General features: G+C 43.6%; 1 protein-coding gene across 1 annotated transcript; it reads left to right on the top strand.

Annotated features, from left to right (window-relative positions):
• Positions 1–3,302: 3,302 nt before the first annotated feature.
• On the top strand, positions 3,303–43,497 carry LOC129326327 (autocrine proliferation repressor protein A-like). The gene is made up of 6 exons (XM_054974481.1): positions 3,303–3,492; positions 21,865–21,971; positions 40,953–41,045; positions 41,214–41,303; positions 43,002–43,131; positions 43,376–43,497. Exons 1-6 carry the CDS (start codon positions 3,303–3,305, stop codon positions 43,495–43,497), a joined length of 732 nt encoding a protein of 243 aa, XP_054830456.1.
• Positions 43,498–60,948: the final 17,451 nt, after the last annotated feature.

The following is a 60,948-nucleotide window of genomic DNA, read 5'->3' as shown; positions in this document are numbered from 1 at the left end:
CTTATGCAAAACATGTGCAAACTCCCACGCCTGCGCGAGGACATCGCTTCTGGGCAAAGTCAGAGCGGGTGTGCTCTGTGCAGCGGGTTGATTTGATCCTCAAAGAGGCCAGATTTGGTCCATTTGGGGGCCTAAATTGGCATGCTGCGAAGCACGGGAGCGCTCTTAGGACAGTGTGACGACATTGTCACGGCGCCCCAGGAGCATATCCAGGAGGCCCGTTCCCGAGCCATCCCCGCAGCTGGCCAGCTGAGTTAGGAGGGTGGAGGGTGAAAGCGGGGATCTCCCACTCGAACTGGGGGACTGTAAACCCTATTTATCACTCATACGCCAGCCAGGCTATTAGCCTTGTTATTGATGGTTGTTGTGGGTTTTCCGGGCTGTATTGCCGTGGTCTTGATGTTTTGCCTGCAGCTGTGACTGGCATCTTCAGAGGTGTAGCACTGAAAGACAGAGATCTCTCAGTGTCAAATTGCGGAGAAGATGTTTCCAGGCCTTGTTATTGCTTTGCTTAACCTATGAGGAAGAGGAGAAAAAAGAGTTAATGATTATACACTCATTGTTCGCAAATTGCTGAAATCATACCTCGTCCTGTGGCTACTTTTTCACTATCTTATGCTACATCCTTGGAAGAAGATGGATCCGATCATTTCAAACCTTAAGTCATATTACTGTTTGTCTATGCTGAGGTATGGAGCCAAGGTAGGCTTCCCAGGTGCCTGCCAGTGGAAGTCAAACTCCTGGCAATTTGCCCCGTTGCCCACTGATTGCTGGTGACGAGTGGGAGGTTGCAAGCAACTCAGTGATCCCCCCCCCCCCACCAGTGGGCAACCTGGGCAAGTGTGCGGCAGGTGCTCTCCCAGCAGGAGTGTGACAACGTCACTTCTTGACATCATCAAGCTTCATGCAGAAATGCTCTTGAAGTGATGTCATCACATCGGGACCAGGAGCAGATGCCCAAAACATGCATGAGAAGTTCAGAGCACCGGTGAGTACAGGATCCCCCCCACCCCTATCGAGAGGGTATTGTTACCTGGCAAGCCTCTCTTTCTGTTTCCAGAGGGATACTAGGCAGAGGGTAAAGAGGTCTCTTTCTTTCTGTGTCAGTTTTTAAACTTCTTTTTTTTAAAAAAAAAATTTTTATTGGTGAGTTTTAATTTCCAAATTTGATACATACGTTCCCCTCATATCTAATTAGCTCTGCCCCCCACCCTTTTCCTCCCCCCTCCCTATTGACTTCCAACAGTTTTCCAACCCTTACCCCCTTTTATTGCTTAATTCTATTTCACTTATATTTCCCTGCAACACATATATCATAATATCTCTTGTTCTAAGCATATTCTAATTCTTTTATGCGTATACTCTATCAAATATACTATCAATATAGTATCTGTTATATACTATACCATCCAATATAGCATAGCATGCATTGTAATATAACATAACATATATTTATCTGCAACACATAGATCATAATATCTCTTGTTCTAAGCATATTCTAATTCTTTTATGCATATTCTCTATTCAATATACTATAAATATAGTATTTGTTATATACTCTTCCATACAATATGGCATAGCATGCATTATAATATAACATATCATGACATCCCAATATAGTATGCAATGTGATATATATATTGTGTATATAGTATACAGTATATAGTATATAAATTTTCTAATGTATCAATTTTACTTTTCCTTTGTTAAACTATATATTCTAAATCAAATTTTCTTAATCATAAAGTTAGCTTAGATTGTTATAGTTAAATTTCCCCCTTAATGGTAAAGTCACTTCTCTCCTCCATTTACAACACCGCCCTTTAGAAATTCTCAAACTGCCACAGTTCTCCTTTCACATCCCATTTTTTCTCTAAATATTGTTTCAATTTCCCCCAATCAGCAATATATTGTCCTTGGTCAAGATCTTTAAGCTTCCTTGTCATTTTGTCCATTTCTGCCATGTACAGCAATTTATAAATCCAGTCTTCTATAGTTAGTACAAGTTTTTAAACTTCTATTACTACGTTGGGAAGAGTTTTTGAACACTTCGAATCTTGAAGGTTGTGATAATGAATGCAACAGGCCCACTGAAGTTTCTTAATATTTGCATTTCTAAACAGAATCATGTAGTTGGAGGAAGATCCAAAGCTAAAGCATGCCTAACAGATGGCAGTGCAACCTCTGTCTGAAGGCTTTCAGTGAGGGAGAACTCATCAGTCACCACCCTATGATATTAGTTCCATTGCTGAACTGCAATTATCATTTGGGAAAAGAGTCGATTTGATGTAGTGGTTAAGAGTGGCAGGACTCTAATCTGTAGACCTGGATTTGATCCCCCACTCCTCCGCTTAAAGTCAGCTGGGTGACCTTGGGTCAGTCACAGCTCTTCTAGAGCTCTCTCAGCCCCACCCACCTCGCAGGGTGATTGTTGTAGGGATAATAATAACATACTTTGTAAACCCCTTTGAGTGGGTGTTAAGTTGTCCTGAAAGGTGGTATATAGATTTAATATTATTATTATTAAGTATATCTGGAAATCTTGTTGGTCTTTAAGGTGCTACTGGACCCGGATCTTGCTCTTCTGCTGCAGATCATCATTACTACCCAAGTGAAAATACTATATGGAAATTTCTCTTAATGTTCAACAGTAATCTACTGTCCTGCTAAATTAATCCTTTTATATATCTTCTTATCCTCTGATGCAGCAGGGGACAAGTCTCTGCTTCTGTCCATGTAACATCCCTTAAGGTATTTGAGGAGTGCACTCAGGTCCCCTCGTTCTTTGCCAGGGAAACCCTGGCAATACCCTGCGACTTCAGCAGATACCATGGTGGAAGTCAAATTTCACACCTTTCAGAACAGTCACATGAAGCAGCAAGTGGGCTTCTCTACAGATATTTGAGGACCCTCTCCACCATTTAAGGAATGCAAACTGACTTTTCTTTGACTGATGGCTGAGCATCATGGTCAAATTTATGTAGTCAAAGTTTTCTACTCCTCTTTAGACTTTGCTGCGATGTTGAGATCCTGCCCGGGGGCAAGAAGATCTTTCCTGGATCCTCCTCCAGTGCGTGGGATGCTTTGGCTTAGAGACTGGTCACTCCTTGTTCCTGTGATTCAGTCTCAAGGAGGTTGGGTGGATATTTAAAGATGTGGCATTCCTTCTGAAAGCTACTCCAGCCAAGCTCTGAAAGAAGATTTCCTCCCTGTCAGTAAGAACAGGCAACAAACCTCTTGCCATTGGCAGGTGACACTTCCAAGGACACAAGAGGCAGGGCAGTTTGACTAGGAGGCGAGCGATGCATCCTCTGGCCCTTCTCCTCTTTGCAGCTTGCTTGCCCTTTGTTTGGCTGTTGGACTGGACGGCGCTGGATGAATATATGAACAAGTGTGACTCTGAATATCAATATACCCTCAAGAAGAATAATTCAATGTACGTGACAGCCACTGCTTATACCCTCCAAATGACCTCCCAGAAATGGCTGGATGGTAAGTAGTAATGCAGAGTACTAGACTCTCACAGCTCTTGTCGAAAAAGGGAGGAAGGTGCCATGTTCAACATGGCAAAAAAGACATTGAAATAGTGATTCCTTTTAGATGGGCTGTGAAGAATTAAGAGACAGTGGATTGGATCCTATGGAGCATTCATCTTGCCCATATTTTCTGTCCCCAGGAGGCACTTATGAACAGTGGCCCCACATGGTTGTGGAGGGGAAGGGTACACTTTACCAGGGCCCAGAAGCGTACACAGGGCCAAGTTGCAATCATATTAGCATGAGGAAAAAATTGGGGATGAACTATAGATTATGTCTGAGGATATTTATAGAAACTGATTTCTTTGTATCGTTCAGATCTTGTTAGATTTGCTGGAAGCAATGTTAGAGCAACAGTCTCAAGCAACATGCTGAACGTAGGGGCTGGGTAGGAAAATTCCACGATATTTTGGGAATATTGCCTGAGGAGGGAAGAGTTTGGAAAGGGGAGGGATTTCAGCTGGGTATAATACTTAGAGGCCACCTTCCAAGGCAGACATTTTCTCCAGAGAAACTGATCTCTGTCACCTGGAGACAAGATGTAATTCCAGGAGATCTCCAGCTACCACCTGGAGATTGACAACCTTACTTGAATGGCTTGGACTCCAGGGTCTACCGTATCAAGAACTCTGTCCCAGTGTTCCTTTTGCTTAAGCAAAAGAGAGGGAAACCTGGGCCATTTCCATACATCCTTAAAGTGACAGTCCACTAACCGAACTCTTTCTATACACAACCAGGGAAATATGCAATAACGAAGTATATGCTAATTTTATAGTTTTATAAATATGCGAAGTGCAAAGTGCAAAGGCAATTCATAAATAAATATACAGTGTAATCTGTCAATAAATTATGTTGTATCCAATAGGTAAAGTCACCAAGTCCATCAAATGAAAGTCCAAGTGGTGGAGAATCATACACAAATTAATAATCCAGTTCTCTTTCTTTCCTTAATACATTATTAAACATAGACCATCACATGATCTAGAAGAACTAGAACTGCATATTTCCCTGGTTGTTTATAGATAGTGTTTTGCTAGACCAGGGAATCCCCTTTGTTGTTTTTGGTCACTAACCGAACTCTGGCAGCTTTTCTCCTTCACATGTCTCCAAGTTCAAACTGGTAGCAGGCTCTTTGGCTTCTGGGGTTTTGGTGCCTTTTATGAGAATGCAATTTTCTACACTTGCCCAAATATGCACCAAAAAAACCCCCACTGGAAGCCAAGCAGCCTGCTACAGCTTTGAAATCGGAGGCGTGTGAAGTGAAGGGAAAAAGCCATCAGCGATCAGTGAGTGGGCCGTCCCTTTAAGGAATTTGGAAATGGCCCTGGTTAAAAGGGCGTAGCAAAGTACCATAAGACAGTGGGAACAAGGGCTGCTGCTTCTGGTAGGATTTGCAGATCTAGTTCCCTCATAGTCACAACACACACGCTGCATGCTACCTTGTTTGGTGGTGGCTATAAATATAAATCAGCCAGCCAGAAATATACGGAGGTAAAAGAAGCTAAAGGAAACCAATCTATCCTCCAGTTTTTCAAATCAGACAAATCCATTCTGCAATCAGACAAAAATACATTGAGCAAATGAACAAAATCAAGATGAAAATTATTTCTACATGGAGTCTGAATCTGGGGCAACTAATTTTCTGTGAAGTGCATACCCCTATGGGTTTTTTGAATACTGCCAACTGGGGAGGAAGCTGAAATCAGTTTCAGCAAGCTAGCATTCATGAAAAACTGCAGTTCTACAATGGGGCAAGACCAGTTAGGCCACCTACCCATTTTGTCATTATTGCATTTTAGGGAATGTTCATGCTTTTGCAAGGGAAAAAGGCCAGGTAATTAAAGTTTTAAGTTAATTGCCCTTCCATGCAATCCTAAAAAGAGTTACTTCAGCCTAAGTCCTTTGAAATCAATGCGCTTAGAATGAAGGAGATTAGAGTCCAGTAGCAGTGTAATGATTTCAAGAAATGGGTGCATGTGTCTTTAAATGTTTGGTGAGATAGGTGAAGAGTGGGGGGTGAAAGAGAGAGATGAGTGAGTGATATGATTGGTAGATGACAGAGAGTGGGCGGAGTGAAGGCAGTTTTCAGTTATTGAGGGAGAGAAAAAAGATTCAGTCAGGGCAAGAGAGGCGAGCTGTGTGCAGCCTGAGTGTGTTCATGTATTTGTGAGGGAAAGGCAACCTGAGTGGAAGCCTGAACTGAGTGTGTCTGTGAGACTATATATTCATTCTATTTGAAGCAGGCAAACTGTGTGTGCGCCTGAGAGAGAAAGAATTGAGAGTGAAAAGAAAACAGGCTAGCTGTGTGCTGTCTGAGGAGTTCTCTGTGTGAGAAATACAGAGCCTAGAGAAAAAGGCTAACTGTGTGTGAAGCCTTACAAGAGATCTGTGTGAATGAGTTTGGATGAAGCAACTAGAAGAACTAAGAACTACTTTTATGTATCCAATACGCTTCTTAAAAAAATAAACTTTTATTTTGTTTGGTTATATCGTTATATCCCAGAGTAGCAGTCATTGTTATCTCCCATTCCTATCCTCAGGGCCACATAGAACCACGAAGGAGCCTGACGCATAAACACGTTACAAAACGGAAAATTTAAATAAAACATTTTGGAATAATATATTCCTGGTGGCAGCAAACTACCCAGAGGGTGTGAAGGGAAAGATTAAAGCAAAATCCACCCTAAAGAAAGTGAAGATCATAACAAGCAGCTTTAAGACTAACGAAATGTATTGTAGCATAAGCTTTCGAGAGCCACAACTCTCGTCATCAGGATCTTTGTTTAGGATTGCATTGCTAATCTTTGCAGCGGTTTTGATCCATTAGATTTTTGACATTAATGCATTGTCCAGATAATCCCTTTTTAGTGACCAAAAAGATACGAATGGTGTATTATTAAAAGTTTAATAATACACCATAAACAGGCATTTTTCAGAAATGTAGAACATTCTACTATATAAAAGACTATGCATGGAGAAGGAGGCAATACCTACCCCCCACCTTCACCCAGCTTGGATCAGGAGTGGAGCAAATGGAAATGCCCACCCCCTGCCTTCACCCAGCTGGAATCAGTAGAGCAGGTGACAATGCACACCCCCTGGCTTCACCCAGCTGGAATGAGAAACAAAACAGGTGGCAATGCCTGTTCTTGCCTTCACCCAGCTGGGATCAGGAGAGGAGCAGGTGGCAATGGCTGCCTGCCCTTCACCAGCTGGGATCAAGAGGGGAGCAGGTGGCAATATCTGTCCAAAGCATTCACCCAGCTGGGCTGATGAGCAAAACAGGTGGTAATGCCCATCCCTGCTTTCACCAAGCTAGGATCAGGAACGGAGTACATTCCACCATGACCACCTATCCTTCACCCAGCTGGGATCCAGTGTGGTTTTCACTGTTGCTTGTGGGATCAGGAGTGGAGCAGGTGGAAATGCCATACCCTCTTCACCCAGCTCCTATCAGGAACAAAGCAGGTGGCAATGCCTGCTCCCCCTTCACACGCCCGGGATCAGCCCTGGAGTAGGAGGAGATGTCCACCCCCCCCTTTACCTAACTGGGATCAGAAGCGGAGCAGGTTGCAATGCCCACCCCTGCTTCACTCGGCCAGGATTAGTCAGGGAGTAGGCAGCAAGGCCCGCCCTATCACTCGGTTGGGATCAGGAGTGGAGCAGGAGGCAATGCCCATCCCCCATTCACCTAGCTGGGATCAGGTGCAGAGTATGTGGCAATGCCTGCCCCTCTTCCACTCGGCCAGGAGCAGAGGAGGTGGTCATGCCTGCCTCCTCTGCCTTCATCCAGATGGGATCAGTGATCAAGGAGGAGGGAGTGCCTGCCTGGCCACCCCCCCCCCCCAGTTGTATGTTTTCCTACTACGGGCTTTGTTGCCAGTCCCTAATAACAACTAGGATCACTTTGTATTGACACTAAAAACAGATGGGAAGCCAATGCAAATCTTTCCATGTAGATGTAATGCTATCCCCATATCTATCCCTGAGAGTTTGGTTGCTGCATTGTGGGCCACTTGAAGTTTTCAGACTCTTTTGAAAGGCAGTCCCACGTAAAGTGTGGAACACGAATTCTAAACTGGAGGTGATCGGAGTGTGGGTCAAAAACAATAAGAACAACAACACTTGATTTTCATACCTCCCTTCAGAACAACTCAACATGCATTCAGAGCAGTTTACAAAGTTTGTTATTATCCCCACAACAAACAAACACCCTGTGATGTGGGTGGGGCTGAGAGTGGACATGGGCACGAACAGAACAGCAATACAAACTAAAAAAAGCCACAAACTGCCCAATCAGCTGTTCGTGAACAAGCTATTCGTGAGGCCCCATTCCCAACGAACAGATAGTTGTTGCAAGCCTCGTTCCTTGCATTCGTTCTCTGTTCCTCAAGCCACACTGTCTGGCACCTGCAATCAATTCCCGTGGCAATGGAGGACTGTCTGAACTCTGACTTCTGAACTCCTTTTGTTTTTCCTTCTGGCTTGTAAGTTAACCCTCAAAGAACCTTCCACGCAGCAGACAGTCCAGTTTTTGCCACTGTAAACAGAAAATGACAGGAAAGGGGGAGACCCATGGATCCTGCCTTTCCTGGGGTGCAATCTCTCTGAAACTGGGTGGGTCTTCAGAGGATAGTAGGGACTAAAGGGGGAGAGCCATGGATCATGCCTTTCCTGGGGTGCAATCTCTGAAACTGGGTGGGTCTTCAGAGGACAGTGAGGACTAAAGGGGGAGAGCCATGGATCATGCCTTTCCTGGGGTGCAAGCTCTCTGAAACTGGGCGGGTCTTCAGAGGACAGTGAGGACTAAAGGGGGAGGGCCATGGATTATGCTTTTCTCGGGGCACAATCTCTCTGAAACTTGGGGGGGGGGTCTTCAGAGGAAAATGATGACTATGTCCCCTGCAAATTTGGTGGGCATTGGACATTGGGAAGATTCTCCCAGTTGCGAGAGGGACAAGGAGAACCTCCCCACCTCTCTCACACTGGGCAGGCAGCCTGGCTGTGGAACTGCTCTCCCAGCCCTTTGAACTATAAGCTGGCAGGCAGCAGGGGGAATCCCCCCCCCCTGCAGCCTGCCAGCTCATAGTTTAAAGGGATCTTTAAAGGGCCAGGCAAGTGGGGTTTTTTTTGTTAATACATTTTTATTGGATGGGTCAATATATAATCAAATTCAAATACAAATACACTCCATTTCAATACCCCTGTATATATTTCCCCACCCCCTCCCCCCTTTTCAATAATGACTTCCAACAGCACTCCAACCCCCCGTTATTAATAATACCTTATTACTATATTAATATTATTCTTACTATTCATAAAGATCTTAGTTATATCTTATCTTACTTAATTTCTTTAAAACCCCTCGAAAGACCATAATTGTCCCTTAATATCCCATTTCTTTTCCATATATTTTTTCAGCTTTTTCCAATCTTCCAAAAACCTTTCCGGATCTTGATCTTCCAAATTTCTTGTTAGTTTGTCCATTTCAGCCATGCACAACAATTTCCTTGTCCACTCTTCAATTTCAGGTATTTCTTCTCTCTTCCAGTACTGAGCATATATTATTCTAGCTGCTGATATCATATAATATAACAATATCTTATCATTTCTATTAACATCTTCCAAATGCAATGATAATAACATTTCTGGATTTTTTGCAACATTGTAACGAAGTATCAAAGACATCTCAGTACATATTTTGGTCCAAAAGTCTCTAGCCTTACGACAAGTCCACCATATATGAAATAGAGAACCTTCATGCTCCTTACATTTCCAACACTTATTGGACAGCTGTTTGTTGGCTATGGCTAATTTTTTCGGTGTTAAGTACCATCTATATAACATTTTATAGCCATTCTCCCTAATACTGGTACATGTTGATATTTTTAAAGTATTTTTCCATAATTGTTCCCATGCTTCCATCGTTATTTCATTATTACAGTTTATAGCCCACTTTACCATTTGCACCTTAACTGTTTCATCTTCTGTAAACCACTTCAATAACAATTTATACATTTTAGAAATTATTTTATTATTTCCTCCCAACAATAATTCTTCTAACTCTGAATTCTTGTTTCTAAAGCCTGTTTTTCTTTGGTCTGAGTCAACTAAGTCTTTAATTTGTCTATACTGCAACCAACCATATTTAAAAGGCAACTCCTCATTTGGTTTAAGCTTCAACTCATTATCTGTTACTTCTGTTAAATCTTTGAGGGTAAGCCATTCCTTTCCTTTATATTCTAAGTTTGGGTTGATCACCTCAGCTGGTATAATCCACAGTGGTTTCTTCTGGTCAATAATTTTTTTGTACGTTAGCCAAGTCGATAATAAATTTCTTCTTAAGTAGTGGTGCTGGAACATTGCGTCTATTTTGTGCTTTTCATACCACATATATGCATGCCATCCAAAAGATTTATTATAGCCTTCCAAATTTATGATTGGTTAAAGACACCCATTCTTTTAGCCAAACAAGGCATATTGCTTCATGATAAAGTCGAAGATCAGGTAACTGCATTCCGCCCCTTTCTTTGGCATCACAAAGAACTTTCATTTTTACTTTTGGTTTCTTTCCTGCCCACACAAATTCCGATATTTTCTTCTGCCATTTTTCAAATTGTTTTTTGTCTTTTATAATCGGTATTGTCTGCATTAGGAACATCACTCTAGGTAACACATTCATCTTAACTGTGGCAATTCGACCTAACCACAATAGGTTTAACTTATTCCATTTTATCATATCCCTTTCTATTTGTGTCCAAAGCTTTTCATAGTTGTTCTTAAATAAATCAATATTTTTCGTTGTTAGCTCTATTCCCAGATATTTAGTCTTATGTACGACTTCACACTCTGTTAATTCACTCAGTTCATGTTGCTTCTTTTTGGTCATATTCTTGGTTATTATTTTTGACTTCTTTTTGTTTATATAAAAACCTGCCAGATCTCCAAATTCCTTGATTCTCTCATTGGCATAGCTTGTAATGGATCTTGTAATGGTTTTGGTTTTGGCATAGCTTGTAATGGATCTTGTAATGGATTCTCTCATTGGCATAGCTTGTATTGGCATAGCTTGTAATGGATCTTCTACTATAAACATCACGTCGTCTGCAAAAGTTCTTAGCTTGTAAGAAGATCCCATTATTTTTATTCCTTTTATGTCGTCATCTTCTCTGATCTGCTTTAGTAATATTTCTAAGACCATCACAAATAACAGCGGTGATAGTGGGCATCCTTGTCTTGTACCTTTCCTTATTTCAAACCTTTCTATCAGGTCGTCATTGACACAGAGTGTTGCTCTTTGTTCCTTATATATTGTTTTCACTGCTTCTATAAATTCTTTGCCTAAATCCATCTTTTCCATTGTTGCATACATAAAATCCCAGTTCAGGTTGTCAAAGGTCTTCTCTGCATCCGCAAAGAAGAAGCCTACTTCTTTGTCAGGTCGTTTATCAAAATATTCAATGGCGTTTATAACCACTCTCAAATTATCTTTTAATTGTCTATTTGGTAGGAATCCAGCCTGATCTTCTCCTATAAAGTCCTTTAACCATATTTTAAGTCTGTCTGCTAGTATTCATGCCATTATTTTATAGTCATTGTTTATAAGCGAAATTGGCCTATAATTTTTCACGTCTGTCAAGTCTTGTGATTCTTTTGGGATCAAAGCAATATTTGCTTCATTCCATGTGTCTGGAAGACCTTTTCCTTGAAGTATATCTTTCATTATATTTTTTAATATCGGTATAAGTTCTTCCTTCATTGCTTTATAAAATTTAGCTGTGATCCCATCCGGACCTGGTGCTTTTCCAATCTTTGCTGCTTCTATTGCTTGTAAAATTTCTTCCTCTGTTACTGGAGCATTCAGTCTCTGTTTCATTTCTTCTGATATTTTTGGTAGGTCAATTTTTTGGAAATATCGATCTATTTCTTCCAAATTCACTGCCTTGCTTTGAAATAATTTTGCATAATATTTAGAGAAGGCCCGTTTAATTGCTTGATGATCCTTCAATTCCTTTCCTTCCTCAATTATCTTGCTAACAATTTCCCGCTCTTTTTTCTTCTTCAGTTGCCAGGCTAGGTACTTTCCTGGTTTGTTTGCACCTTCAAATGACTTCTGTTTTAATGCTTTTAACTTCCATTCCAATTCCTTGTTCCTAATGGCTCTTACTTGCTCTTGCAGTATTTTGATTTCCTGTCTTATTGATTTTTTCCCAGGTTTTTTCTTTAACTCCTGTTCTTTTTGGTACAATTTCTCTTGAATTTCTTGCCATTTCTGTTGCTTTCTTTTCTTGTCCTTATAATTTAAGAAAATTAAATTTCCTCTTATTACTGCCTTATATGTGTCCCCATACCATCTGGACTGAAACTTCATTACTGTTATTTATTCGAAAAAATTGCTTTGTTTCCTCTATCAAATTGTTCAAATTGTCCTGATTTTGTAGTAAATCTTCATTTATTCTCCATCTTAACTTTCTCCGACCCATTGTTGCTTTCCATAATATTGGATTATGATCTGAACTCACCCTAGGCAGAATTTCCACTTTTTTTGTATTTAAAGCCAGCTCTTTTGATGTCCAGATCATGTCAATTCTTGAAAATGATAAATGCTTCGCGGAGTAGTATGTAAAGTCTTTGGCTTCAGGATTTTCTTTTCTCCATACATCCTCAAGTTGTTCTTGCTGGACCAAGTCGAAAAATACTTTTGGCAGCTTTCCAGATTTCTTGTTGCCTCCTTTAATCTTCCTGTCCATCTGTAAATCCATGACAGCATTAAAGTCTCCTACCATTATCATCTGTTCATAAGAGTCCTGATCCAGTTTGTCCATTATTTCTCTATAAAATTGGTCTTTTGCACCATTAGGTGCATAAAGACCTATTACCAATGTTTTTTTGGCATTTACATTAATTTCCACAGCCATATATCTTCCATTCTGATCTTGAAAGATTAATTTAGAATCTATAGTCTCTTTAATATAGATCACTACTCCTTTTTTCTTTTGCTTCGACGATGATATATATTCTTTTCCTAATTGTTTATTTTTTAGGTATTTAATATCTTGATCTTTAATATGAGTCTCTTGTAAACAAATTATATTGCAATTTTGTTTTTTTAGCCAATGAAAAATTGTTTTTCTCTTTTGGGGTGAGTTTAGTCCATTTACATTCCACGATATTAATTTGTTTTCCATTGTGTTACTATATTAATGTTCTGCGAAAATCTTCTGCATTTTCCTCAAAATTTTTTTCCATCTGCTCTCTTGTTTTGATGATGACTCTTAAGGCTTTATAGTAAAAACTCAATCCTTCTGGTAGTTCCCATCTATACCTGATATCCTTTCCTCTTAATTTCTGGGTCAATTCTCTGTATTTTTTCCTCTCCTAGAGAATGCCTTTTGGCATTTCTTTCATAACCTGAATTCTGTTTCCGTCCACTGTTAAGGGCTCTTCAAAATGCCTTTTGATAATTTCTTCTTTCATTCTCTTTGTTACTAGTTGGACAATAATATCTCTTGGTATTTTCTTACGTTGTGCAAAAGCTGAATTAATTCTATATGCGAGATCGATATTTATTGATATTTCTTCTGATTCTTTATGTAAAAATTCTGCCAGTATTTCTGTCATTTGTTCTTGTGCGGATTGGGCCAGGTAAGTGGGTTTGAGGGGGGGCAAGGGGGTGGGGGGCAGCAGCAGCACCAGGGTTTTTGGCACCCACAGGAGCCAGCGAGCCGGGCGCCCCTGCGCGTGCACACACACATTTGCACTGGCCTGCATGATGATGTCATGTGTGATATCATCACGGGTGCATGCGCGTGCCAGCCTGATCACTTCGGCTGGCGGCTGGGATGGCGCACAGGTGGCCTCTGAGCTCTCCCACTCAGTTGCCCTGCGCCACCAGAGATGCCTACCCACGGCTGCTGCACCCGGCCGGGGGTGTGTGCTGGCAGCAGTGGCAACATGGGGCGGGAGGGCTGGGAGGCTGCAGCTCCATGGCATGCACTCCCACCCCCCATGCCTCCTCCGGCGCCCCCTCTAGCACCCCGCGCCCTGAGGCCACTGCCTACCTGGCCTCAATGGGCGCCCTGGCCCTGGGTGGGGGTTTTGGCCTCCATGAACAACGGACAACAAACATGTTTGGGTACAGGTCATGTTTGTCCATGTTCATTGTTCATTTTTCATGGATGGCAACGAACCACAAACAGGGTGTTGGGTTTTTTTTCCCCTGTTCATGCCCATGTCTAGCTGAGAATGCTCTGAGAGAGCTGTGACTGACCCAAGGTCATCCAGTTGAGGAGTGGGGAATGAAACCCAGTTCTCTAGATAAGAGTTCCGCCAGTTCCCTAGCTGTATTGTGGGGATAATAATAACACTATTCACCTTTCTTAATGTGGCATTAATCTTTCTAGAAGAGTGATATATAAGCACACTATTGTTATTGTTGTTGTTAAAAATAACATAAAACATTTAGCAGCTTAAAGTGAGTCTCATAAAACAGGTCGCAGGCTAGAAGCAGACGATACATACTATGTTTAAAGATCAGCCCCTTAATTAAAAACCTGGATAAAAAGAAATGTTTGGGCATGGCACCTAGAAGGGAGTAGGATAGATGCCTACTGAGCCTCAGAGGGAATGGCATTATACACGTGAGGTGCCACACTGGAAAAAGCCATGTCTGTGGTTGCCACCCACCTCACCTCTGCAGACAGAGGCACAGAGAGCGGGACTTGTGAGGAGTGTCTTGTGTGCTGGACAGCTCAGAAGGATGTGATCCATCAAGAACCCTGGCCGTAAACCATTTAAAGCCTTAAAGGTAATAATTAGAGTGGCCAGGCTTTGAGGATCTGGCAGTGTAAAGCGCTAGTGATATCATTTCTGGCCCCCAAACCAGAAGTGCCATCACTGTGTTGCAGTGACACTTTATGATTTGACTATCATTTAGGAGCAGCAGTGACCTGGGAGGATAGAAAGGAGCCCTATTACTGGAAGTCAGTGGCACCCCTAATAACAATTAGGATCAATTTGTATTGACCCTAAAAACAGACAGGAAGCCAATGCAAATCGTTCTACCTAGGAGTGATTCTATCTTCATATCTGCCCCAGACAGTAGCCTCGCTGCTGCATTGTGGACCAGTTGAAGTTTCTAGACTCTTTTGAAAGGCAGTCCCACATAAAACGAGGTCCAGTAATCTAAACTGGGGGTGATCAGAGTGTGGATGATCAATAACAACAACATTTGATTTTTATACTGCCGTTCAGGACAACTTAACACCCACTCAGAATGGTGTACAAGTGTGTTGTTATTATCCTCACAGCAATCACCCTGTGAGATGAGTGGGGCTGAGAGAGCTTTGAGAGAGCTGTGACTGACCCAAGGTCTCCCGGCTGGCTCCAAGTGGAGGAGTGGGGAATCAAACGCAGTTCTCCAGCCTAGAATCCTGCCACTTTTAACTAGACATGGGAAATGTAGGCATCCTAGTCTTGCAGCTTGGCTCTCCGACTGCTGTCCAATGGAGTTTTCAACGGTCACTTGTCCAACATTCCGCCAAGCTGCCTACATTTCCCATCCAAACTTGAGGGAAGCTGACAAGTGTCCAACCTGTGCCTTTTGTTACTTGTGGTTCCGCTCTCATCTGTAGCAGGCAAAATTATAAAAGGTGTGCTACATGCCAAGAAGAGACCGAGCCTCCCACTATAGACCAGAACAGTGCACCTACCCCAGGCTGTGAATCTGCTCCTTCAGGGGCTTGGCTCCACTTAGATGGACTCTGATTAGCTGGAGAAAAAAAATGAGGTGGAATGATTTAAGTTGAAATTAGGCTGCTGGCTTTAAAGTGGCTTAGACAGATCCATGAGAAGAGATCCATCAGTGGCTACTAGCCATGAGGATAGGGATCCTATTCCCTTGTGGGGGTGGGGGACTCCCTCACGGAGGAAAGGTGGGGAATGAGCCTCCTAGGCATACTCCCAGGGCCACTGCAACGACGTCACTGATGTCATCGCTCCACTCTGAGAGCCCTCCTGCACTTTGCAGTGGACTAATTGTGGGCCCCAACTGGCTCACTGCAAAGACCCAGTGTGCTCCGCAACTGTGTGTAATGATGTCGCTTCTGGGAAGTGATGTCACTGTGCTAGTGTGAGGAGCATCCCAGGAGCATCAAGAAGGTAAGCACTTGGTTACCTCCTCCCACCAGGAGGGTAAGGAGACCTGGCAACCCTACATGAGGACTAAATTGATCCTCCACATTCAGAAGCTGTACACTGTTAAATGCCTGTGCTGAGAACAAAATCAAGGAAGACCTTAGCCTCTATGCTGTGTTTGTTGCCTCTTCCGGATTTGAAACAGGGCCCTGGGCTAGACAGACCTCTGGTCTGATCCAGAAGAGCTCTTCTGAGGTTTTTGTAGATGAGACTGCACTTGGCTTGTTCCCATTTGTATCTTCACACTTTTATAGCGTTTATGTTGAGAGAGAGTATATAATCTTTTCATTCTCAAATATCTTTTCAAAGTGGATAACAAAAATAATTTTAACCATTGGAATACATTGCTAGATCATACAGCAGTTGGATGTTTCACTGATTAAAGGGCAGTTTGGGGAGGAGTCATTTTTTAAAATCATCTTTCCCCAGTACTTTTTCCTTTGACAACTCTCCCCCCCCCACCAAAGATTTAAAGTGTGTGAGGGGTGTAAGGTGTGTGTGAAGGTTGTAAGGGGTGTGTGTGTGGGGGGGGGGTTCAGTGTTTTGTACTTCCAAGGGGGGAAATTATTTATGGCCCTGTTTTCTACATGATATGAGGGGCGGTTTTTTCAATGGGTAAGACAGTTGATGGGAATTCTGAGGAGTCTGAGGGCAGAATCCTGTGTTTCTCTTCCCAGAATCTGAAGTGGACAAACCAGTTTGGGAGCATCAACTGATAATTTTTGTGCCTGCGAGAACGTTTTTTAAGAAACCATCGTGTCTCCTCATAATTGATCCTGGACAAATGGATAAGCTGACTTCAAGTTCTATTTTCTCCGAGATGGAACTGGCCACTTTGGCAACTAAATCCAGATCGTACGTAAAAGAGCCTGTGAAGAAAATAAACTATCCCATCCTATCTTAGGTCACTGCCACAAGGTGTATCGCTTTTCCCTAGCTTAGATGGCTTAGAGAGGGGTGTAGACCGGTCTGCCATAAAGAAGAAGTCCACAAATGGCTGTTAGCCATGGGTAACAAACAGGGCTCGCACGTACCTCTCAGTATCAGCTGCTGGTGCAATAGCAGCAGGAGGTCTCCATGCCCTGCTTGCCTTCAGGATCTTCAGTAATATCTGGTTGGCAGTTGTGTAAAAACTGGCTGCTGGACAGGATGAACCATTTGTCTCATGCAGAGTGGCTGCTTTTATGCCCTCACAATGGAACTTGATCAGGTCTAATGCAAAGAGAATGATCCTTCTTTTATTGCTCTAACTCTAACCCTAAAAAAGTCAAAAGGTTTTTGCCAGAACACTAAGACTAACTACACATTCGATTTTTAAACAGTCAGGCGTTCAAGGGGAGTACAAAGCTTCATGGACCCAGAAGGAAAAAGATCCTACTATATATAAGAGTTAGCAAGTTCCAGACAACTCACTTCCTACCCTGGTGTGCCTCCAGAAGGTGCTCCTGCAGTAGGAAACCCAGGCTGGGATCAGGAGTGGTACAGGTGGCAATAACCGCCCCCCACATTCACCCGGCTGGGCTCAGGAGCAGAGTAGGGGTAAATGCCCGCCCCCACCTTCACCCGGCTGGGACCTGGCATGGAGCAGGTGGCAGTACTCACCCCCTGCCTTCACACGTCCAGGATCAGGAGCAGAGCAAGTGGCAATGCCCACTCCCAACCTTCACCCAGCTGGGATCAGGAGTGAAGCAGGCGGTAATACCAGCCCTCCACCTTCACCTGACTGGGATCAGAAGTGGAGCATGTGGCAATGCCTGCCCCCCCTCCTTCACCTAGCCAGGATCACGTGTGGAGCCATGTGACAATGCCCGCCTTCCACTTTCACCCGTCCAGGATCATGCGTGGAACAGGTGGCAATGCCAGGCGTTCTATTTTCCATATCCAGATAAGAGGTTTTTTTGCTCTGATGTATCTATTTTTCCACAAGTTACCTTTAGGTTAGTAATCCTTTTCTGTAACAGCTCATTTTCCCACACAAAAATGTCTTTTTCTGCATTAATCTCATTTTGCCTGGCTCTCTCTCTTATGTCCTTTAACTCAGGATCCTTCATAATTTTTCTTTTAAACTCCTCAGAGTTTTTATTTATGCCTCCTTTTTCTTGGGACATTTCAGCAGTACTACTAACAGGAGTTTGTGTCTCTCTTTTCCCCTCCTGCAATGTATCAATTGTGTCTGTTGCCAAGATACCTAGGGGCTTGTCCTTTGCTCCCCTGGCTTCAACTTGTGGAAAATCATTGGAGTCAGTGCATATTTGAATTCTTGCCTTTGCTCCCATTACCTCTCTTCCCAATACTACTGGTATTTTCTGTTCTTTAAAAACTGCTACAGGAAAATAGTCTTCTTTTCCTCTCCAGTTAATTTTTAGCTGGGCTAGAGGCACTCTTTTAGAATTTCCCCACACACCTTGCAAGGATATTTGCTTATCTGGTATCAGGTTTTTCTTATCAACGAAATACTCCCTGACCGGTGTTACTGAGGCTCCCGTGTCTAGAATGGCTAAAGTATCTCTTCCATTTCTTTGTACCACCTCTCTCAGTTCAGTATCCTGTGCAACCTTATCTATCTTTACCCCATGCAAATAAAGGCCCTTTTCACACTACTTACGCAAATGCGTGACGATGAGGAATATTGTGATTTTCCATGTTCGTAGCACGATGTTCCGCGTCATTGTGTGTTCGCGTAACTAGTGTGAAAAGGGCCAAACTGTTTCTTCAGTGTTTATGGGTAAGGCAGTGTTCTTACTGGATGTTTCATTTGTGTTTGTTGAGCTTTTGGAATTTCTAGTTTCTTCACTCTGATTCTTTGCGTTAGTTCTAGTGACCCTTCATACATGCTCAAGTGTTGTGTTCTTGGATTGGTTCTTTAGATGTTTGTAAGCTAAATGCCCTTTCAGACCACATACAAAACATCTTCTATCATTCCAGTATCTATCTTGGTTTCTTTCTGTATTTTTATCCTGACTTTGTATAGTCTCAGCTCTCTCATATGTTCCTTTCCTTTCTCCCTCTTGTCCTTTACTTGATTTAAACTCTGGTTTATAAGAATAGTCTTTCTGATCCCAACCTCCTCTATTAAGTGTTAATCTATCTGCCCATTCTGATGCTTGGTTGACATTCTCTGGAAGCTTGTCTGTAACCAGAAGTCTGATCTCTGAAGGAAGTTGAAATAAAAACTGATCCAAAATCATTAGATCCCTTATCCTTTCTTTAGAGTTAGTTTTGGCAGATGAAATCCACTTATCAAAATAGTCTGTCAGTTTGGCACTAAAAGACTTAAATGACTTCTCTTTCTGAGGTACTAGGATTCTAAATTTCTTTCTGAAGTAATCAGCACCTAGCCTAAATCTGTCATATACTGCCTCTTTGTATTCGGCATAAATAACAGGTTTATCTGAGGGAAATGTGTTGTATATCTCAGCCAATTCCCCTCTAATTAAGCTGGGTAAATACTTCATATATTGTGTCTTTGGGATTCCACAGTTCTGAGCAGATCTTTCAAAAGTGGACAGGAAAATTTGTGGATCTTCTCATAAAATCCCATAAAATCTTTTGGGGTAACTCGGGGTTAAATCATCTCTGGGTTCAGAGTTTCCCTCCTTTTTGTCCCCATTCTTAAGTCTCTCTCTTTCTAATTGTAATCTTTCAGCTTCCAAACTGGTTTGCCTTTCCATCTCTTGAACTCTAAGTTCCATTTCAGCTTTCCGCTTTTCCCATTCAAGCTATTTTTGTTCTGCTTTAACTTTCAACTTTTCCTTTTCAAGCGGCTTTTGTTCATTCCACTTTTCCATCTCAAACTGTTTTTGTTTCTTCAGAAACTCGAAATATTCTGGACTTGGATTATACATTCCGCCAAGGTTTCTCTTCTCTGCAGTTCTACTAGGCTCTGCACTGCTCTGTATCAGTATAACTCTCAGTTCTTCTACACTTTCCCCCTCATGAGGTAAATTTAATTCATTGCACTTCTGAACCAGAGCTTCCTTTTTCATCCCCATAAACGCTGCCATTTCTCTCTCTTTTACTTGTATTTCCTGCTACAATTTTACTAAAATTCAGCAGATTGTGTTCTCTCTTATAAATCCTATTAGTTCTTCTGTGTCTTTCCTTTATAACAGTTCTATATTCCTCATAGGATTTAACTGAACATTCTGTCTCTTTGGCTATCTGTCCCTTCAGAATGCCTTTCTCTTAGAATGTTCCTTCATCCCAGGCTATTATATCCCACTTAAAAAACGTTCTCCTCTTCAGGATTTTGAAATCCCACTGTTGCCACCACTTATCATGACCCTTATTTTCTCTTGGGTAGATTTTGCCTTTTATCTTTCCCTTAACACCCTCTGGGTAGTTTGCTGCCACCAGGGATATTATATCCCAAGATGCCAGTTACAGCTGCTGGTGAAACGTCAGGAACTACAATGTCAAGACCACGGCAATACAGCCCGGAAAACCCACAACAACCATCATTCTCTGGCCGTGAAAGCCTTCGACAATATATTTTATTTAAGTTTTCCCTTTCGTAACATTCCTAAGCGTCAGGCTCCTTCGTGGTTCTATGTGGCCCAGAGGATAGGAATAGGATATAGCAATGACAGCTACTCTGGGATATAACAAAACAAAATAAACTTTTATTTTTTCAAGAAGTGTATCAGTTTCATAAAAGTAGGTCTCTGTTCTTAAAGTTACTTCATTTAAACTCATTCATATAGAACTCTTCTAAGGCTTCACACACAGTTAGCCTCTTTCTCTAACTCAATATTTCTCTCACAGAAATGCTTAAACCTGCTCAGGCAGCACACAGCTAGCCTCTCTTGCCCTGACTGAATATTTTTCTTAGAACTGCTTAAATTTACTCAGGCTGCACACAGCTTGCCTGCTTTTTTCTGACTATTATTCACAGAAATATTAAACCTGCTCAGGCAGCCCACAGCTGGCCTCTCTTTCCCTGACTGAGAATTCTTTCACAAACATGCTCACTTCAGGTTGCATACAGGTTTTATTTCTCTCATAAAAACTTCAACATACTCAGGCAGCACACAGCTAGCCTGCTTCCTTCTGACTGACTGTTCTTTCTCCACTCTCAGTCTAAAACTTCATTCACTCCACCCACACACTGTCACCAACCAATCATATCACTCACTCATCCCTCTCTCACCCCCACTCTTCACCTATCTAACACCCAGCACTTAAAGACACATACACACATTTACTTGAAAGCATTACAGGCTGGATGATAAGGAACTTCATATTATGCCACTTCAAGTTGTCCCCCACTGTCATGTATTGAGAAAGATTCTGCCTTTCATTTTAAAACCAATTGGCTGAGGGCCCACTTTGTACTCAACCAGGAGGTGACTGTTGTCTCTTGCAGGGTTGTAGCATTGCTGAGGCCGGTTCCCATCCAGCCACTCACCTTCTATGTAAGTACTGAAGGCATCGTCTGTGCTAAAACTTCCCTCTATTGTCCAAATCAGCGAGTGGATCTACTGCTCTATTCTTCAATTTCATTGCAGCAGAGTCATTTTCACTGTCATGCTCCAGTGGAAAAGACCTTTACGATGACATCCCACCTGAGGGACCAATGTGTGTGTAAGGGACAATCAAGTAGCAGCCAACTTATGGCAACCCTTTGAGAGGCTTTCAAGGCAATAGATGAACAGAGCAGGTTTGCAGTTGCTTGCTTTTGCATAGCAAACCTCAACTTCCTTGGCAGTCTCCCATACAAGTTCTGACCAAGGCCAACCTTGCTTAGTTTACAAGGTCTGAGGAGCCTGGTCTGGTCTGGGGTATTCAGGCTGCTCAGCAGCACTTGGGTGTTGGTGGAAAATGCTAGCATCCCAGGTGACTTAAGGCAGCCTCGTAGGGTTTTCAAGGCAAGCAACATTCCAACGTGGTTATCAATAGCCTGCCTCTGTATGGAGACCCTGTACTTCAGTATGGTCTCCCATCCAAGTACTAACCAGGGCTAACCCTGCTTAGCTTCCAAGAGCTGACGAGATTGGGCTAGCCTGGCCATCCATGTTCAGGACAGAGGGACCAATATCTTTTAAATATCCAGCTAGGAAATCTTAATTTTTTTCCCTAAAAGTAATTTATCATGTGTGGGTCTTTTGTTGATTGTTCCAGAAACACCCATTAGGATGGGAGAATATTACAGGATATGATATAATGGCATATTCCTGGTGGAGGTTTATGAATGACTCAGCTACACCCCCGCATTGGCTTGCGCAATTCCCGATGGTCAAGGTAACACTTCAATTTGTGTCCTCTACGGCTGGCTACTGAAACCAAAAACAATCTCTTTCAGGAATTGCTTGTATTTTCATGTCATCCTTGTTAGGAATTATGTATTTTTAGTTTGGTTTTGGTTTAGTAAGCAGAGTATCATAGCAGAGCAATTTAGTCAGTAGCGTTTAAACCCTTACAAACGTGCATTAATTAATCCTCAGACAAAATTCATAGAAAGATAGAACTTACAGTTTATTGTATCAGATTTCTTCCATAGCAATATCTTCTGGAAATAAGAAGGGAAAGATCCTAATCTAAAGAGTTACATTCCCTATTCTAATACCATGGCCTGAAACTAGGCAGCAAGGTTGTAGGTGTGGGTTTGTGGACAAAAAGAAGGGAAGGGCTCCATAAGGAGCATGGTGGCTTTACATCTTTTTGCTTTGGAAAGAACATGATGGAAGGTGTGGCGGAACGGGCACTGGTTCTCAGTCCGGGCAACTGAGCCGCCGTCAATGGCCTGCTAGCCCCGCTATCCACCTCCCACCGTCCCTGGTGGTCATGGCTCACCTTCTTCATTGCTGCCACCACTCACTGAATTGTACACCGCCTGACTGAGGGGCAGTGAGACCCCTCTGGCTGAATTTCACTACTGGGAAGTGAATTCCCCAATCTTTGGGTGGGCCCTGGAGAATTGGCAACCCACCAAGGTCTGGCCTGATCAGTTCTCCTGGGCTCCCTCCCTTCCTGTAGCATGGCAAGTGGGGGAGCTTATGTAGTCAGAGCACCACAAGGTCCTTTATATTCCAAAAAAGTATAATTTAATAACTATATACAGAGCACTATATACAAAGCAGGTAAAGGCACAACACATAGGGGTAGACCCCCCTGTTCAGAACTCATAGGGCAGAAAATCAAACTGAAGAGAACCGCCGTCTGCTTTCCCTACCACACTGTTCCCTACTCTACCTTAAGGGGTGGTGGTCTGAGGGAAGGTTCACATTTTCTTTCTGCTGCCTCCCAGGCCCTCCACATTTAGGGCCTAGGCACCCGGGTTTCACCCAGCAGCAGGAGCCTCTCCTTCTTCAACCAAGAAGGGTGACTCTCTTTATTCCCTTTCTGCTGCCTCCCAGGCCCTCCACATTTAGGGCCTAGGCACCCGGGTTTCACCCAGCAGCAGGAGAGTCTCCTTCACCCAAGAAGGTGACTAACTGCCTTTTCCCCCTCAGGATCGGCTGAGTCTATCTATCCAGACTCCACCCCTTATTTTTCCTGCACTTTCTTGGCCCGGGGCAGCTGGGAGTTGTAGTCCAGGAAGAAGGGCGTCCCACACCAAGACTCCTGCAGGCCTCTCCCTGGCCCTACAGCCCATCAGACCTCATGGGGAACATTTCCTCCCCTTTCTTTAAAGACAGAATAACAGCAACTGGCACTCATTTCACCCCTGGCAACCATTTCGTTACAGAAGGTTTGAAATTTCCCAAGAGGCACAAAGGCAAGAGAGGAGGAGTCAGCAGGCGTTCCCACCTTAGACAAGAGAGTGGCAGATTGCTAGATTTATAGATTACATTGAAAGAGACATGCAGCATCCCCCAGTGTCCAAAGGCAGGCTGAGTCGCCTATTCCAACAATCCTAACTTGTGGGTCTGCTGCTCTTATGAGTTCAGAGGTGCACTGGGAGGTCCAAACTGAACTGGAGTCCATGTTATCTGATTGGCCCATGTCATGTGATCAGCTACCTCCTATGAACAGCCTGTTTCTTGTGATGCACCAGGATATACTGAGCTGAAGGTCCTTCCTTTTGGCAGTTGCATATTACGTGTCTTGTCACAAAGAGGTACAGAGGCAATGGCCACTGTACTTGTTCTTGGACTGTCCTCTTTACAACAAAGAAGAAGGGACAACCGTTGCCTCCCACTCATCTAGATAATGGTTGTCCAGGAGGCGCAGATGCAATGGCCACCTCCTGCTCATCTCCTCAGACCCAAGCGCAGCAATGATGTAGGTTTGCCTGTTGCCTCCTCTTGTGCCACTGCCAACAAAGAGACAGCCTTGTCCCAGCAGCCCTGGCAAACACATCCTGAACTTTTAGTGACTGCAGTCTCTGACTCATCTGAACAACGGCCCACTGAGGTGTTTCCTGAGAAGTTCAAACGCCAATTAGTCACCCAGTGTGATGAAAAACTGAACCGTCTTTTCTATGTTCTTCATTCTTCAAAAAGTGCTGTATTGCTATCTTCTTTTTGCTTTCTTGTAGTATAGTCTCTTCCAACTCTGAGTTTTCCCATTTGATTCCTTCTTTTGAACAATCCGAATTAAAAAGATCTCTGATCTGGATATTGGAACCATCCATAACAAGAAGATAACTCTTCCTCCGATTTAATTCTTATCATTTTTTGTTCCATAATCAATATCTCTTTATATGGTAAACATTGTTCTTTGTTGTAAATAGCTCTCGCATCAATCACTTCAAACGGTACCACCCAGGAGGGAATGCCTTCACCCAAATATTTTTTATATTTTTTCCAGATCGTGAAGAGGCTCCTTCTGATGTAGTGATGCAAAAACATAGAGTCAGCTTTTATTTTATCCTGCCACAAGTAGGCATGCCATCCAAACAACTTCTTATAACCTTCCAATGTTAAAAGCTTGCAATCTTTCAGTGACATCCACTCTTTTAACCAAACTAGACATATTGCTTCATGGTATAATCTAATATTCGGCAATTGCAGTCTACCTCTTTCTTTAGCGTCACACAAGACTTTCATTTTTACTCGTGGTTTCTTGCCTGCCCACACAAAGTCAGAGATCTTCCTCTGCCATTTTTCAAATTGTTTAGTGTCTCTAATGATTGGAATTGTTTGTAGTAAAAACATGATTTGTGGTAACACATTCATCTTAACTACCGCTATTCTTCCCAGCCATGACAGATTTAATTTATTTCATTTAATCATATCTCTATCGATCTGTTGCCATAGCTTTTCATAATTATTCTTAAATAAATCAATATTCTTTGCAGTTAGCTCAATTCCAAGATATTTAACTTTATGTGTTACTTCACAATCGGTAATTTCCATTAATTCTTGCTGCTTTTGTTTAGTCATATTCTTACATAGTATCTTTGATTTCTTCTTATTAACATAAAATCCAGCCAGATCTCCGAACTCTTTTATCTTATCAAGCAACTTTGGCATATTTTGTATTGGGTCTTCCACTATGACCATCACATCATCTGCAAAAGCTCTAACCTTGTAGGTAAATTATTTAATCCTTATGCCTCTTATAGCCTCATCTTCTCGTATTTGAATCAATAAGAATTCCAAAATCAAAATGAACAACAATGGAGATAATGGGCACCCCTGTCTTGTACCTTTTCTTATTTCCCATTTTTTTGTTAGCTCATCATTTACAACAATTGCCGCACATTGGTCTCTATATATTGCTTTTACTGCTTGTATGAAATCTTTTCCCATTTGCAACCTTTCCATTGTGGCAAACATAAAATTCCAGTTCAGATTGTCAAAAGCTTTTTCTGCATCCACAAAGAAGAAACCAACTTCCCTTTCACAATGTTTGTCATAGTATTCTATAGCATTTACTACAGTTCTCAAATTGTCTCTGATTTGCCTGTTTGGAAGGAACCCTGCTTGCTCTTCTGCAATAATCTCAACTAACCAGTCCTTTAATCTCTCTGCCAAAATTTTTGCAAAAATTTTATAATCATTATTTAACAATGAAATAGGTCGATAATTCTTGACGTTACTTAAATCTTGATTTTCTTTTGGAATCAATGATATATTGGCCTCATTCCAAGACTCTGGTATCTTTTGTCCTTTTAAAATTCCATTCATTACCTCTCTCAAAAAATGCGCCAGTTCATTTTCCAATGATTTGTAAAATCTAGCCGTAATTCCATCTGGACCTGGTGCCTTCCCTAACTTAGTCGACTGAATAGCCTCTTTCCATTTCCGTTATTTCTGCATTTAATTTTTCCTTCCATTTTCCTGATAATATTGGTAAGTTGATCTTATTCAGATATTGGTCAATAATATCCAAATCCACTTCTTTCCTTTGATACAACTTTGCATAATACTTAAAAAAGGCTCTGCTTATGGCCAGTTGGTCTATTAACGTCTTGCCATCCTCTTGAAACTTAGTTATTACTTTTTTCTCCCTTTTCTTTTTCAATTGCCACGTTAAATATTTCCCAGGTTTATTCGCGCCTTCAAATGATTTTTGGTTCAATTTTTTCAATTCCCACTCTAATTCTTTATTGTTCATTACTCTCAACTGTTCTTGCAGAATTTTTATTTCTTGATACAACCTCTTCTTCCCTGGTCTTTTCTTTAATTGTAACTCTTTGGCCTTTATCTTTTCCATAATTTCTTGCGTTTTTTCTTCTTTTCTTCTCTTGTCTCTTGTATTTAAATCCATTAAAGTTCCTCTGATTACTGCTTTGTAGGTATCCCATACTTTGTCAGTCGAAACACCTTTATTTAAATTATATTGTATAAAGAATTTGGTCTCTCTTTGTAGTAGCATTATATTGTCTTCTGATTGCAGCAGATCTTCATTTATCCTCCATCCTCGTCTTTTGGTGCCTTTCCCAAATTTCCACATTACTGGATTATGATCTGAGCCTACTTTGGGCATTACTTCCACATCTTTAGTCCATACCGCCAGATCTTTAGAGGCCCAGATCATATCAATTCTTGATAGTGTTGAGTGCCTTGCCGAGTAAAATGTATATTGTTTTGTTTTAGGGTTACTTCTTCTCCAAACATCCTCCAAATTTTCCTGATCTTTAATTCCAAAAAAGGATTTTGGCAAAAGTCCTCTTTTTTTATGAGCGCCTTTCGTTTTTTTATCATCACCCAAGTTTGTTACTCCATTAAAATCACCTGCCAGAATTATTTGAGCATATGTCAGTCCATCCAGTTGGTTCTGTAAATCTTTTTAAAAGTTCTCTTTAGCACCATTTGGTGCGTAAATCCCAATCAAAATTATTTTCTTTGCATTCCAAATTATTTCCCCTGCTATATATCTAGCTTCCGGATCATTTAGAATCACTTTCGGTTGCAGCTCATCTTTAATATATAAAACAACTCCTCTTTTTTTCTGCTTTGACGCCGCTGCAAATTCTTTCCCCAATTTAGCAAATTTTAAATATTTCACGTCCTGTATCCTAATATGTGTCTCCTGCAAACAAATTATATTACAATGATGTTTAGATAGCCAGTGGAAAGTAGTTTTACGTTTCGAAGGTGAATTTAGTCCGTTTACATTCCAAGATATAATTTTGCACTCCATAATCAAATTTTGGACCTTTTGGGTAAGTCTTTTTCATAGTCCTTTATAAACATTTCCATCTCCTGTCCAGATCTGAGTATTCTTCTAGTCTCATGAAACTCAAAGTTCAATCCTTCTGGTATTTCCCATCTATATCTGATGTTCAATTCTTTCAACATTTGTACTAGTTCTCTGTATTTCTTCCTCTCCAACAAAACGCCCCTAGGAAGTTCCTTCATTATTTTCACTCTTTTCCCACCAATTTCCAGAGGGTTTTGAAATTGCTTACTCACAATTAGGGGTGTGCAATTCGGGTATGTGATACCCCCCCAAAACCCCGAAAAAACCTGTTTTGGGTTATTTCGGGTTTTCCTGAAACATTTCAGAAAACCTGAAATGTTTCGGGTAATCTGAAACAGTGATTTCCGAAACGTTTCAGTATTTCACCTTGTTTTAGTAATGCATTTCAATGAGAAAAAGCCTCCCCCAGGCTTCCCGGAAGCCTGGGGGAGGCATTTTCCCACCAAATCAAGCCAAACTTGGTGGAGACCTTCCTCTAACTCCCCTCTAACAACCCCCCAAGTTTCAGACCGATTGGACTTTGGGGAGCCATGTTATGGCCCCCCAAACCAGGTCCCCCTATCCTCGCCTAAAAAAGGGAAATGTGAACGTATTTTTAGCTTGCTGCTGCTAATCTTCTTCATTATTTCCTATGGGGGAAAAATGAAGAGGCAGGCTTGTCTTTCTAGGGGGGGCATTTTGCATGCAAAATGCCCCCCAACCCTCAGGGGCCCTTCTCCTACCTTTCCTCCCACCCCTCACCAAAGCTCAGCCTGCTGCCACTTGGGGGGGCATTTCATGGCCTCCCAAAGTAGGTGCTCTTCCCCCCCCCTTTCTGCACTATTTTCAGCTGGGAAATAACAGAGGCTTGTCTTGCTAGGGGTGGCATTTTGCATGCAAAATGCCCCCAACCCTCAGGGGCCCTTCTCCTACCTTTCCTCCCACCCCCCACCAAGGCTCAGCCTGCTCCCACTTGGGGGGCCTCCCAAAGTAGGTGCTCTTCCTCCCCTTTCTCCACTATTTCCAGCTGGGAAATAACAGAGGCTTGTCTTGCCAGGGGTGGCATTTTGGATGCAAAATGCCTCCAACCCTCAGGGGCCCTTCTCCTACCTTTCCTCCCACCCCCCACCAAGGCTCAGCCCCAAGGCTCAGCCTGCTCCCACTTGGGGGGGGCATTTCATGGCCTCCCAAAGTAGGTGCTCTCAGCCTTCAAAGTCCACCCCCTACAGCCCCACACATACCCAATTCTCCCCCAGCTGTCACACACAGATCCAAATCCCCACAGTAGCTCCTCACAGGCCCAAATCCAGCCCCAGCAGCCCCACACAATCGCAGAAACAGACTGGCCAGCCTTGTCCCTTTGTTTCATATGCTGTGAACCATAACACTCTGTTTTCCAGAGCAAATGTGCACAGCCCAGGGATGCCACAATGGTGGACACACTTCTGAGTGCCAGCTTGTCCCTGTGAAAGAGCACCTGAACCACAGACACCCTCCCTCAAATTCCCCCACCACCTACAGAGATGGCTGACCGGCCAGCCCCATTGTTCTCTATGATGGGAACCAACTGGACAACAAAGAATAAAACACGAACCACACAAAGTTTTTTAAAAAAACATTTCTCACTTTCAAAAGTACAAGTAGGCAAAGCATTATGACACATTACACCAGCAGTCCCCCACACAGAAAAATAACTTGACTCAATTAAGATCAGAGAATCACAAAAACACAATTCCTGTCGAAAACACTTTATTTCTTGAACATTTACGTTACACAGCAGGGGGCACACCAAAGGGCATTCCAGCATTCCACCTCACAAAAATAACACACCTCATTTAACATCAGAGAATCACAAAAACACAATTCCTGTCAAAAACACTTTATTTCTTGAACAGCTTTAGGTTACACAGCAGGGGGGCACACCAAAGGGCATGGCAGCAGTATCTTACACAAAAATAACACAACTCAGTTCACATTAAAGAATCACCCCAAAAATTGCTGTCAAAAGCACTTTATTTCTTTAACTGCTTTACGTTACACAGTAGGAAGGCACAACAGGGCGTAAAAGCAGTCTACTACACAAAAATAACACAACTCACTTCACATCAGAGAATCACTCAAACACAATTGCTGTCAAAAAAGGTGAAGTGGGCTGTATTATTTTGTGTAGTACACTGCTTTCATGCCCTGTTGTGCCCTCCTACTGTGTAACCTAAAATTGTTAAAGAAATAATGTGTTTTTGAAAGCAATTGTGTTTTTGGGTGATTCTTTAATGTGAAGTGAGTTGTGTTATTTTTGTGTAAGATACTTCTGGCATACCCTTTGGTGTGCCCCCCTTCTGTGTAACCTAAAGCTGTTCAAGAAATAAAGTGTTTTTGACAGAAATTGTGTTTTTGTGATTCTCTGATGTTAAGTGAGTCATGTTATTTTTCTGTGTGGGGGACTGCTGGTGTCATAATGCTTTGCCTACTTGTACTTTGAAAGTGATAAAATATTTTTTTAAAAATTTATTTTGTGTTGTTCATGTTTTATTCTTTGATGTGCAGTTGGTTCCCATCATAGGAAACAGTACGGCAGGCTGGCCAGGCTTCTCTGTAGGTGGTGGGGGTGTCAGGGGGTGGTTGTCTGTGTGTCAGGTCAGGTGCTCTTTCCCAGGGACAAGTTGGCACCCAGAAGTTTGCCCACCATTGTGGCACCCTTGGGCTGTGTAGAATTGCCCTGGGAAAGAGAGTTTAGAAGTTCCCAGCATAGGGAACAAAGGGGGAGGGCTGGCCTTTGCCAGCCTGTTCCTGGGGTTATGGGTCTGGGGCTGCTGGGGGTGGATTTGGGTCTATGATGGGCTAATGTGGGGAATCGGGATTTGAGTCTGTGTGTGGCTGCTGGGGGGAATTGGGTTTGTGTGGGGCTGTGGAGGGTGAACTTTGGGGGCTGAGAGCACCTACTTGGGGAGGCCATGAAATGCCCCCCCAAGTGGCAGCAGGCTGAGCCTTGGTGGGGAGTGGGAGTAGAGGTGGGAGAAGGGCCTCAGAGGGTTGGAGGGCATTTTGCATGCAAAATGCCACCCCTGGCAAGACAAGCCTCCCCCAGGTGGAATTGGTGGAGAAAAGAGCACCTACTTGGGGATGCCATGAAATGCCCCCCCCCAAGTGGGAGCAGGCTGAGCCTTGGTGGGGGGTGGGAGGAAAGGTGGGAGAAGGGCCCCTGAGGGTTGGGGGGCATTTTGCATGCAAAATGCCACCCCTGGCAAGACAAGCCTGCCTCTTCATTTTTCCCCCATAGGAAATAATGAAGAAGATTACCAGCAGCAAGCTAAAATACACTCACTTTTCCCTTTCTTAGGTGAGAATAGGGGGACCTGGTTTGGGGGGCCATAACATGGCCCCCCAAAGTCAAATCGGCCTGAAACTTGGGAGGTTGTTAGAGAGGAGTTAGAGGATGGTCCCCACCAATTTTGGCTTGATTCGGTGGGAAAATGCCTCTCCCAGGCGTCCGGGAAGACGGAACCATTTTCCCATTGAAAAGAAACCCAAAACAACCCGAAACGATACCCGTACCGCTAAACCCGAAACGGCTTGCCGTTTCGGATTTAGCTGTTGCCGAAACAGATTCTCATTTCGGGTATACCGGAAACGAGAATCCCAAAACTGTGTGCCTTTGCACACCCCTATTCACAATCTCTTCTCTTGTTCTTTTCGTTGTAAATTGGACTATTATATCCCTTGGTAGGTTTCTTTGTGCTGCATATTTTGAGTAGATTCTGTATGTCACATCCAGAAAGGCTGCCACTTCCTCCGGTTCCTTATTCAAAAATTCTGCTCGTACTTCTGAAATCTGCTCTTGGGTTGATTTCCCTTCCACTTCCGGGACTCCGCGTACTCTAAGTTGTTTTTCCATATGTTTGCATTCTGCCACGGCCATTCTCTCTTTCAAACCCTTGGTTTCTATCTTGTGTGATACAGCCAACTTATCAGTTTCATCTTCCACTATTTTAACTTTCTGCTGTGTCGATTGTAGTTCTTTCTTGACCTCATCAATATTTTTAACCAGCTCCACCATCTCTAATTTAAAAGTGTCTTTGAGCTCCTTAATATCTTTCACAATCTCTTTCATCATATCTTTGATCTCCTTATTTCCCTCTGCAACTTTTTTATCCAAACTGTCCAACGCCGTTTGCCATTCTTTCTTCAACATCGTGGGGCTTGCCTTGCCTCACTCCCACGAGTCTGCTCTTTTCCTTAACTCCGTGGTATGACTGATTTACTTTCCTCACTTTAAGCGTCAAATTTTAACAAAGTCTTTTAAAAATTTGCGATCCTAGCATCCAAAATGTCGGGTGTCTTTTCTCTATGGTTTTTACTTGAAGTTTATGCCCTTTGCCTTATCCAAAATGTCCTACTCTCACCCAATTTGAGGTCAAGCTCTTTCCCTTCTTCAAAATGGCGCACATCCTCTTCCGGTTCTTCAGAGGCCACTTCCAGCCAGTCTTTCTATTGCACTGACACACTTCCGGTTTCTCTTCTCGATACAGCGTTTCTCGTGATATTTCAACTTTCTCACACTTCGCTATCTCTTACAAGCCGCAGGTATGTAAACAATAATCTATTTTCCACGTTAGCTCCTCTCTAAAAAATTCTTTTTTCTCAGTTACTTTGCCGGAATATTCACAGTAAGTTATTAAGTCTTTTGCAATTTTTATCTTCTAATTTGATTGTTTCTTTCTTTTTTAAAAAAAAATTATTGGTGAGTATAATTCCATTCATTATTTACATTCCCATCCTATTTGATTTAATCTAATCCCCACCCTTCCCCCCCCTCCTTATCGACTTCCAACAGCTTTCCAACCCTTAACCCCTCTTATTACTTAACATATTTTATCTTAAATGCTTCTACCATACATATCTCTATATAATATTTCTTACTCTAAGCAATTTCAAATTCCCTTATATATACTATGTGTATACTATATTAAATTTACTAATATCTCATTCTTACTTTTCAATGATTAACTGTAAATTCTACACACAATATACTTAGCTATAATCCTAGCTTAGATTAAGATAGTTAGAGTTTTCTCTTAATGGTAAAGTCACTTCTCTCTTCTGTTTGTGATATCTCAATTTAAAAATTCTCAAACTGCCACAGTTCCCCTTTCACATCCCATTTTTTTTCTAAAAATTGTTTCAGTTTCCCCCAATCTGCCATGTATTGTCCTGGATCCAGATCTTTAAGTTTTCTTGTCATTTTATCCATCTCCGCCATGTACAGCAATTTGTAAATCCAGTCTTCTACAGTTGGTACTTCTTGTACTTTCCATTTCTGCGCATACAAAAGTCTTGCTTCTGTGGTCATGTAGAATAACAATGTTCTATATTGCATTGGAACATCTTCCATTCCCAAGTTCAGTAGCAGCAATTCTGGGTTCTTATTAACTTGGATTTGTAAAATCTCATTAATCACTTCAATTATGTCTCCCCAGTATTGCTTAGCTACTTCACAAGTCCACCACATATGATATAATGATCCTTCATGTTTCTTACATTTCCAGCATTTATCTGACATATTAGTGTTTCCTAGCGCAATTTTCTTTGGTGTTAAATACCATCTGTATATCATTTTATATACATTCTCTTTAATATTCGTACATGTTGAAATCTTCATTGTATTTTTCCACAGATGCTCCCAAGCTTCCATTGTTATCTCTTTGTGAAAATTTATTGCCCACTTCACCATCTGCACTTTCACTGTTTCATCTTCCGTGTACCATTTTAAAAGTATTTTATAAATCTTTGAAATTTCTTTCTTGCCTTCTTGCAGTATCACTTCTTCCAATTCTGAATTCTCCATTCTTATTCCTCCTTTTAGACAGTCCGATTTGTAAAGATCTCTAATCTGCCTATATTGAAACCATCCATAACAAGGAGATAATTCTTCTTCTGTTTTTATTCTTAACATTGAATGTTGTATTTGTGTTATCTCCTTGTAAGTTAGACATTGTTGTTCTTTATCAATAGCTCTCGGATCTATTACTTCATACGATACCACCCAAGAAGGAATTCTGTCTTCCATGTAAGTCCTATACTTCTTCCAGATTGTGAAGAGGCTTCTTCAGATATAATGATGCAAAAACATAGAGTCTGCTTTTACTTTATCATACTACAGGTACGCATGCCATCCAAATATTTTTTTATATCCCTCCAAAGCCAGCAGTTTACGGTTTTTCAACGTTATCCAATCCTTTAACCATGTCAAACATATTGCTTCATAGTATAGTCTTATATTGGGCAGTTGCAAGCCACCTCTTTCTTTCGCATCTTGTAATACTTTCATTTTCACACGTGGTTTCTTGCCTGCTCACACAAAGTCTGAGATTTTCCTTTGCCATTTGTCAAATTGTTTGGAGTCTCGGATAATTGGAATTGTTTGCAACAAAAGCATCACACGTGGTAAAACATTCATCTTTACTGCTGCAATTCTTCCCAACCATGATAAGTTCAGTTTATTCCATTTAATCAAATCTCTCTCTATTTGTGTCCACTATTTCTCATAATTATTCTTGAATAGGTCTATATTTTTCGCAGTTAATTCAATACCAAGATATTTTACTTTATTTGTTACCTCACAATCCGTTATTTCCATCAGTTCTTGTTGCTTCTGTTTAGTCATATTTTTACACAATATCTTCGACTTCTTTTTATTCACATAAAATCCAGCCAAATCTCCAAATTCCTTTATTTTCTTTATTACCTTTGGCATGTTATCAATTGGATCTTCTACTATTAACATTATATCATCCGCAAATGCTCTGACCTTGTAGGAAAATTCCTTTATTTTTATACCTCGAATTGTATCATCCTCTCGTATTTGGATCATCAATATTTCCAAAATCAAGATAAACAACAATGGAGACAGAGGGCAGCCCTGTCTTGTACCTTTACTTATTTTCATTTTTTTAGTCAAATAACCGTTCACTACCATCGCTGCACTTTGGTCTTTATAAATTTCTTTCACCACTTGTGTGAACTCCCTTCCCAGTTGCAGCTTTTCCATTGTGGCAAACATAAAGTTCCAGTTCAAATTATCAAATGCTTTTTCCATGTCTATGAAGAAGAAACCAACTTCTCTGTCACAATGTTTATCATAATATTCGATAGTAGGGATGTGCATTTCGGCTTTCTGAATGCCGAAAGAATGCCGTTTCGGGTTAGCCGAAACGTTAGCCGAAACGTTTCGGAGAAAGCCGAAATGTTTTGGCTAGCCGAAAGAAAAAAAGCCGAAACGTTTCGGCTTCTTTCAGCTTTCTTTCGGCTTTTCAATGGGAAAATGCCTCCGTCTTCCCGGACGTCTGGGGGAGGCATTTTCCCACCGAATCAGCCCAAAATTGGTGGGGACCTTCCTCTAACCCCTCTCTAAAAGCCCCCCAAGTTTCAGACCGATTGGACTTTGAGGGGCCATGTTATGGCCCCCCAAAGCAGGTCCCCCTATCCTCCCATAAGAAAGCGAAGGAGCAGCATATTGTTAGCATGCTGCTGCTCATCTTCTTCATTATTTCCTATGGGGAAAAAATGAAGAAGCAGGCTTCCTTTGCCAGGGGTGGCATTTTGCATGCAAAATGCCCCCCTACCCTCAGGGGCCCTTCTCCCACCCCCCACCAAGGCTCAGCCTGCTCCCACTTGGGGGGGGCATTTCATGGCCTCCCCAAGTAGGTCCTCTCAGCCCCTAAAGTCCACCCCTTACAGCCCCACACAAACCCAATTCCCCCCCAGCTGCCACACACAGACCCAAATCCCCACATTAGCCCCTCACAGACCCAAATCCACCCCCACCTGCCCCACACCCATAACCCCAGGAACAGGCTGGCAAAGGCCAGCCCTCTCCCTTTGTTCCCTATGCTGGGAACTTCTAAACTCTCTTTCCCTGGGCAATTCTGCACAGCCCAGGGGTGCCACAATGGTGGGCACACTTCTGAGTGCCAGCTGGTCCCTGTGAAAGAGCACCTGAACCACAGACACCCTCCCTCAAATTCCCCCACCACCTACAGAGATGGCTGGCCAGCCAGCCCTAAAGCCGAAACAAAGCCGAAAGCCGAAAGCCGAAACGGCTGGCCGTTTCGGCTTTCGGCTTATTCGAAAGAGATTCTTCTTTCGGCTTTCGGCTTTAGGCTTTAGCCGAAATTTTTTGGCTTTCACACCCCTATTCGATAGCGTTTATTACTGTCCTCAAATTGTGCTTAATTTGCCTATTTGGCAAAAATCCAGCCTGTTCTTCTGCGATTAATTCCGACATCCATCCTTTTATCCTCTCTGCCAACACCTTTGCAAATATTTTATAATCATTATTCAGCAACGAAATTGGTCTATATTTTTTAACATTAGTCAAATCTTGTCCTTCTTTCGGAATCAATGATATATTGGCTTCATTCCATGAATCAGGAATCCTTTGGTCTTGCATGACTCCGTTCATTACCTCTTTCAGGAAGGTTGCCAGTTCATTAGCCATCACTTTGTAAAACTTTGCCGTTAATCCATCCGGTCCTGGCGTCATCCCTAACATCGTTGATTGTATAGCTTCTTTTATTTCTTCTTCCATCACTTCCCTATTTAATTTCTCCTTCCATTCTTCAGAAATTGTCGGAAGCTTCATCTTCTCCAGGTACTCCACTACTGAATCTTTGTTCACCTCTTTTTCTTGGTATAGTTTTGCATAAAATTTAAAAAAGGCTCTACTAATGGCAGCTTGATCCATAGATACCTTATCCTCTTCTCGGATTTTACTTATAATTTTCTTCTCCTTTCTTTTTTTTAATTGCCATGCCAAATATTTCCCAGGTTTATTTGCACCTTCAAATGACCTCTGATTCATCCTCTTTAAGTTCCACTCCAGTTCTTTATTGTTCATTGCCGTCAATTGTTCTTGCAATATTTTAATATCCTGATATATTTTCTTTTTTCTTGGGCCGTTTCCACATGGTCTATAAATAGCGCGAGACTCACGGAAGGCTGCCGGCTTCCTCGCGCGATTTTTAACACCATCCGACTACAAAACGCCATAAATCACCGTTTGTGGCATTTTGTAAACAGAAGGTGTCAAAAATCGCGCGAGGAAGCCGGCAGCCTTCCATGAGTCTCGCGCTACTTATAGGCAGTGTGGAAACGGCCCTGGTCTTTTCTTAAGTTGTATCTCTTTGGCTTTTATTTTTTCCATAATTTCAGATCTCTTTTCCTCCTTTTTCCTCCTAGCTCTTGCATTCAAGTCCATTAGTATCCCTCTAGTCACAGCTTTATATGTGTCCCATACCTTATTAGTCGATACTTCTTTATTCAAATTGTATTGTATAAAGAATTTGGTCTCTCTTCGTAACAACGCGATGTTTTCTTCCATCTGTAACAAGTCCTCATTTATTCTCCATCCTCTTCTTTTATTATTTTTCCCAAATCTCCACATGATTGGATTATGATCTGAACCTACCTTGGGCATTATTTCCACATCTCTAGTCCACATCACCAATTCCTTGGAGGCCCAGATCATATCAATTCTTGATAGTGTAAAATGCCTTGCAGAGTAAAATGTATATTGTCTATTTTTAGGATTTTGTCTCCTCCATACATCTTCTAGACTTTCTTGTTCCTTAATCACAAAAAACGACTTTGGCAATAGTCCTCTTTTTGTGTGTGTAGTTTTAGACTTTTTATCTTCCTCCAAGTTTGTAACTCCATTGAAGTCTTCTGCTAAAATTATTTGATCATAGGACAACTCATCCAATTGTTTTTCTAAATCCTTGAAAAAAATTTCTTTTGCACCGTTAGGTGCATAAATTCCAATCACCAGCGTCTTCTTTAAATTCCAAATTATTTCCACTGCTAGGTATCTAGCTTCTGCATCACTCAATACTAATTTGGGCTGCAGCTCCTCTTTTATGTACAATACAACTCCCCTCTTCTTCTTTTTAGAAGCAGCTGCAAATTCCTTTCCAAGTTTTGCAAGTTTCAAATATTTTATGTCCTGCTTTTTAATATGCATCTCTTGCAAACACACTATATTACATTTTTGTTTTAAAAGCCAGTGGGAAATAGCCTTACGTTTACAAGGTGAGTTTAGTCCATTTACATTCCAAGATATAATTTTGCACTCCATGATCACATTCTTGTACTTTTTGGTAAGTCTTTTTCATTTTCCCTTATAAAAATTTCCATCTCGTGACCAGATCTGATGTTTTTCTTACTCCACCAAATTCGAATGCCAGTCCTTCTGGTATTTCCCATCTGTATTTAATTTTCAAATCCTTTAACATCTGGACCAGCTCTCTGTATTTTTTCCGCTCCAACAACACCGATCTGGGCAATTCCTTCATAATTCTCACCGCTTTTCCATCGACTTCTAATGGATCCTGAAACTGTTTACTCACAATTAACTCTCTTGTGTTTCTAGTCGTAAATTGCACAATCATATCCCTTGGTAACTTCTTCTGAGCCGCAAATTTTGAGTTGATTCTGTAAGCCACATCCAGGAGAGCTGCAATTTCCTCTTCTTCTTTCCCCAGGTAACCTGCCAAAATTTCTGTAATCTGTTCTTGGGCTGATTTTTCCTCAGTTTCTGGGATCGAATGAAATCTAAGTTGCTTTTCTATTTGTTTACATTCCGCAATGGCCATTCTCCCTTTCATTCCTCTCATCTCCGTTTTCTGCACATCTGCTAGAGTATCAACCGTGTTCTCTACTACGTTAACTCTCTGCTGTGTAGCTTGCAAATCGTTTTGTATTTTATCCATGCCTTTTGTCAGTTCTGCCATTTCCAATTTAAGTGTCTCTTTAAAGTCTTTAAACTCTTTCGCCATCTCTTGCATCATGTCCTTGAGCTCTTTATTTCCCTCTGAAACTTGTTTATCCAAATTTTCCATCGTAGCTTGCTACTCCTTCTTCGACATCGTGGGGCTAGCTCTACTTCACTCCCACGAGTCTGCCCTTTTCCTTAGATCCATGGTGCTAATTTATTGCTTTCTATTACTTTTAAAAGTCCAAATTCAGTTTGTTTTTGTCTAGAACTATTTTGCACAGTCCAAAATGTCGGGCGTTTGTTCTCTATGGTTTTATGTTGAAACAATCGCCCTTACCTTCTTCAAAGATGGCCTACTTCCGTTTTCATTGAGGCCACAACCTTGCCCTATTCCAAAATGGCGCTCTTCTACTTCCGATGTTAAAAAAGCCGCTTCTCGCCAGCCTCTTTATGGTTCTGACATACTTCCTGTTCCCTTGCGTTTCACAGCAGTTCTCGTGATGTTAAAACTTTCTCACAGTCCGCTATCTCTTCCCCGCCACAGGTATGTAAACAATAATCGATTTTCCGCGCTAACTTCTCTTTACAATGTCACTTTTTAAATTTTATCTTGCTGGAATCTTCCCCTTTATATAACCAATCTGTTGCAGTTTTTAAATCCTCCTTAGTACTTTATTTCTTGTTATAATCTGTCCCGTAATTTGATTCAGTTTCTTTTACCATTTTTCTTCTCACATAAAGAGATAGCAATCTTTACCTTATTAAATCTTCTTTATGGGTTGTAATCGCTGTTTCAGTAGTTACAATAGTCCAGTTTTCCCAATTTAATGCTGAAGGTTGGGTACGGAGGTCTTAAGCCAGAAACTTGACTCCAGAGCTACTGCAGAGATCTTTGCCACCCGTCTACGAGCGGGGTCTCAAGGCTGGGTGGGTTATCATTGCGTAGATCCCCCCCACAGCTGAGACCCTCACACTCTCGGGGTCCTGAGCATACTTGCCTGTTCACCGTCTGAGAACAGGGGGCTACGGGCAGTTGGCACCCCACTAGCCCTCACAAACAGCAGCACGGACAGCCCAGCTCCCTGAGCTGTGTCAGCCCTCCATGAACTCCAAGCCATAAGTCCCTCCAAGCCGGAAGTCAGATATCTAAAATTTACAAAATACTTTTGAAGTGGTATACAGAGGATGAGACGGTCAAAGTACAGATGGTGAAGTGGGCAATCAATTGTCATAAAGAAATAACAATGGAATCATGGGAACATTTATGGAAAACTACACTGAAGATTTCAACTTGTACAAGTATTAAAGAGAATGTTTATAAAATGATCTATAGATGGTATTTAACAACAAAGAAGATTGTGCTTGGAAATGCTAATATGTCAGATAAATGCTGGAAATGTAAAAAGCATGAAGGATCATTGTACCATATGTGGTGGACATGTGAAATAGCCAGACAGTTCTAGGGAGATATTATAGAAGTAATAAATGAGATATTGCAGATTCAAATAAAGAAGAACCCAGAACTACTGCTATTGAACTTAAGTATGGAAGATGTTCCTACTCAATACCGAACATTACTATTTTATATGATGACGGCAGCAAGACTTTTATATGCGCAAAAATGGAAGGTGCAAGAAATACCAACTATCAAAGATTGGATGTATAAATTGCTGTACATGGCGGAAATGGATAAAATGACAAGGAAGCTGAGAGATCAGAATCCAGCGGAATTTTTTATGGACTGGGGAAGATTGAAAACATATTTAGAAAAGAAGTGGGACGTAAAGGGGGAACCTGGCAATTTGAAAATTATTAGAATGGCTTTTTATTAGAAGAGACAGAATCTTTCTCTTTACCATATGAAGTGAAGTATTAGCTAATCGTTAGCCCAAATGTAAGTGGATGTAGAATTAATAGATATTGTTGGAATTATTAAAGTAGATATTTTATCTGACTGTTAGTTTAAATTTAAATATATATGGAGCTGATATAAAGTAATAGATAATAGATTTTAAGTTTATAATAATAATTTTGAAGTTAATAGATAGGGCCTAGTTGAATAAAAGAGTAAGTAAACATGAGATAAGGAGTTATAGAAAAAGGGGATAGATTGGGAATAGATTAGGATATAGGGTTGGAAGTCTGTTGGAAGTCCTGGAAAAGGGGGGGAGGGAAAGGGGGGGGGAAGGATAATGAGATGTTATTTGAAAGTTGTATATTAATATTCTCACCTAATAAAAATTCTTTAAAAAACAAAAGAACAAAAAGTGCTGTATTGCTGCCAGGGAGGGATAAAAAATAGACACCTCCAGGTAATCTGGGGGGAATGCATATTAGGGTCAAGATATCAGTAGGCCCTTGACAAAATTCTTATGGAGGAGGTGTGGCAGGGAGGGGTACAGGCTGCGGTGAGGCATTCCCAAAGGTGTGTGTGTGGGGGGAAATGTTCTCATAGCCTGAATCCTAGCCATACACACATGCAAAGAATTAAAGCCCTAAGAGTGGGTATTTTTGTCAAATGCGATGTTTCAACAGCAAAAGGACAAGCAGTGTTATGCAACTTAACAAACACTTATGGTTTGACTTCTGAACAGTTTCCCATCATGATTAGTTTGGCGGCATGAGTTTAGAGTATCATGGCACCCTAAATGGAAACAGGTTTTGAAATTGTGTTTTTCTGGTGCCATAGAAGATGGGGAAGGTAAAGTCTGCCAAGAAAATGTTGTGATGTGTCATCCCCCCATGGGTCAGTAATGACTCAGTGCTTGCACAGGGGACTACCTTCACCTTACCTTTAGAAGATGGGTCATGTAGGCAATCTCTGTGCAAGCGTTTCGTACTACTGGTGATGAGGCTGTTCTCTTGTTCTGTCTCTGCAGGCCGCTGTGAAAGCCATGGACACGATTAAAAATTTTATGAAGAAGCAGGGTTATAAAGACATCCAAAACTTTACGTTGACAGGAATTGCCTCGGTACGTGTGAATGGCATACTTGAGCTGCTGGAATTCATAAGCTCATGCCCGTATTGCTGTTTGCATGTGCATCGCCTCCTCACTGTCACATAATTACTGTGTAAAACTCTTTCTCTTCTTCCCCACCCCCTTGAATCTTTTACTCTCTCTGCTTTCTCCTTCCTGCAGGGTGGCTGGGTCTCTTGGCTGACAGCAGCAGTTGACCGCAGGGTTGTGGCAATTATTCCCATTGCAATGGATTTGCTGAATTTGACCAAGGTGAGTTTCAAGTTGCAGTCAAGCATCTCCATGATGCACATCTATACAAATTGCATTTTGATTGTGTGTTGTGAGCAGCCGTGTTGAACCCTTCATAAAATTGTTTGCATTATTTTAATATAGAGAAGCAAGTTAATACAGAAGCAACAATCACCTTCTCCAAACTTAGTTTAAGCTGGAAGAGGATCCCTATCTTGAAATGGCCAATATGGCCACTTGCCTCATGATTAGACATGGGCACTAACAGCATTACGAATGGAAAAAACCCATGAACAGGCCATTCGTGAGGTGCCATTTGAGACGAACAGGTGGTCATTGCAGGACTCGTTCTTTGCGTTCGGCCACTTTTCGGGAAGCCAGATACTCAGGCACCTTCAATCAATTGCCTCAGCAATGGAGGGAGGGACTGCCTGAATGCATGCTGCACTCCCTCTGTCGCCCTGGACACCCCAATCAAAGCCCAACTTAGCTTGATGGGCAGGTCTTCCTTCCAAGTGTGGAGCTGCAAATTGGATACAATTGATAACATGGGAGCAGACACCCAGGGGAAGGGAGGGAGGAGGGGGGGGTGTTCTGTGTCCATGGGAACTCCAATCTCGTCCCTGCGAACCCTGTTAGGCAGCTCTGACTGCCAACCACAGATCTCCTGTGTTGCTCTATGGGACCTGCGTACTCTCAGGTGCTGTAAGTGGTACTGAGTGGTTTTGGAATCTTGTAAAATGTCAGTTTGTTTGTTTTTGACACCATTTTCTGCTCTGTATCAGATTTCTGCCTGTTTTTCTGTAGTCCTTACCCTATTCTATTGTTTATTGAATTTTCCAGTTGTTGACTGTATTGACCTGCACTGTGTATTCTGCCTTGAGTCTCAGCAAGAAAAGCAGACAATAAATAACACACAAACAAAGAGAAAGAAAGAAAGAAAGAAAAATAATTTGCATGCACATTTTCTCAGCGCTTTCCCACAGCTGTCCCCAGTCTCGTTCCCCACTATTTGCTTGAAAAATATCAATATAACAAAAAAAGTGTTTCTGTCTTTAGTTGTATGGCAACACAGTCTTAAGAAGAATTATACCTTCTAATTCCATTGAAGTTGAGGGTCTTTAAAAGGAATAACTCTGCTTTGGATTGCACAGTCATTTGTCTTCAGCTGGCTAGGGTGGGACGAGGAGAAATTGTGTGGCTGGTCTCACTTGTTGCATGCCAAACCTGAGTATGTTTGTTTTAACTGAGCATTTTAAATTGGATCAGTAGTGTTGTTCTGATTAATTAATGCACAGAATGTTCATGTGCAAAAATAACCCATGAAGTCTAACTGAATTCAAATAACGTATGACTTGCCCAGCAATGACTCAGGAGGACATCTGGCCCCCTCCTTCTGCTTCCCCATCTTCTCTATCGGGGGGGGGGATCAAGTGGGGCTGTAAGATAGCAGCAACAGCAGCACAGTGCCGTTTTGTTTTTCTGATCACCACTGCTTGTCCACCAGTTTGTGATTATAGTGCCCAAGTTTGTTGAAAAAAATTAAGCTGTTCCCAGAAATACTGAATTGGCCCTCCCCTTGGATAATCCTGAACATTTTGGCCAGTTTGATTGGCTAGACTGATTTTGGAACCTAGACTTCTTCTAATGCTGGGCTCCACAACCCACTCTTGTTGGGTGTGTCCTCACATGCATCCAAGTCTCATGTTCTTTGTGCAGAATTTCCAGCACCTATACTACGCATATTGCGGCTGGTCTTACATGTTGAGGCCTTTCTATGACATGAATATAACCCAAAGGATAAACCATCCCCGTTTCACTGAGCTGGCTTCTCATGTGGACCCCCTAGGTAAGCAAGTAAAATCCTTGTAGATGCAAACTGAATGTCGGGTTGCGGGGGGTGGGGGGGGCAGAAGAGTTATGGGAGGTAGAGTTTCAGAAGGGCTTGTTGAAGTCCACCACTGCTGCAAAGAGAAGTAGTTCTTCTGAGGTTTGCAATGACTCTTCTTCTGTTCTGCTCAACCGGTGTCAGGATTGGAGTGGGACTTGCATGCACCTGCCATGACAATAACCTTTGGATTTTCTCTTGCCAGCTTACAATGAGCGATACAAAAATGTATCCAAGTACATAATTGTTATAACAGGAGATGGAGTCAACCAGCCCGACAACTCTCATTATTACTATTCCCAGCTAGAAGGAGAGAAACATCTCTAGTGAGTTTATACTCCAAAAGTAAAATTTACCTTCTAAAGACTATCTTTTTTCTTATTCTTAATGGAGGAGGTGGTGGGGATGGCAAATATCTCAAGAAAAATTGAAATGTTCCCGCTGGCGATATTCAATATTAATTGTTAAACAAGCAGCATATTTCTAAGAAGGTGCATAGCAATTCCATTAATTTTGTCAGTAAATCCACTTTCATTGGACACTCCCTTTTGTAAAAGGAGTACCTTTGGGGTGCTTGAGTAGTACAACCTTGTGGGCACTCAGTTTTTACAATCTATGAGCCAATTAACACCTTACAATGTCTGTATAGATTGTTGCCCAAGTGAGATGGGGTTACCCCTCCTCCCATGCAGTTTCCCTGACTTGGGAGCCGTTGTTTGCCCTGTTGGAGAAATGTGTATTGATCAACCGGATGTATTCCCCTAAGGGGCAAAAAGAAGCTCCTTAGGTCATATGAGGTTAGGAAAATGGTATGTGAGGGAGGCTTAAGTTACCATGCATCACAGTCCTGATCGAAGTGTGGCCTATGCATGCCTGGGAATTAAGTCTTCAGCAGGACCTGGATAGTCCAGGAGAGCCTGATCTCGTCAGATCTCTGAAGATAAGCAGGGTCCTCCTTGATTAGTAATTGGATGGGAGACCTCCAATGAAGACCAGGGTCATGGGGGCAGGCAATGGCAAACCACCTCTGTTAGTCTCTTGCCAAGGAAACCCCAACAAAGGTTGCCATAAGTCAGCTATGACTTGAGGGCACTCTCCATCACCTCCAGGAAACTACTAGGACACATTTGCTGGCAGTCCAGGTGGACTTTGCAGCATGTGAAATGACTCTGTCAGCTGGCCAGAAATACAGGTACTGAAACTGGGAAGGACTAAGAATGAGAAAAGATTACAGAATCATGGCATACTGGATTTCTTTTTAAAATCCTCCTGCCATGAAACCCCAAGTGCTCTTGTGACAGAAATGTGATATAGGGATATCCCAGTGAGCAGTCCAAAGGGGATTTACGCTTTACGGCCTCCTCTGCCTTTTCCCCTCTCTGAAGGGACCGTGAACACTGGTGAAAATGTGTTTTTTAAATTCTAATGGGCACACACTTCCATTGCATCCTTAGTCCTTTTTGTATGTTCAAAAGCATTTTCATTTTTGAAAGCTGATTTGGGAGGCTTTTCTAACTATTTGTTGCTGTGCAGCTGTGTTGCAGAACATCCCGTTCTTAATTGAAAACACAGTATTTGCATGGAAAGTGTTATTTTGGGTTTATTTTTATCATTTCTCTTTTGCCACGTAAGTTGTGCTTTTCCAAGGATGCATGAATCTCAGGGTCATGGGAATTTTGCACCCCCAGATCCTGATGTTCTGGAGGATTTTTGTCTGGACCTCAGCAATTAAGGTGCTTTTCTCCTGTGTCTTTCTAGCATCATCCCAAATGTTGATTACAGATTTCAAGGTAGTAAGACACTATTCAATCCGATGCTTGCTTACTACAGTCGCATTATAAAGAATAAAACAATCTCCAGAGTCTCCTGGAAGTTCACAGTGGTAAGAAATATTCACATACTATAGCCATCTCCTAAAAGTTGTAGACAGTAATCTGCTACTTGCTTCTTCTCTGTGGTGTCCCTGTTTTACTTCTACTAGACAGCGATGTTTGAGATTATATTAAAGGTGAAAGAGAAACTTCTAAAACAAACTCATCACTGTGTAGCCAAACTAAGATGTTCATTGTGCCAGAACAGGCTCTTGATATTGTATAAGCCACCTTCCTAAACTGTGAGTGCTCGGCAAAGAATTCCACCTCTCAGGGGATGAGTAAAATTATGCCTTCGTTTTGATACTGAGTAATTATGGAAATGTCCTTGATACTGTACGGAAATGTATTTGATACTTATGTACTTGATACTTGATACTAATCTCATACTGTATAATCCCTCTTGAGTCTCAGGGCCAAGCTACACATGACGAATGACACTTGAACAGCAAGTGGATTGAGTGGAGGGCAAGTGAACAGGGAGAAATACACTTGCTGTTAAAGTGTCATTCGTCATGTGTAGCTTGGCCCTCAGTGAGAAAGGCAGACTATAAATGACATACATAATATAATATATAAATAAATGATAATAATAAATATCTGGGACTCTCTGAAGGGTGAATATTTCAGCATGGTAAGGTTCTGCCATGCAACCTTCAAAGACTTCACTGCATGTGTTAAAGTATTTTATTTGATAAGCTACCAGTGCATTAGCTATTACCTTCTGTGCCAGGAATGGCCTTTCTCTACAAGCACATACTGTATATAGGATTCTAAGCCCAGCCCCAGTCCCACCTCCCCTTCAGGAAACAGTCATCTAAGTGTAATAGATGAACAGCAGAACGCAGCAGAAATGATGAATGCGAAACTTCAAGGTCTTCCCAGAGAAACTGTAGGCTGGGATAGAGATAACAGCAGAGAAGAGCTTCTTACATCAGAGCCACACAGAATCAACAGGCCTTGCAAAGTAGGACAGGAGACATCCTCCATTCTGACACAGCAAAGCATGCAGTCTCTGCTGAACTTTAAAATATGGCTTGGAGCAAAAAATGTGGTGGTGCTGGATTTGTTGATATGCCCAGCATGGGAATGGTAGAATGGCAGAGAGGAGATAAAGGGATCCAAGTCCACTCCTAATAGACAGAAAGGACCTAGAGGTTCTTTGCAGGAGTCCAGAGCTGGATATCACCTTCCTTCCTTCCTTCTTTCAGTCATGATGAGCACCTTCTTGCAAGCCATGAAGGAAAGAACCAAAGCCCTTTCAGGGTGCCACATGAACCCATCACTGGCCAAGCAGTAGATGAGAAACAGTCTTTTTATTAACTCTGGCTGTAATTGTACAGTATATTGACAATGGAAACAGTTTTGCTGCCTCTCCAGCATTCTGCTTCTGGAAACGTACAAGTGAAAATAATACCATAGGATCATCATTAGTAATCGATATAAAAGCAAAACGAGCCATTAAAAACGGTATAAAAATGTCCATACAGCAGACCTGAAACCTGAAACAGACCAAAAAGGATCCAAAAAAGATAAAAATCCTTTTGTGGCAAAACAGCCCCGCTAGCCTGCAGGTCCCACTCCATCCTGCCCTCACCCCCAGGCACCAGCAATAAACTTCTCTCTCTCTGCTGTCTTGACTCTCGGAGGGGTTCTCCCTCTCTCTTTTGGTACCACTGCCACCCACTGGCCTTTGTAGGAATTGCCCACTAAGAGAAGCAGAGCTCCCCGCTTCCCATCAATGCGCTGCCATTCTAAGGCCAGGCCTTATGCTTGCAGCTCCCACTTCCCAGCAACTGTTTACCATGAGGATAGCTTACTGAACTTGCACACCACTGGGAATTGGCCATTTGCCCTGCTTTCCTCGTGTCCTTTTTGAATAGTGTTCCAACGGTGGAGGTCTAGGTGGAACAGAGGATTACCAGAGTTCAATATTATAGAGTGTTTATTAAAAATAAAGTGTTCACATGCATACTGTTAGCACAGCAACAGGTTGAGTAAGGAATCCAAAAGAAAGGGGTCAATGTGCCCATTAAAGAAGAGAATGCCGAGTTTCCTTTAAGCTGGAGGAGTGCAGGGCCTACCAAGAACTCTTCAAACCCAGGCCAGGACAACCCTAGGCCTAGTGGACAAGGAACAGCCTCAGTTGAATATTCTTAGATCTTTTCATCTAAGCCAAGTTACCTGCCCCACCATTACTGTTAATAAAGAAACCTTCAAGTTAAAAGAAACAAGGTGCTTTGTTCTTTGATCCACTATACAATGTCTAGGATTGCCAGGTATCCTTATCATCCGGGCGGGAGGCAGGAGACTTGGCACTCACCTGTTTTGATGACTTCATGTTAGGGTTGCCAGTTCACCACTTGGGACGGTGGATTCCCTGCTCCCACCCTCCACCTCCACCCTCACTTACCTGGCTGGTGGGGGGAAAAGGTGGGGGAACGCATCACGCAGGGCACCATCCTGGGCAGTGCACCATGCTCTGGCATGCCACAGCAGCCTGAATTGAGCCCGATTTGGCCAGAATCCAGCAGCAGTCCCGGGGTCCACAGTGGCCCGATCCAGGTCAAATCAGGTCCAATTCATCCCGCGTCCAGCCCAATTCAGCCCAAATATGGCTGTTGCGGACTGCAAGAGCGCTCCAGGGCCTGTCGTGCCACCCTGGCAGTGCTCCCATGCACCAATTGGGAGCACTCCCAGGAGTGGCCTGTGGCCTGCATAATGGCGTCCCTTCTCAGAAGGCTGGGAGTGGGTGGGCATAGAGTTACACCCTTCTAAATCTACTGAATTCAATTGACTTAGAAGGGTATAACTTAGCTGATGGCTAAGAGATGTCTAAGTCTTCAGTGTATAATAGGACTGTGCTTTTTATCCCCAAAATGTCCTTCCAATGAATGACTAAATAGACTGATTAGTAGCCTATCTTTATTCAGTCTAAGGAGCCTTCATTCAGAGTGAGTGACTGTTCCATCAACAGAAGAACCCCATAAGCTGAAGGAAGTCTGCTTAGGCAGCATAAAGGCTTCTGACTTTGTTTCTCTTTCTGCAGTATTCCGGGAAAAATATATATATTCCTTTGGTTTCTTTTAATGGATAAACATAGTTTTACCCACAGCATTTCTATGCATTATATAGGAGACAATTTCACTGATTTCAGCACAAGTCAGCTTCCTTTTGAGCATGGTTACACTCTTAATATTCTTTCTTTGCCAGTGTTTATGTTGTGTGTGACTGAAACCTTGCAGAAGAAGAATTCAACATTTCCCGTGCTTTATGGGAGACTATGTTGTTCATATGCCGGCTAAATCCCAAGGCATCTCTCACCACACAAAGTTATTGATGAAATGAATGGCTGTGAAATGAATGGCTGTGGTGGAAATGGGTGTATCCTCTAGGTTGCACACCATCTATTGCATTTCTCCCCACCCTTCCTTCAAGAAGTTCATCTTCATGGTTATCCTCTCCTCCCAGGCTTGCCAGTATTCTGTGTGGGAACAAACAGAGAATTAGGCCGTCCCTGTAATAAACTATGATGCAAAAAGGAGGGAGGTGAATCCCACAGGGAACAAAAGAATCAATTTCATGCCATTTATAATACAATGAGTCAATTTATAAGTGCAATTGAAAGTGCAAAGTGCTGACAATTCATAAATATTACCACAATATAACAAATTCATAAATATCCATTCACAAATGTCCATACAAGTCCATGCAAGGTAACATTTCATATATGAGCATTCTCCAAATAGTCCATAACTTCCGGGTAAATCCTTGATGAAACAGTTTTTTACTTTCTTTCCAGATCTAGAATTGGCTTCCGCAGAACACAGAATTTGAAAAATAATTTGATTAGGGCTGATATATGGGACACTAGCGGAGGGCACAGCTTACCATCTGGAAACTACAAATGTGCCCACTGCCAAATTTGTAAACTGTTCCAAGAAGGGAAAGAGTTTAGGTTTGGTGAGAATAAATGTGTTATCAGACATTTTGCAAACTGTCAAACAAAGGGGGTTGTTTATGTCTTGGAATGCCCATGCAAACTGCTATACGTAGGTTGTATGTTAAGACCCATCAAGGTACGCATTTTAGAACACACATCGCGTATACGTAACAACATCCAGGAGGCACCCCTGACTCAGCATTTTAGGGAGCAGGGACATGCAGAAAATGACTTTAAGGTGACGATTGTGGAGGTTATGCATAGGAAAGATCGTGAATCTGCACAAACAGCACTACTTCAAAGAGAAGCATTCTGGGTTTTTAGATTGGGATCAGTTAAACCTAAAGGGCTGAATAATGAATTGTCTTTGAGCTGCTATTTGTAATAGGGTGGAGGAAACCGTATGGCTGTAATGTGACAGTATATCTTTAAGAGACAGATGAAGTTTGTTTATTTAAGAGAACCGCCCTTTTTGTTAGGCGTGCGTGAAGAAACATCGGCCGCCTTGTCCGGGTTGAGTGATTTAAGTGCTTAGTGGTGTTCCCCATGGGGGCTTTGTGAGAAAATATTTTGAAGAATTTTTGTTAAATCCATTTGATTGGTAAACTGATGGGACTTATGTTCTATTTAGGAAATAGACTCCTGAAGAAGCAAGCGCGAAATCTGCTTGCAGCCGGCCACAGATTGAGGGTTATGCAGGAATGAGGTTTACTGCTGCTTTTACAACTGACCTCATTATTGTTATACAGGAGAAGGTTACGCAGAAATGAGATTTACTGCTGCCTTTACAACTCACCCCACGAGTGTTTTGCAGGGGTGAGGTTGACTGTTGTTTTTATAACTTACCTCATGGCAGGAAAGCCTTTCTACTTTACATTTATGAATGCATAAGAAAGAAGATCTGGAAAGAAAGTAAAAAACTGTTTCATCAAGGATTTACCCGGAAGTTATGGACTATTTGAAGAATGCTCATATATGAAATGTTGCCTTGCATGGACTTGTATGGACATTTGTGAATGGATATTTATGAATTTGTTATATTGTGGTAATATTTATGAATTGTCAGCACTTTGCACTTTCAATTGCACTTATAAATTGACTCATTGTATTATAAATGGCATGAAATTGATTCTTTTGTTCCCTGTGGGATTCACCTCCCTCCTTTTTGCATCATAGTATTCTGTGTGGGACAGGGAATCCCTGCCTCCTCGCATCCATTTCCCACCACCAATTTCCCATCACCGGGAGAAAAATATCATAAAAAAATAGTCCCTGGGTATCACTTGTGTGGGAAACCTGGAAGTGCCAAAACAACAACAATAACAACATTCAATTTATATACCACTTTTCAGGACAACGCGATGCCCACTCAGAGTGGTTTGCAAAGTGTGTTATTATTATCCCTTTAACAATCACCCTATGAAGTGGGCAGAGCAGAGAGAACTCTGAGAGAGCTGTGACTGATACAAGGTCACCCAGCTGGCTTCAAGTGGAGGAGTGGGGAATCAAACCCGGCTCTCCAGATTAGAGTTCTGCTGCTCTTAACCACTCACGAAACTGGCTGTCATGTCATCCACCTGATGTTCCCCCTTATCTCTTTCCCTCTGGACTCTGGCTGGCATCTCTGTTTCCTCTATCTCTCTGTCCCCCCAACTCTGTAAAGTACATTAGGTGAAGACACTGGCCCAAGGGCACCCAATGAACTTCATAGCGTAGTAAGGACTTGAACCTTGGCATCCCTCAGTCCAGTACTCAAACCACGACACTGCATAGGCTCAAGTCTCAGCTTCAATGAAGCGGTAGAATCTTTGGTTTCATTTCTCCTCACTAATACCTTTCGCCTTTTCTAGACAAATACCACGGCAAGCATCACTGTCCGCGCACTGAATATCTATAAAGCTTATTCTTACCAAGCTGACACAGTTGATGGTAACAGGTAGGATTCTTCCAGCCACAATAAAGTGCTTTAAATATTTGGCATCTGACAGAGGTGTTTCTCAGCAGATAACACACATCTCTATTCTGCCTTTAACATTCCCAGGCGAGACTTCAGGATGAAGGTACCAGATGACAATTCGACTCGAAACAACCCTATAAAATGGATTAAGAGTGAACTTTATGAAGTAGTGAGTATTTCTTTTCTTGATGTGCCTCTCCCAATAGATTCCTGTGTCCCCACATAGATCTTCCTAGAGATTTCTCCTGGCTCTTTGTGCACACAAACTTACGAGATGATCACTGTCGAAACATACTTTTTCCCCAGCCATGGCTCTCTTCTTCTGGAATAGTCTCCCTGAGGTTAGGAGGGTACCCACTTTGGCTTCCTTTTGGAGGCGCTGCAAAGCAACGCTCTTTCAGAGGGGCATCAGTGGAGGGGGATACAGTTTCCTGCAGCTGTTTTTGGAAGCTGGGAATTTAAAAAAAAAGTATTTTATTAAAACAAGAAGGGAATACAAAAAGAGGGATAAAGGAAAACAAATATAAAGATGTCTGCTACAAGTATTATAAAAGTACAAAGTACAAAAATCATAAGCTTTAAAGGAGTTAGAATAACAATTAAAACTGCTTAGTGTAAATATTTTCAAATAAATAACATGTGCAGAATTCAAACCTATTTCTACTCTTTACCTTAAAAAAATTAAAAACTCATAATTCCATTATTACTATTTTATCGTTATATTTTCTTAACAATAACAATGCTGATTTCTTAATGAAACTAATTATCATAATCTTTAGGAGTGTTAGAATAATATTGAGATTATTAAAGGTATATATTTTCAAATAAACAGCATGTGCAGAATTCAGATCTATTTTTACTCATTATCTTAGAAAATGAAAAAGTCCTTATTACAAGGACTATACAAGGTCATTACCTTTTACTTATATATTTCTTAACAACAGCAATGCTCACTCTTATTTCAATATTATCTATCATGCATTCTATTCTACCAGTTATCTTCATTCCACTAATTATCTTACAGTCAAATTAAAAAAAATATCAATGTGTAATCATATTCAGATTTACAGGACTAATATATCTTATACATTTTATCTGTTGTAAGCAAAATAATTTCCCCATTTCTCTTCAAATTCTTTAATTGGCCTTCTGTTTATATAACTCCTCAGTTTTGCCATCACCGCATATTCTAACATTTTGTCTTTCCATATTTGCCTTCCCATTAGGAATAAAGAGATGGACACAAAGCTTGGGTGAAACAGGGCCATTTCTGACCGATTTATTTATAATTAATTAACCTAACATCATAATAACGGCAAGGGCCAACTAGCGGTACAGTTAGAGTGAGGGGTCAACCAGACCTGCTCCTTGAACTGCATGGGCGAGCACCCCCTGCCCCAGGCGCGAGCCATGCATGCATGGCTGTAACCCGGCCGGCCAGGCGAATGGTTCCCCCCTTTAAAGCACCATGCACCCCAGCCGTAAAGCCCGAGGGAAGGCCTTTTCCAGGGGGTCCCAGGGCAGCCTGCCCTCTCTGCTGGCAGCCGTAAATCCCGCCGCTGATCCGAGACAGGCCCCCATTCCCCACCAATGGAAAAATGCCACCGGGTGCCCACCGGCCCGCTCTGCCTACCCCAACTAACCTGCCAACCAAAACTGCATATACCTAATTCCCCCAGCAGTACAAGGTAGGCGAAAAACGCACCACACCAACAGCCAAACAGGTGAGGGGTGAAAAAATTCCTACCTGGCCCCGTAACCAGCGACCGGAAAAACCTGTACTGCTGCCCAAGGGAGCGGAGGGAGGGATGAGCTTGCTGAGGCAACTGTGCCACAGCAGAGGCTGGGGGTGGCTTGAAACAGCCGGCCACGCCTCCCTCAATACCCGGATGCCCAGGAAGGTCTGCCTCCTTTCTCCCGGCGCAAGGGCAAAGCCCGGAACCCGGGTAAGCGCGCGAGCGCGCTCCCGGGGGGGTGCCGATTTGCCCTCCCATTAGGAATAAAGAGACGGACACAAAGCTTGGGTGAAACAGGGCCATTTCTGACCAATTTATTTATAATTAATTAACCTAACATCATAATAACGGCAAGGGCCAACTAGCGGTACAGTTAGAGCAAGGGGTCAACCAGACCTGCTCCTCGAACTGCATGGGCGAGCACCCCCTGCCCCAGGCGCGAGCCATGCATGCATGGCTGTAACCTGGCCGGCCAGGCGAATGGTTCCCCCCTTTAAAGCACCATGCACCCCAGCCGTAAAGCCCGAGGGAAGGCCTTTTCCAAGGGGTCCCAGGGCAGCCTGCCCTCTCTGCTGGCAGCCGTAAAGCCCGCCGCTGATCCGAGACAGGCCCCCATTCCCCACCAATGGGAAAATGCCACCGGGTGCCCACCGGCCCGCTCTGCCTACCCCAACTAACCTGCCACCGGCAGGGCCAAGCCTCTGCTTAGGCCCTGACGCCCCACATCTCCTGCAGGGAAAGCAACAACCCTTGCCGTAGATCGGCCAGAAATATTTCATTACGGACAGGTGAATGCCATCGCCTCGGTAGAGGTTGGCATACGTGTCATGAATCCACGGGTGGGGTAAGTAAATCCCCAGCCCTGAACACAGCGCCTTGAACATGGCTTTATTGGCCTTGCGCCTGGCACGCTCTACCGCGTCGTGATCCAAAGCCTCCCGCCAAACACGGCGTGGGAGAATGGCAGACCAAATGATGAGAACCCCAGGCCATTGCTGAGCAATGAACGTTAAGTCAGCCTGTGCCTGCATAGTAAGGGCCTTGTCTTTAACCCAACCCAAATCGTTGCCACCTAAGTGGATAACTAAGAAGTCCGGCGGCGGGGAACACCGTCCCTCAAACAGGAGCGGCAACAGGCCCGGCCAATGCAGGCCCCAACGGCCCTGCCACTCGACCTGGGCCCAACGACTAAGGCCAAGCTGAGATCCCCACGGGGTCCTCTTGGCCTGATGCGCTGCACGAAAAATCATACTGTGTCCGCAGATGAGGATCCGACACCCCCCTCGGCGAACCACAGCACCTAAGAAGAAAAGAACAATTAGCCAAAGCTACAATTGGTGCGGCAGGGGACGTACATACCCCTTATAAGCCGCCGATCGCCACCGCCCCACACTGCGAATGGCCACCTCGGGGTACCCCATCGCAGTGGCAGTGGAGGCTGCCCCAATACGAAATGAATGGGAGCAAAACTTGAAACCCTTCAGGCCAAGCTTGGCAAGCGCCCACTCTGTAATGGACCAGAACTGGTACCTAGTAAGGGGGGCCCCATCACAGTGACGAAAGAGAAGCCCCTCATCTGAGCCCCTTACATCAAGGAAAGCCCGCAAAGCCCGAACTGGGCAAAGCTCCTCCTCAGCACACACACCCAGCTGTACAACCACCCCCTTTCGGTGCTGGTCGGTCTAGGAGTGACGAAGGCAGATGGAAACCCCATCTCCGACAAACCGCACATCCCTGACCCGAAGGGGTCTATGGGACCTATCACCACGGGATTGTGCCACCAGCTCCCCAACTCTAAAAGCTTCGAAAAAAGCAGTAAGGGAAGCCGCATGGAACAGAATAGCCTCATATTTTGAGGAGCAAATCGAGCCCCAAACCATACTCAACGCACTCAGGATAGCAGGGGAAATGGGTTGCCTAGTATCAGGCCGAGACCCGGCCTCCCTAGACCACTCTTTTAGCATTTTTCGCACCCTAAAATCCCCGGTGGCCTCCGAAAACCCCCGGGCCTTACTAACGAAGGCCAAGGCCGCCAAAAGTCCCCGAATGGACTTCACAGCCAAGCCGGCCCTCTTCCTGACCACACAAAACTGCATCAGATGTTCTGCAGGAATGGGCCAGCATTGCTCCAAGCCAGCTTCCAACCGGAAGCTGGCAAACTGTCGCACTGCGCGATCATACGACCTTCTGGTGCTGCTTCGGCCCTCCAAGAATCCACAGCTCCGAGGGCATCCAGACAGGCAAGGCGTCGGCATCTGGGGCCAATTGCCGGAACTTCTCCATCTGCTGGCGAGACAGAGCGTCCGCCACCCCATTATCTAGCCCGGGGATGTGCCTAGCCCTAAACAAGATGTTCAAACGAAGGCACCGGAGCGTGAACGGCCTGACCAGCCGCATGACCCTGGGTGACCGGGATGACAATGAGTTAATAACCTGAACCACAGCCATGTTGTCACACCAAAAGTGGACAACATGATTGGCCAGCTCGTCACCCCAAAGCCATATGGAAACCAAAATCGGGAAAAATTCTAGAAACGTCAAATCTTTAAGAACGTCACCGCCGTGCCATGCAGCGGGCCAGGGCTCCGCGCACCAGTGCCCCCGAAAGTAGACACCAAACCCCACAGATCCAGTGGCATCCGAGGACACCCGCAGCTCCGCTTCAAGGAGCAGCTCGTCCCGCCAAAAGGTGACCCCGTTAAAGGAGGACAGAAACTCTTCCCAAACCCTCAGGTCGTCCTTGATCCCCTGAGACAGCCGAATCCTGTGATGCGGAAGCCGTAATCTGGCCATCACATCACATAGCCGCCGTAAGAAAGGGTGCCCCGGCGCCACCGCCTTACAGGCAAAATTGAGGTGGCCCACCAACTGCTGAAGCTCGAGTAAGGAAGCCTTCCTCTTCTCCCTGAGGACAGCCAGGCGCACCCTAAGGTCATCCACCTTTGCCCATGGAAGTCGGAAAGTCTGTTGAACGGTATCAATTTCGATACCCAGATAAGTCAAAACCTGGGTAGGCCCTTCGGTCTTTTCATGGGCGAGGGGAACGCCAAGTTCCCCCGCCAAGGATATAAAGCCAGCCAGCAACCGTGCACATTGACCAGACCCCTGGGGTCCACAAAAAATAAAATCATCCAAATAGTGGGCGGAGTCACGGCATTTCATCCAGTGACGCAATGCCCACTCTAAAAAGGTACTGAATTTCTCAAAGGCCGCACAGGAAACAGAGCATCCCATGGGAAGGGCCCTGTCCATATAGAACTGGCCCTCAAAAGTGAATACCAGCAACTCAAAATCCAATGGGTGGACAGGTAAAAGACGAAAGGCCGACTTAATGTCGCATTTCGCCATTTCGGCCCCAAAACCATTGCGCTTCACCATAGTGACCGCCTCATCAAAGGACGTGTACCGCACCGTACACAGGTGCTCTGGGATGGCGTCATTAACAGACCCACCCCTGGGAAAGGACAGGTGGTGAATTAAATGATACTCCCCAGCTGCTTTCTTGGGCACAACTCCCAATGGGGAGACCCTCAAATTGGGGACTGGGGGGGGAATGGAAAGGGCCCAAGACACGGCCTTCCACACATTCCCTCCTAATTTTGTTCCTAACTACCTCCTCCATACCAACCACCGAACGCAGGTTGGATGACATGAAGGGGGCCCGAGGACCCTGAAAAGGCATCCTGAAACCAAAACCAAACCCCTCTAACAAAAACTGAGCAGATTCCTTATCTGGATAACCCTGCAACAAATTATGAAGCACCCTCAGCTTTATGGGCGTTGGTCCCCTTATCAGGTGAAGGCTTCCACTGTCCCCCTCCTGGCCGGGAACCGCCTCCCCACGAACGGGGGCGAGGACAAGCTGAGAAGGCATGAGGGCCTTTGCAGCGAGGGCATTCATGCTTAAATCCACACCCCCTCCTGGCGCACACCCCTTGGTATGCAAAGTCCCAGCAAAGCAGCCGGGGCTGAACCGGCTGCCCCGCAGAGGCGCGGGAGCCAGGAGGGGAAGAAAGACGCTGAACCAAATGCCCGCTATCTGACCTGTCACCCAGATTAGGCTTGGCTGGCGCCATAAGCTGTAGCCAAAGCTGCTGGTGAATGCGGTCCCAGGGCAGCGTGGGATCCACAGCAGCGCGCATATGGAACTCTTCGTCGTACTGCATCCAAGCAGCACCGACGAACTCAGTATGTGCCCGATATACTATATCTATGTATTGAAACAGAGGGGCCGCCCTCTGTGGCTGGGCACGCGCTATCACGCCAGCATATATTAACATCCCAGGCAACCAATTTGCCCAGGAGCGGTCAATCCTGCGCCGCTTAAGCTGTTCCTTGTCGCGGTCATCCATGTCCTCCTTATCCTTCTTTTCCAGCTCACGGAAAAGGAGGGTAAAGACATCCACGAATTCCCCTCGCAGTATCTTGTCCCTAGTAGCGGACGTCAAGTGGTCGCCTAACGGCAACGCGGTGTCCCCAAATGTCATAGCCCTGTAGGGCATAACCCCCAGGGCCTGATAATAGGGGCTACCAGCCACCGAGGGCCACATCCACTGCGGCTGCCCAAAAGGGTGGCTGCCCAGAGCTTGAACCGACCCACCCGTTGGAGCCGCCCCTGAAGCTGGAGACCCAACTCCGGCTTGCAGCGGCGGGGGTTGTGAGCCCCAGTACTGCCAAGCGCCGGGAAGGCTCTGCCCACCCTGGTACGTGTAACCAGGCCAGGGCTGAATGTTCCCCGTTGGGCTAACCTGAGACAGCCTGTGACGGAGGGATCCAGCTTGAAGGCCCGGGTCCACTGACCGGCCCCCAAGGACAAGTGTAAGGTGTTCGGTGCAGGCAGCTTACCATCAGCTTCCGGTTGGTCCACTACCACAGCAACGGGCGGCTCCTCCGCAGTCTCCGGCGCCTCCTGCGCTTCCTGCTCCGCGGCCCCACCGGGCTCGCCACTGCCAGACCGACCTGCCACTGCGCTGACCGCATCTGCGGAACCTTCAAGGGCAGACAGTCGAGTTAGAACCTCCCTCTGAAAAGTGGAGGAGGAGACCCGCCTAGTAGCCCTCTGAGCCCTGGAAACAGCAGGTTGCCTAGAGACAGCTCCCTGCCTTCTCTCCAGAGCGGCCAACTTGGCCAGAATTTCCTGCCGTGCAGCTTCCCCGTCATCTTCGTCTGAGGAAGACGCAGGCAACCCATGCCTGGCAGCGGGGCGTTTGGCAGGCTGCTTGCCCTTACTTACCCCTGCCCCTTTTTTAGGCGGCATGGCTCAGAGGGAAGGGGGGGAGGGGCAGTGCAGACGCACACCAAAAGCACACTCCCTAATCCGCTCCTGTGGGCAGAGGGGGGGGCGGCGACTCAGCTTGTGAGCAAACTGAGTAAAATCACGTCACCCCACACTCCCACTCCCTTTATTATATTCCACCCGTCTATATATAACCAAGGGAGGGTGAGTGAGTGGGAAGAGCCTTAATACCCTACCCCAAATGGAGCCTTAACAATCACCAACCCAGCAGGAAGGAGGGGGGTTCGGGGGGGGTTATACCACCCAGCCAGCAAAACAACCCTCCACCGGGCCCAACCTAAAACCACCCTGGGCCCTACGAACCATGGGCAGAAGTCCCCGAGCCCTGTCCCCCCTGGCAAACCAATAGCCCACCCGACAGAGCCGCGGGACAGCGGGCCTAAAAGGAAGCGGGCCCGAGTGCCAAAGGCCGCAGTCGAAGCCGCCAGCCGCCACAGCGCAGTGCGCCTAGCCCGCCAAGGCCGCCCTACAAAACAGTGGCCTAAAAACGGGGCCGCGGCCGGAGCCGCCGGGCCCCCCGAGGCCGGAAAGCCGGTGAATCCCCCCCAGACGCAGAGGCAGCCTCAATCAGCCTGCCCGCGCGACCGCTCCGAAGGGGGGGGAGCGCCGGTGCTCCGCTGCTTCCCGACGCCTCGCAGGCCCCAAGCAAGCCTCCTGGCCGAAACGCTCCTGCGGCCCGCCTCAGCCACAGCAAGCCGTGCGAGCAGAGGGATACTCCCTCTCCCACAAGCTTGCTGAGGTAACTGCGCCACAGCAGAGGCTGGGGCCGGCTTGAAACAGCCGGCCACGCCTCCCTCAATACCTGGATGCCCAGGAAGGTCCACCCCCTTTCTCCCGGCGCGAGGGCAAAGCCTGGCACCCGGGTAAGCGCGCGAGCATGCTCCGGGGGGGGGTGCCGATTTCCCTGGTTGGACAGTCTTCTTCTTTCATTTGCCGGAGAGCCAGTTTGGTGTAGTGTTTAAGAGGGGAGGGACTCTAATCTGAAGAACTGGGTTTGATTCCTCACTAGATATGGGCATGAACTACAAAAAAACAGAATTATGTGGTTTGTGGTTCGTGGGGTTTTCATGAACCAGGAACCACGAACTCCCACAAACTGGTGAAAGTTTACGAACCAGTTCGTGGTTCATAGTTTGTGGTTCATGTGGTTTAAATGCCCCTTTCCGGTCGCTTAGCAGCGGCTGGGAAAGAAGCATTTGGTCATTTAAAGGGCCCTTTCCTGCTGCTTGCAAGGGGCAGGTCTCTTTTAAACTGCCCCTTGCAAGTAGCAGGAAAAGTTTAAATGTCCATGTCCCCAGGGAAATGGCCATTTAAACTGCCTCTTTAATATGAACTAAAATATGAACCATTAGACCAGTTTGTGGAAGTTTGTAGAAATGAGCTTCCACGAAGCACTGGTTCACGAACCATGAACTGGGCTGGTTTGTGAGTTTTTTTGGTTCGTATTTAGGTTAGTGCCCATCTCTATTCCTCACTCCTCCATTTGCAGCCAGCTGGGTGACCTTGGGTCAGTCACAGTTCTCCAGAGCTCTCTCAGCCCCACCAACCTCACAGGGTGATTGTTGTGGAGATAATAATAACATACTTTGTAAACTGCTCTGAATAGGTGTTAAGTTGTCCTGAAGGGTTGTATGTAAATCTAATATCATTATCATTATCAATATTTGAATTATCCGAATCACAATCAACAATAATCAGAGGTCAATGTCATTATTGATTGGCCTTTGCTAAGCTGATACAAGTTTTCGCTGGAGACCTAAGTATCAACCAGATATCAGCGTAATATGTACACTGTTCCAAGTAGTGCTGTCTTTTGCAGTTCTATAGGTGATATATCAGAAAGCTGTGGTTTTTCCATATGAATTGCAAAGTTTTTCGGGATGGTTCCAAGTGCCCCAATGACTTCTGTTGCATTCTTCTTCAATAGTCGGATGGTTTCTATTGCCAGATCTCTATATTTAATCCTTTTTTCTTGTTCTTTTTGTTTGACTCTGGCATCCCCAGGAATCGCAGTGTCGATTATCCAGACTTTTTGATTTTCCACGACAGTTATGTCTGGTGTATTATGTTCAAGGTGCCGATCAGTTTGGATTCAGAAATCCCACAAGATCTTGACTTGTTTATTTTCTAGCACCTTTTCCACCTGATGTTCTCATGAATTCTTTGATAGTAGCAAGTTATACTTTTTACACAATAACCAGTGAATCAGCTTTGCAACCCTGTCATGTCTAGCTTTGTAGTCCATCTGTGCGATTTTGCTACATTTGGAGATAAGGTGGGATACTGTTTCATCTTTTTCCTGGCCAAGTTGGCATTTTGGATTTTCACTGATTTTCTGAATTTTAGCTTTCATAGCATTCGTTTGCAATGCTTGCTCTTGTGCTGCGAAGATCAGACCTTCAGTTTCTTTCTTGATTGCACCCATCTTCAGCCATGCCCAAGTTAGGCAGTTGACACTTTTTCCTTCAATATTTTCCAGGTGTTGCCCATGTAAGGGTTTGTTCTTCCAGCCATTTAATCTATTCTCAAACTATTTCTTCTTGTATTCAGCCTTTGTTTCAGTTGTTTTTAATATGTTGTCTCTTTTCACAGTCTGAAGTAAATTTTCTGTATTTCTATTAATGTAATCATTTAGGCCTCTCTTTTCTTCTTCCACTGCCTGATGTACTTGTAACAGTCCTCTTCCACCAATTTTTCTTGGTAAATATAGCCTGTCAACATCACTTTTTGGGTGTAAAGAGTGATGTATGTTCATTAGTTTTTGCATTTTTCGATCCAATTTTTCTAAATCGCTTTGTGTCCAATCTATTATTCCAGCTGGATATCTGATCACTGGAATCGCCCATGTATTTATGGCCTTGATTGTATTTCCATCATGTAATTTTTACTTTAGAATTTTCCATACTCTCTTGATATATTCTTTCTGAGTCAGTTCTTTCACTTTCACATGCAGGAAGTTATCTAATTCTAATATT

Source organism: Eublepharis macularius, chromosome 3, assembly GCF_028583425.1.
Source record: "Eublepharis macularius isolate TG4126 chromosome 3, MPM_Emac_v1.0, whole genome shotgun sequence".
NCBI classification, from domain to species: domain Eukaryota; kingdom Metazoa; phylum Chordata; class Lepidosauria; order Squamata; family Eublepharidae; genus Eublepharis; species Eublepharis macularius.
This window is presented reverse-complemented; position numbering and strand designations above follow the sequence as displayed.

What these genes read in the sequence shown, in the direction of transcription:
- LOC129326327 (XM_054974481.1), top strand. Translation starts at nt 3,303, where the DNA reads ATGCATCCTCTGGCCCTTCTCCTCTTTGCAGCTTGCTTGCCCTTTGTT. An exon ending in CGCAATTCCCGATGGTCAAG is followed by an intron (nt 21,972 to 40,952) that starts GTAACACTTCAA and finishes CTGTCTCTGCAG; the next exon opens with GCCGCTGTGAAAGCCATGGA. An exon ending in TTCTCATGTGGACCCCCTAG is followed by an intron (nt 43,132 to 43,375) that starts GTAAGCAAGTAA and finishes TTCTCTTGCCAG; the next exon opens with CTTACAATGAGCGATACAAA.